A 72,089-nucleotide genomic window follows, 5' to 3' on the forward strand; every position below is an offset into this window, starting at 1 on the left:
GCCATTAGCCTTTCTCTTAATACCTGGAATTAGAGGTCAGATTCTCATGAAGCACAATCATAACTTGCAGTATATTGCTTTACCCGACGTGGACAGCTTGCAAACTCCGAATGAAACTCTCTCAACCCCACTTTGGTGCTGACACCATACCGGCTTTATTGCTTTTAAGGGGATTATATAGAGCAGAAGGGATGGCAGACAATAAAAGTTTGTTAACCACCAAAGGCCATTCAATCTTTTTGTTTGGGACTCTACATCCAACTCCCGTTCACACAGACCTCTGTGAGGTCTGTGTGAACGGGAGTTGGATGTACAGCAGTCCTCTAAAATCGTATTGTCTTTGCTAAATTAATTTTCATTTTCAAGTGTAAGGCTGCAGAGAACATCGGCATCGGCACTCTTGAAAGCGTCTTGACCTCAAATGACATCTAGGGGATGCTGACAGTAGTGTAGGTTGGGTTGACTAGAGCTTCTCAGCCTCCTGCTCCACATATCCAGCAACACTGTGTTCCAGCTGACAGTAGTGTAGGTTGGGCTGACTAGAGCTTCTCAGCCTCCTGCTCCACATATCCAGCAACACTGTGTTCCAGTTGACAGTAGTGTAGGTTGGGCTGACTAGGGCTTCTCAGCCTCTTGCTCCACATATCCACCAACACTGTGTGTTCCAGCTGACAGTAGTGTAGGTTGGGCTGACTAGGGCTTCTCAGCCTCTTGCTCCACATATCCACCAACACTGTGTGTTCCAGCTGACAGTAGTGTAGGTTGGGCTGACTAGGGCTTCTCAGCCTCTTGCTCCACATATCCAGCAACACTGTGTGTTCCAACTGACAGTAGTGTAGGTTGGGCTGACTAGGGCTTCTCAGCCTCTTGCTCCACATATCCACCAACACTGTGTGTTCCAACTGACAGTAGTGTAGGTTGGGCTGACTAAGGCTTCTCAGCCTCTTGCTCCACATATCCACCAACACTGTGTGTTCCAACTGACAGTAGTGTAGGTTGGGCTGACTAGGGCTTCTCAGCCTCTTGCTCCACATATCCACCAACACTGTGTGTTCCAGCTGACAGTAGTGTAGGTTGGGCTGACTAGGGCTTCTCAGCCTCTTGCTCCACATATCCACCAACACTGTGTGTTCCAGCTGACAGTAGTGTAGGTTGGGCTGACTAGGGCTTCTCAGCCTCTTGCTCCACATATCCAGCAACACTGTGTGTTCCAACTGACAGTAGTGTAGGTTGGGCTGACTAGGGCTTCTCAGCCTCTTGCTCCACATATCCACCAACACTGTGTGTTCCAACTGACAGTAGTGTAGGTTGGGCTGACTAGGGCTTCTCAGCCTCTTGCTCCACATATCCACCAACACTGTGTGTTCCAACTGACAGTAGTGTAGGTTGGGCTGACTAGGGCTTCTCAGCCTCTTGCTCCACATATCCACCAACACTGTGTGTTCCAGCTGACAGTAGTGTAGGTTGGGCTGACTAGGGCTTCTCAGCCTCTTGCTCCACATATCCACCAACACCGTGTGTTCCAGCTGACAGTAGTGTAGGTTGGGCTGACTAGGGCTTCTCAGCCTCTTGCTCCACATACCCACCAACACTGTGTGTTCCAACTGACAGTAGTGTAGGTTGGGCTGACTAGGGCTTCTCAGCCTCTTGCTCCACATATCCACCAACACTGTGTGTTCCAGCTGACAGTAGTGTAGGTTGGGCTGACTAGGCCATCTCAGCCCCTTGCTCCACATATCCACCAACACTGTGTTCCAGCTGACAGTAGTGTAGGTTGGGCTGACTAGGGCTTCTCAGCCTCTTGCTCCACATATCCAGCAACACTGTGTGTTCCAACTGACAGTAGTGTAGGTTGGGCTGACTAGGGCTTCTCAGCCTCTTGCTCCACCTTTCCACCAACACTGTGTGTTCCAACTGACAGTAGTGTAGGTTGGGCTGACTAGGGCTTCTCAGCCTCTTGCTCCACATATCCACCAACACTGTGTGTTCCAACTGACAGTATTGTAGGTTGGGCTGACTAGGGCTTCTCAGCCTCTTGCTCCACATATCCACCAACACTGTGTGTTCCAGCTGACAGTAGTGTAGGTTGGGCTGACTAGGGCTTCTCAGCCTCTTGCTCCACATATCCACCATCACTGTGTGTTCCAACTGACAGTAGTGAAGGTTGGGCTGACTAGGGCTTCTCAGCCTCTTGCTCCACATATCCACCAACACTGTGTGTTCCAACTGACAGTAGTGTAGGTTGGGCTGACTAGAGCTTCTCAGCCTCTTGCTCCACATATCAACCAACACTGTGTGTTCCAGCTGACAGTAGTATAGGTTGGGCTGACTAGGGCTTCTCAGCCTCTTGCTCCACATATCCACCAACACTGTGTGTTCCAGCTGACTAGGGCTTCTCAGCCTCTTGCTCCACATATCCACCAACACTGTGTGTTCCAGCTGAAAGTAGTGTAGGTTGGGCTGACTAGGGCTTCTCAGCCTCTCGCTCCACATATCCAGCAACACTGTGTGTTCCAACTGACAGTAGTGTGGGTTGGGCTGACTAGGGCTTCTCAGCCTCTTGCTCCACATATCCACCAACACTGTGTGTTCCAACTGACAGTAGTGTAGGTTGGGCTGACTAGGGCTTCTCAGCCTCTTGCTCCATATATCCACCAACACTGTTTGTTCCAACTGACAGTAGTGTAGGTTGGGCTGACTAGAGCTTCTCAGCCTCTTGCTCCACATATCCACCAACACTGTGTGTTCCAGCTGACAGTAGTGTAGGTTGGGCTGACTAGGGCTTCTCAGCCTCTTGCTCCACATACCCACCAACACTGTGTGTTCCAGCTGACAGTAGTGTAGGTTGGGCTGACTAGAGCTTCTCAGCCCCTTGCTCCACATATCCACCAACACTGTGTGTTCCAACTGACAGTAGTGTAGGTTGGGCTGACTAGGGCTTCTCAGCCTCTTGCTCCACATATCCAGCAACACTGTGTGTTCCAACTGACAGTAGTGTAGGTTGGGCTGACTAGGGCTTCTCAGCCTCTTGCTCCACATATCCAGCAACACTGCGTGTTCCAACTGACAGTAGTGTAGGTTGGGCTGACTAGGGCTTCTCAGCCTCTTGCTCCACATATCCAGCAACACTGTGTGTTCCAACTGACAGTAGTGTAGGTTGGGGTGACTAGTGCTTCTCAGCCTCTTGCTCCACATATCCACCAACACTGTGTGTTCCAACTGACAGTATTGTAGGTTGGGCTGACTAGAGCTTCTCAGCCTCTTGCTCCACATGTCCACCAACACTGTGTGTTCCAACTGACAACAGTGTTGGTTGGGCTGACTAGGGCTTCTCAGCCTCTTGCTCCACATATCCAGCAACACTGTGTGTTCCAACTGACAGTAGTGTAGGTTGGGCTGACTAGGGCTTCTCAGCCTCTTGCTCCACATATCCACCAACACTGTGTGTTCCAACTGACAGTAGTGTAGGTTGGGCTGACTAGGGCTTCTCAGCCTCTTGCTCCACATATCCACCAACACTGTGTGTTCCAACTGACAGTAGTGTAGGTTGGGGTGACTAGGGCTTCTCAGCCTCTTGCTCCACATATCCACCAACACTGTGTGTTCCAGCTGACAGTAGTGTAGGTTGGGCTGACTAGGGCTTCTCAGCCTCTTGCTCCACATATCCACCAACACTGTGTGTTCCAACTGACAGTAGCGTAGGTTGGGCTGACTAGATTTTCTCAGCCTCTTGCTCCACATCCAACTGACAGTAGTGTAGGTTGGGCTCACTAGGGCTTCTCAGCCTCTTGCTCCACATATCCAGCAACACTGTGTGTTCCAACTGACAGTAGTGTAGGTTGGGCTGACTAGGGCTTCTCAGCCTCTTGCTCCACATATCCACCAACACTGTGTGTTCCAACTGACAGTAGTGTAGGTTGGGCTGACTAGGGCTTCTCAGCCTCTTGCTCCACATATCAACCAACACTGTGTGTTCCAACTGACAGTATTGTAGGTTGGGCTGACTAGGGCTTCTCAGCCTCTTGCTCCACATATCCAGCAACACTGTGTGTTCCAACTGACAGTAGTGTAGGTTGGGGTGACTAGGGCTTCTCAGCCTCTTGCTCCACATATCCACCAACACTGTGTGTTCCAACTGACAACAGTGTTGGTTGGGCTGACTAGGGCTTCTCAGCCTCTTGCTCCACATATCCAGCAACACTGTGTGTTCCAACTGGCAGTAGTGTAGGTTGGGCTGACTAGGGCTTCTCAGCCTCTTGCTCCACATATCCACCAACACTGTGTGTTCCAACTGACAGTAGTGTAGGTTGGGCTGACTAGGGCTTCTCAGCCTCTTGCTCCACATATCCAGCAACACTGTGTGTTCCAACTGACAGTAGTGTAGGTTGGGCTGACTAGGGCTTCTCAGCCTCTTGCTCCACATATCCAGCAACACTGTGTGTTCCAACTGACAGTAGTGTAGGTTGGGCTGACTAGGGCTTCTCAGCCTCTTGCTCCACATATCCACCAACACTGTGTGTTCCAACTGACAGTAGTGTAGGTTGGGGTGACTAGGGCTTCTCAGCCTCTTGCTCCACATATCCACCAACACTGTGTGTTCCAGCTGACAGTAGTGTAGGTTGGGCTGACTAGGGCTTCTCAGCCTCTTGCTCCACATATCCACCAACACTGTGTGTTCCAACTGACAGTAGCGTAGGTTGGGCTGACTAGATTTTCTCAGCCTCTTGCTCCACATCCAACTGACAGTAGTGTAGGTTGGGCTCACTAGGGCTTCTCAGCCTCTTGCTCCACATATCCAGCAACACTGTGTGTTCCAACTGACAGTAGTGTAGGTTGGGCTGACTAGGGCTTCTCAGCCTCTTGCTCCACATATCCACCAACACTGTGTGTTCCAACTGACAGTAGTGTAGGTTGGGCTGACTAGGGCTTCTCAGCCTCTTGCTCCACATATCAACCAACACTGTGTGTTCCAACTGACAGTATTGTAGGTTGGGCTGACTAGGGCTTCTCAGCCTCTTGCTCCACATATCCAGCAACACTGTGTGTTCCAACTGACAGTAGTGTAGGTTGGGGTGACTAGGGCTTCTCAGCCTCTTGCTCCACATATCCACCAACACTGTGTGTTCCAACTGACAACAGTGTTGGTTGGGCTGACTAGGGCTTCTCAGCCTCTTGCTCCACATATCCAGCAACACTGTGTGTTCCAACTGGCAGTAGTGTAGGTTGGGCTGACTAGGGCTTCTCAGCCTCTTGCTCCACATATCCACCAACACTGTGTGTTCCAACTGACAGTAGTGTAGGTTGGGCTGACTAGGGCTTCTCAGCCTCTTGCTCCACATATCCAGCAACACTGTGTGTTCCAACTGACAGTAGTGTAGGTTGGGCTGACTAGGGCTTCTCAGCCTCTTGCTCCACATATCCAGCAACACTGTGTGTTCCAACTGACAGTAGTGTAGGTTGGGCTGACTAGGGCTTCTCAGCCTCTTGCTCCACATATCCAGCAACACTGTGTGTTCCAACTGACAGTAGTGTAGGTTGGGCTGACTAGGGCTTCTCAGCCTCTTGCTCCACATATCCAGCAACACTGTGTGTTCCAACTGACAGTAGTGTAGGTTGGGCTGACTAGGGCTTCTCAGCCTCTTGCTCCACATATCCAGCAACACTGTGTGTTCCAACTGACAGTAGTGTAGGTTGGGGTGACTAGTGCTTCTCAGCCTCTTGCTCCACATATCCACCAACACTGTGTGTTCCAACTGACAGTATTGTAGGTTGGGCTGACTAGAGCTTCTCAGCCTCTTGCTCCACATATCCACCAACACTGTGTGTTCCAACTGACAACAGTGTTGGTTGGGCTGACTAGGGCTTCTCAGCCTCTTGCTCCACATATCCAGCAACACTGTGTGTTCCAACTGACAGTAGTGTAGGTTGGGCTGACTAGGGCTTCTCAGCCTCTTGCTCCACATATCCACCAACACTGTGTGTTCCAACTGACAGTAGTGTAGGTTGGGCTGACTAGGGCTTCTCAGCCTCTTGCTCCACATATCCAGCAACACTGTGTGTTCCAACTGACAGTAGTGTAGGTTGGGCTGACTAGGGCTTCTCAGCCTCTTGCTCCACATATCCACCAACACTGTGTGTTCCAACTGACAGTAGTGTAGGTTGGGGTGACTAGGGCTTCTCAGCCTCTTGCTCCACATATCCACCAACACTGTGTGTTCCAGCTGACAGTAGTGTAGGTTGGGCTGACTAGAGCTTCTCAGCCTCTTGCTCCACATATCCACCAACACTGTGTGTTCCAGCTGACAGTAGTGTAGGTTGGGCTGACTAGGGCTTCTCAGCCTCTTGCTCCACATATCCACCAACACTGTGTGTTCCAACTGACAGTAGCATAGGTTGGGCTGACTAGAGCTTCTCAGCCTCTTGCTCCACATCCAACTGACAGTAGTGTAGGTTGGGCTCACTAGGGCTTCTCAGCCTCTTGCTCCACATATCCAGCAACACTGTGTGTTCCAACTGACAGTAGTGTAGGTTGGGCTGACTAGGGCTTCTCAGCCTCTTGCTCCACATATCCACCAACACTGTGTGTTCCAACTGACAGTAGTGTAGGTTGGGCTGACTAGGGCTTCTCAGCCTCTTGCTCCACATATCAACCAACACTGTGTGTTCCAACTGACAGTATTGTAGGTTGGGCTGACTAGGGCTTCTCAGCCTCTTGCTCCACATATCCAGCAACACTGTGTGTTCCAACTGACAGTAGTGTAGGTTGGGGTGACTAGGGCTTCTCAGCCTCTTGCTCCACATATCCACCAACACTGTGTGTTCCAGCTGACAGTAGGAGTATATCCGCTGCCCATCTCAACCACTATGGAAGATGTCGAGTCACCACCGACTAATTAAATGAAAATATTTTGAATCTTCTGGAGTGAATTCATCTAGGACTCTGATGGTGCCATACGGGCATAGCCTCTGCCATAAAGAAAGTATTCTGTTCTGCCTGAATGGTTGTATTTCTCATTGAAAGAACTGCACTCATGCAGAACAGCAGTGACAGAGTTTAAACTGAGATGACACCTACAGGGCACGTCCCAAAAAGTTACCTAAGAAACTCACTTTCAAAAAGGCTATTTAGAATCCCTGGTACTCAAAACTGACTATGACCTGAAATCAAACCTTTTTCATAACTCTGTTTGCATAATGATTCTTAGCTTCCCTGTCGAAGATCCATTCAGAAAATGTAATCCGAGAGACATAACCTGAAGGGTTTGGTTTTACCCATGATAGTAACCACTCAGCTAGAGAGAGAGAAACATGCACTGACTGAAGATGTAGAGATGGGTCTGATCCTTCACCATTACTAATAGATAAGGCCAGGCTCGTATGAGATTTAAAGATTCAAAGAGGATATAATGAAAGACAGCTTTCTTAAACTTAATCCTCAGTGAGCCCCCATACTTTAATATAGAGCCAAACCATGTGTCCAGTCTCAGTTCAATCGGAAGCCATCAACAACCTTCAATGAACAATCCAAGGCAGACATCAGCAAAGAAGGCAAACAGAGCACCTTGAGATCAACCAGGGAGTGTGGCGGGTTCCATCCCTGCCAATTACCAGACTGGGAAAACAAATCTGTCAGAAATAAGACCTGCCTGAGCTATTGATCTGTTTATACAATCCACACCTTCCCAACTGCATGCATTAGTGCTCCCTCTCCCTCTCTGTTTCTCTCTCTGTTACTCCCTCTGTCTCTCTTTCTTTCTCTCTCTTTGTCTATCTATCTCCCTGACACACTTTAGCAGGGGTGGCACAGTGCAAGACATTGACTTCAAAGTAGCATGGGAGCCAGGAACAAGAAGCATCAGGAGACTACATATGCCTCTCCTTTGAGTGCAACCTGGTCTCAGAGCATTTCGCATTATTCCTTAAGTAAACCCGTGATAATCCATTTAGTATGATATGTTACATTTCGTATGGTATGTATTAATTTGTGGATGTCCATCACCCATTTTGTATGATATGTTATGAATTACAATTTGTATTATATGTTACGAATTTGCTAAATGTACAATATGTTATGAATTTGTTAAACTTATGATATGTTATGAATTCTAGCTAGGTCGATAACGTTAGCTAGGGTTAGGGGTTAGGCCTAAGGTTAGGCTTAAGTTTAGGAGTTAGGTTGAAGGGTTAGGGTTAGGGTTAGGGGAAGGGTTAGCTAAAAGGGTTAAGGTTAGGGGAAGGGTTAACTAACATGCTAAGTAGTTGCAAAGTAGCAAAAAAGTAGTAAGTAGTTGAAAAGTTTCTAATTAGCTCAAATGCTAAAGTTGTCCATGATGAGATTTCAACATGCAACCTTTGGGTTGCTAGATGTTTGTGTTATACACTTACCCATCCACCCCGACAAACCACCCACCTTAAGTTTTTGCCTTAAGTAACCATCTGTCTTATGTAACCATACCAAACGTAACCTATCATACTAAATGGAGTGTCCCGGATTTACATACACAATAAAACGAGACTGTTGAGTGGTGTGCTACGTGTTTCTCTTCAGTAGCGATGAATAAATACGGAGGCCTTGTCAAAGGATATGGGAGAGCAATAGAGTATAAGTAAATCCAGCCTACCAAATAAATGTAATATGATCTATTTCCTTTGAGGAGAAGGTGAGACAGAGGGGAAAAGCAGCGTTTGGATCAAACAAGTATAGGTGCACTTTGTGAATAAGAGACAAATGAATCTTCAAAACCTGAAGGGTCTCATCCCATGCAGCCTCTCTCAGCAGTCGAGTGGATAAGTTGAATTAATGCTGCGGCTGTTGTTTGCCCTCAACCAGGGAGCATGGCTCCTCCTGTGGGCCTTTCTAGCAAATGATGCAAACTTGCCATAGAGAATAATTAGTCACCTGGGTGACCTGGGTCTGCAGTGATAGTGAGACAGATCATTGTATTCTTCTGAATGCTATTTATGTCTGAGGCTGGGTGAATGTAGCTGACTCTGGAGGGTTCATCGATATTTAATGATGAGCTGTTTAGGATCAAGAGTCAGTGTGACTTTATTCATCCAAATGTATTTTTCTCTTTCATCCTCCCTCCGCAAAAAAACAGGGAGTCTTACCATGTATCTTTGATGCACATGTCTGCAAATAGTATACACAATACAATTGACCAGTCAACAGTCATGTCTTTTTTCTCTTCATCCATTTAACTAAGTTTATTGAGAGAATATGAGGTAATAATAAATTCATGTCAGTGTGTGACTACTCTAGGTGTCTACGACTAAAGTAAATGGACCATTTAAGATAGATTTAACACATCATAAGCAGAAGCTGGCACATTAGAGGCAACCGCGAATACATGTCTCACATATAGCGGTGCACAAAACTGTTACATTCTGAGTAGTAATTATGCTTGGTAGAGGACACAAGTATGAATCCTGGTGCAAAATCTCTAATGCAGAGCCTATATGGCAAAGTAAAGTATAGCCTAGTAAAGACCAGCATTGCCCTCTAGTGGGTAATATTGCCTACTGCACCACAAATACATTTCTGACGACGCAATATGGAATTTTTGCTTAACATTGTAGGAACACACCCAGTCAGGGAGCACGAGTCATTCACATGGTGCAGTCACGACTCATGACAGAGAAACATGAGAATAATTCAATAGAGAGCACTTGTGCAATTTAGTTTTTCTATAGCAAATTCTAGCCAATTCGAATGAGCCATTTTCCCTGCCAAGGAGCTCTCCTTGAATCCTGATTGAATTAAACAAAGGGATTATGTTGCAAAGATCAATCGTCACCAACTGTCACCAAGTTTTTTCCCAAGTCAACATACATTGTGCCAAGCTAAACTAACTGTAAGCGATGAGATCATAACAGGGCACTTCAATGGAACACCAATGAGGAAAGAATGTATATTGACTCAACAACCTGACTAAAGTCAATTATTAGCTATAGATTGGTGCATTACAAAGAGTTGGAGTTTAGACAATGATCAAGTATTGAAAATAACATTACCTACACTGTAACAGAAAACTGTAATTTATACTGTAATTTTTGTTATTATCGACAGTAACCAAACCTGAAACACTTTACTGCATCACACTGTAAATTATGGTGCATTGTGGGAATGTTGCTGTATTTCGAAAGGTACTGTAATTCCACCCAACAGAATAGAGTACAGTACTTAAGAGAGGCAAAAAACTTCTGACCACTAGTGGGAGCACGGTATTGTTGTTTCTGGCTCCTTAACATATTATGAGGCGGGTCTTGTAAGAGGCTATATTTGTTGCACCCATGACTGAGAATGCCGTACCAATATAACTCGTATGTGGTTATAATGCCCTATCAACTTAAAATGTTTAGGGGACAGATTGGAGCCTTAAACCTTAAATGCAATGTCATTTTGGTCTGTTTGGCACTGTAGTTGCAACCAGTTTGGAAGCCTTTCGTAAGGCTCCAAGAAGTGCAAGTTATATAAAACACCAAATATTAATTTATATGCTGTAATGTGTAAACACTTTACCTAGTGTTTACAAAATACCATAAAATTGCAGGAGAGGGTATTTCTTGCTGAGTTTAAAGGTCTGATAAAGTAAAATGTTGTTGACCATTGTGAATGTAGTGTAACGACCCTGGGTTTATAAGCGCGGAAATCGACTCTGCCGCACCCAGGGTCGTTACAGTATTGTATTGTGCAGTGGGAACCGTCAAGGCCTTCTACCAGGGGGCCAGAGTTCCGGTCTGGAAGCACACTTTCCACTGTGCTTAGAGGGCACTTTCGGTACTGCAGTTTAGCTGAAGTTGAGCCCAAAAAGATATTCCCGTTGATGGCCCCATAGAGAAGTAGAATAAAAAAAATCTGCCATATACATTTTTGTTATCATCTTTGTACCACCTTTGGTAGTGCACAGGTGTTATAAGCTTTGTAAAGCATATGGCAGCAAGCACGAAACGGGGTATGCGAACGTGAGTAGATTAAGTTGAAAACAAGGGCGTCAAGTCTGGAAGCAGTCTTCAGTTCTTTTATACGTCAATGCCTTCTACACCTTCAGAGAAGGCCAAGGATTTATAAAATAATTGTTGTATTTTTTAAATTTAAATGTTGTTTTAATTTCTATTTTGACTATCAATAATATTATTATATTATTATTTTAAATGACATTCTGATTTAATCTCTTCAATTTGTGTTGGATAGGAAAAGGTTAAAACTGAGGAGAAAAAAGATCCAATCAGGGTTAGGGTGTCACGTTCCTGACCTTATTTCCTTTGTTTAGTCTTTGTTTAGTTGGTCAGGACGTGAGCTGGGTGGGCATTCTATGTTTTGTGTTTCTATGTTGGGTTTGTTGTTTGGCCTAATATGGTTCTCAATCAGAGGCAGGTGTTTGTCATTGTCTCTGATTGGGAACCATATTAAGGTAGCCTGTTTTCACTGTTTGTTTGTGGGTGATTGTTCCTGTTCATTGTTTTTTCTATGTTCACTAGTTCAGGACTGTAGCGTCGTTGGTTTCGTTCTGTTTATTGTTTTGTTCGTATTGAAGAGTATTCAAATAAATATGGATACATACCACGCTGCGATTTGGTCCTCCTCTCTTCCACATTACGTCGAGCATTACAAAGGGTTAGTGTTAGTGTTTAGGGTAGGGGTGTCCCAAGGATCCCGGATAGCACTGATAATTTTTATTTGGTGCTCTGGGGAGATAAATCTAGCTAGATAGGTCACTATTGGCTAGGCCCTCAGAAGCTTGATAGAAAGCATCTTCCATTAAACTGTATTAGAGCAGAATTTTGGAGTGACCGTGGAATCAATCAATCACATTTTTACTTGTAATGGGTGAGACTATTTTTACAGAAACCTATGGAAACTTCCACCTTCTCAAGAGCAGTAGTTTTCCCAAGGTCTAAGCTAGCTCGTTTTTGTTGTAGGCTGGTGTGCAATGGCGGCTTAAGTAGCAGGTGTTTTCGAAGAGGATGTTGAAGCTAATGTGTTAGCGTTGCCCTTTTCAAGATTAACTTTCAACAAGAAGTAACATTTCAAATGATCATCTGGTGATTGGAACTGTTATTTTTTCAAATGGCAGCTCACTTGTTGTTAGCTATCTCTTTGAAAATATGTGTTATGCGTGTGAAACATTTTTGCAATTAAACTTTAGATCACTGGTAACTTTGTGTGCTGAACATGATAACGATGTTTGCAATGGGAAGTAATGGTTGTACACTTAGATTTGGAATTGCTTAGCCTAATGTTTGTGTTTTTGTATTCTTATGATTGGGACTTACTGGCATATTCTTTAACATAATGCTGTGTGTGACTGCTGTCTTTCTATTGGCTTATGTGTTTTACAAAAAGTGCGCTCTTCTACATGGAGTGCGCCGGTATTACAGTCACTGTCCTTTCAGCATCACAAGCCTGTCAAACTCGTATCCTTTGATGTGTCACTGTGGTCGTTTTTGGTGATAGTGTCAAAGTGATGGCGTTAGGCTACCATAGGTTGTGTAAGCAGTGTGGTAGTTGTGGCTGGTAACGTTAGTGTGGGTGCTGTCTGAGTTTTTCTTAATTGTTTTGTTTGGTACAATGTTTTGGAAGATTTTTTCCCCCACTGAAGGCCCAATAACCACAGTGTACCGCTGGTATTATGCTCTTGTGTTGAGTGTACACGCTGACTACTTCCTAGTGACCTCTTGCCAGGTCCCCCCTGCCAATGAGGTTTCTAACCTCAAGGGTATTTTCCTGGTTCAATAGAATAAAATAAGAAATACTAGATGATTTCCATACAGAAGCATTGAGAAGTCACAGTGGTGGGTGATGTGAGCCATTTCCAGTGCCCTGCCCTGCTTTCCCCTCTCATCTCTAATAGTCTTCCTGTACATTGATTTCTTCTCTCTCTCGCTTCTGGTCAGTTATAAAGGCTTTCAGACATTCAGATCAACAAACACTACCCTGTGGATCTGGGGAAGAGGTTTCTCTAACCACGACATGCATCTTCACATGAATTCTGAAGGCTCAACTCAATACTTGTGAGACTGGATGAAATCACTCTAGGGACAGCAAGGCAAGCCCCTAGCCCAGGCAGGAAGAATCATCAGTACTAATTTAATACCAGCCATGGCAGATGCTGTGAGGGCTAGCATGAATAGGAGTCAGAAGGGTCTGTTGAGGAGGTGGAGAGACCATAAGGGGGGGGGGGCTGTTTTCTGGAGGTTATCTGCAGTGCATTCAGCTGGCCACAAAAGGCTTGCGGTCCACAAACATCCACACCCAAAGCTTTTTATTCATTTTTTTTCTCTGTCTTTTGGAATGGTCTCTAAAATCACTGAGATACTGTTACCACCGCAGGGATAACATCAAAGCAGCAAGTTACTCAGCATCTCAAAGGTAGGTCTTTATCTGATCTCTTTAGATTTTGGCCTTGAGTTGTATTTTCTCAAGACTTGCCAAGAGCAAATACATTCTAAAAGTTGGTAATATGCTCTGTGCTCGATTTATGGCTTGGAAAGCAAGACGCAAACTTGAATTTGCAATCTGTTGTATAGTATTATATCGCCCCTTTATCATGACATTGAAGTATTAAGTGAAAGTGATATGATACACTGATGTGTATCACTGAGGTGATATGATATCGGCTTCATGTTGTACTCACAGAGGAGAGATCCAAGATAAAATAGGGTGCGTCCAAGAAGCACGAGGCAATTTCCTCTTAATGGATGCATTCTAACGCGCTCGTGCTGTTCACATTTTTATTCAATTTTTTTTTTTACATTCCTTTTATTTGAAACAACAAGGAATGTAATGTGAAATGCAGACTTCGAAAATATAACACCTGGATACATTTTATTGTTAAGAGTAGAAGCTATTCCAACCTGGATCCCTTATCCTTTAGGTAATAATTATTTCCACTCTAAATTCCAGCTTCAAGTGAAAATAGACAGAAAGAGATAGGGATGTATGGGTCATTGTTGAACCTTCACCTTCTTCCACTGACTCCCAGGTGAGGAGGGGGTAAGGCTAAAGGCTATGCCTGGACTACCAGAGAACATCCCCCTTGGGGAGTGCACCCTACACTCCCAGTCCCAGGAGCAGCTCACTCCCCAGACAGAAAGCACCGTGTTCAGCCTGTCCCGCAGCGAGTCCCTCTGGACCAACGAGTCGGCCCGCAGCACATGTGAGATCTACTGGTTCCCATTCCACCTCATGTCCACTGGGGGCAGCATCTTTGCCTGCGGCTTCATCCTGAGTGGCCTGTATTTTGCTGGCTACTGCAGGAAGGCCACCAACATCCTGGGCCCGGCCCTGGTATCCATTGGCCTGATGGTGCTGGTGGTGGGCGTGGTGCTGATCCCCATCACCAAGGAGAACAGGAAGCAGCCCACCATGAAGAAGCCCTTCAGTTACTACAGGCAACCAGTCTTTAAATTATGAGGTGGGCCGGGCGGGGTATCCCTATCTTGTATGTTGTGATCCTGGAGAGTCCTCAGGCTCAAAGTCTGGTTATTAGACCATTTAGTTTCCCAAAAGCACAATGGAGGATTCGATACTTCCCTGCTGAGCATGGCTACATGTTCACATGATGAATGTTTGCTCTAAAGACAATTAACTTGTAGGGGGACATGAACCGTTCTATTTTCTTCCACCACTACGTATGTATACTGTATTTTAATATCTGCATGACAAAGTATACATTATAACCAAGGTTCTTTGGCATTTGTTCTTAAGCATTTGAAAGTACTAGAAAATTACAATGCTGCCAAAAAACACAATTATAAATGTAGTCCACTGCTTTTATGCATAATTATTAGAATGAGTGACAAGCATATTGAGAAGAAAGATGTGTGCATGTACATTGATGAGAGCAGGATTGAGTATTGACAGCATGCCTTTGTGGTAGGCCATCATTGAAAATAAGAATTTGTTCTTAACTGACTTGCCTAGTTAAATAAAAGGTAAAATAAATAACATTTGGTGATGGATGCATTTCTTTTCAGCTGCAGGCTATACTCATCACATCCACAGCCTTTACAGACTTCCAGTGATGTGTGTGTGTGCTAGATGTCATCTCTGTGACGGGCAGTGTGACACTTGACTGGTCCAACAAATTAAAAGTTTTTAGTGCCAAGGGGAAGTGAAGAACATCACACTTTTCATAGCATTTGAATGTCCTTCTCGTGACTGGACTGAAACTTTGATTTCACACAACCTCAATTTTAGAGTGAATATAAAATACTATTAGAATAATGATGTTTCTGTTTCTGTTCAGAATGCCGTATGTGACTGACTAGGTTTGTCTAAATGTGGCAAATTATATCAACGTGGTCGATTTTGTTGATGTATAGGGTGGGCAGACTATTATGTCCACGACATTCCCTTATGTATTTTCACTTGTAGGTGAATACTCATTTGACTGGCAAATTACATTACGTCGAAAGAACTGTGTTGGCCTGCACACAAGCTGCATCATTTGCATCAAGCAACAACACCATATGCAAGACAACCACTTCTGGTGAATAGGTTACTGTAAAATAAGTGCGCCATAAGAAAGTATAGCTCTTTTTGTTTGTCTATTTTATGTGTTTGCTGATCAATTAAATTATAGTCTGTTATCGTGACAAAGGACTTTTTTTTAAAGAAGAAGAAAATAAATGGTGTACTGTCTACCTTTCGCTCTGAACACGTCACGATGGGGCGGCTCTCACAGCAGGTGTGCTCTCTGGGTGCGAGAAGAATAGAAGGAACAGAATAGACGCACCTTCCGTTATTTTCAGGGTGTATCGACACAATGATGGACCTTAGATGCATAGGCGGGTGTGTGCCGTTATTTTTTCTGGCTATTGGTTTTGATGTTATTGGTTTCATTATCCTGTTCATTGGAATTTTTGCCAATTTGCGTATCGATGGCAGGTTTTATGGCGATTTCTTGATTTACAGTGGTTCAATTATAATTTTCATAAGTTTGGCTTGGTGGATTATGTGGTACGTGGGAAATATACAGGTCTCAGAAGACAGCTTTGGAACAAGCTTAATGAAAAAGAAACGGAGTTTTGTACAGTTGGCCAGAAAGTTGTCAGAGAGGCTTTCCAAAAAATGCAAACCTGAACATGTAACCACAAAGTATGCCGAGGAAAACAAGGTTAAAGCTGTGACGCCTTCACCTGTTCACGTCGCCTCTCGAATAACCTGGGGGAAATCTTTCGGTTATCAGAATGGTGGCTATGACTCAAGCTTGAACTCCTTTTCGATGGAGAAGGAAAAACAGACACCAGATATACAGAACTTGGATGTGCAGACCCTCGCTAGGGGTAATGTTGAAAGGCTGTTCTGATTGTAAGTTTTGGGATAGGCTTTGGGGTAGGCTTCTAATAAATTGTGCATTATTTCAGGAAAATAAACTATATTTGATTTTCACTAATGAAAAATAAGTCCTCTCTGATAAACACACTAACCTCATTCAGCTATTTTGCTCTAAGAACATTATAAAACCGGTAGGCCTAGGTAACCAATATTGGCTTCACCATAGGTAACTCATATTAGGGCAAGGGTTCCCAAACTCGGTCCTGTGGCCACCCGGGTGCACGTTTTGGTTTTTGCCCTAGCACTACACAGCTGATTCAAATAACCAACTATTCCTCATTGGGAAACCCTGAATTAGGGGACTGTATTGCCTAATTGTAAAATGTAAAGTATAATGATAATCTTGAAATTGTATAAATCTGTATTCAGGAAGAAACGTTTTCAGTCTATTGATTTGGTATTTTCTCATTTGAATTTCAAGGTTCTCCGTAGCACTTTCTGATCCCAAGACTACCTTCAACACTGTACGCTTCACGGAATGGGACTACAGACAATTCAGGACATTAATCAGTACTGCTCTGGACGTCAGTTCTTGACAACAAAGACCATAAGATCATTATGGGGTGAAATGACACATAGTCCTAGGGGTATAGGCCTACTGTAGATATTGCTCTGAATGCATATTATATTGTTTTAGTTTTTTATTTATATATCATTTATTAATATAATCGCCATGTGATATGTGAACATTTTATGTTCTAGGATCAATATTATGTGGAAAGGCTATATTTTGTCATATAAACATACCGACATGTTAAGGTCCATCATAGCCATTTTCTAGAATAGTCTCAGACGGAAATCCCAGAGGCCCCTGTCTGAACGGCAGGTAATTGAACACAGGCTCTCTTCAAGCCAGACCCAGAAATGCAATCATCTGCATTTACAATTGTTGACACTACATAAAAACAGTAGTCAGGCAGGTTTGCCTGTGCCACAACAATTGCATTGCCAAAGCAGGCCGTAAACCCTCAACAAAACGTTGTGTGGCCTGGGGCACTGAGCTTGGTTTCACCTGCATGTTGACATTACATGGACATTTGGGCTATACTCTTTTAACTGTTCACTGAGTAGGCTGATTTAGTTTTTATTCATGTGCACAAACTTCTAAAATGTATATTCCACCAGACAGCATTTTTTTTAATGTTGTGATTTATTTCATATTTTATTTCTTAATATTCTTTAGATTTCAGTTGCCTTACCAACATATAGCTTTTGTCTAACATGACTGATAATGAGCGTGTGCATATCAAGTCATTGTACTCAGGGCGTTGCCTGTCTGTATGCTAATGTTACCTAATCCTGGCCTGTTGACTCTGCTTTGCGGTCCTTGGTTGAATAGGTATTGCACAGAGGTAAACCAAACTCCCACGACTGTCTGACTGGTCAAACAAGGTACTTAAAGGGTGAGGTTTTTCACTGCAGTTCCTCTTTCTGTCATGATGTAGGAAGCATGAAATAGTAAATAATTGTGGAATGCATCCAGCAGACTAAATATAAACTGCTGATAGAATCACTGAAATATATCTTCCCAACATACAGTATCTTTTTCCACACTGTTCATAATGTTAGATGTTATACATATATGCTGATGTCATATTTTTCATATCAAATGCATTATTATTTTATACACAGATGCATGGTGCATTAGATTTTTATTTATTTTAAATATACATCCAATAATCTTGATAAGCATCCAAAATAAAAATAGTTATCTAATGAGATGATCCAGTTCAAGCATTCAAGCATAATTACATTGCTGCAAGTCAGAGATTGCTTAGGAATGAGGTTGGACCATTTGGCTTTTATGTTTTAATGGATCATTCAGAGTAGTACAACCTGTTTATGTGGTTGGATACCAGTTTTGCTGCTGTTTCCTACAATGGAAGAATTTGAAGGCGTGCTGAAAATTAGAAGAATGCGACTTGTGTTTTAAAAAGGTTGTGGCTGGAAAGGCCTCTCCTCATTCTTGTAAAGTCCTCAGCCGACAGGAACCCAGACAGCGTCCATGTCCCTGCTATGGATACCTCTTCTATGGGTCGCTGTGTTTTATTTCTCATCCTGGCTTTGGTCTTTGACGTTGTCGGTCTGATCCTATTTTTCCTGGGGATCTTTGCTCCTTTGAGTTTCTGGGACTTCTTTGTGCTGTCGGGGCCCCTGCTCATCTTCCTCAGCCTGGTCTTCTGGATATTCTGGTACCTGGGGAGTCTCACAGTGCCTTACGAAGAGCTCATCTTGCCAAAGTGACACCCAAACATGGTCAAAGGTGACCCACCTGACCAATGGCTGGTCCCCCTGGACTGACAGCTTGACCCTCACAACTTTAAGGAGTTGACAGAATTCTGGATTCTAGGTGTTTGACCATGTTTCTCATTGGACTGTGAACCGGAGGCCCTTGTTTTCTTTAAAGAAGGTTTGAGCTTTAGTTCAAGCGGTGTGTGTCTGTTTCTGATGATGATGAATAATGATGAAGACATGGCTGTTGTTTCAAAAAATATATATACTTTCCTCTGTCCAGGAACCTGTTGGACCCTGGAACAACTCCAGTTGGAAGTGAAGAATGGCATATGCACCTTATTCTACCCCTATGATGTAGAATGACAAGATGTTATGTACAGACATCCAGGATTTCATCTGTGCTGGGTTGAAGTGGGACATGAACTCTAAAGCACTTGTGTCCATCCTTAAAGACTGCATCAGCACATATATTTAACTCCTTTTATAGAATGTGTAAAATAATAAATATTTGTTAAAATAAATGTTTATTTTTTATGTTTTATCCTCAAAAATAATATCAGAAAGAGAAGCTTCAAAATGTGACAGACTCAACATTTTGAATGACTCATTGACTCATGAAGTGCTTTGAGAGACTAGTCAAGGATCATATCACCTCCACCTTACTGGCCACCCTAGACCCACTTCAGTTTGCATACCGCCCCAACATGTCCACAGACGATGCAATCGTCATCACACTGCACACTGCCCTATCCCATTTGGACAAAAGGAATACCTATGTAAGAATGCTGTTCATCGACTACAGCTCAGCATTCAACACCATAGTACCCTCCAAGCTCATCATCAAGCTGGAGGCCCTGGGTCTCAACCCCGCCCTGTGCAATTGGGTCCTGGACTTTCTGACGGCCGCCCCCAGGTGGTGAAGGTAGGAAACAACATCTCCACTTCGCTGACCCTCAACACTCGGGCCCCACAAGGGTGCGTGCTCAGACCCCTCCTGTACTTCCTGTTCACCCACGACTGCGTGGCCATGCACGCCTCCAACTCAATCATCAAGTTTGCAGACGACACAACAGTAGTGGGCTTGATTACCAACAATGACGAGACAGCCTACAGGGAGGAGGTGAGGGCACTCGGAGTGTGGTGTCAGGAAAACACCCTCTCACTCAACGTCAACAAAACAAAGGAGATGATCGTGGACTTCAGGAAACAGCAGAGGGAGAACCCCCCTATCCACATCGAAGGGACAGCAGCGGAGAAGGTGGAACGTTTTAAGTTCCTCAGCATACACATCACAGACAAACTGAAATGGTCCACTCACACAGACAGTGTGGTGAAGAAGGCGCAACAGTGCTTCTTCAACCTCAGGAGGCTGAAGAAATTTGGCTTGTCACCAAAAACCTGACAAACTTTTACAGATGTACAATCGAGAGCATCTTGTCGGGCTGTATCACAGCCTGGAACGGCAACTGCACCGCCATCAACCGTAAGGCTCTCCAGAGGATGGTGTGGTCTGCACAACGCATCACCGGGGGTAAACTACCTGCCCTCCATGACACCTACAGCACCCAATGTCACAGGAAGGCCAAAAAGATCATCAAGGACATCCACCACCCGAGCCACTGCCTGTTCACACCACTACCATCCAGAAGGCGAGGTCAGTACAAGTGCATCAAAGCTGGGACCGAGAGACTGAAAAACAGCTTCTATCTCAAGGCCGTCAGACTGCTAAACAGCAATCATTAACTCAGAGAGGCTGCTGCCTACATTGAGACTCACTCACTGGCCACTTTAATAAATGGATCACTAGTCCCTTTATACAATGCACTCTAAATAATGCCACTTTAATAATGTTTACATATCTTACATTACTCATATCACATATATCACATATACTGTATTTTATACCATCTATTGCACCTTGCCTATCCCGCTCGGCCATCGCTCATCCATATACTTACATGTACATATTCTCATTCACCCCTTTAGATTTGTGTGTATTAGGTAGTTGTTGGGGAATTGTTAGATTACTTGTTAGATATTACTGCACTGTCGGAACTAGAAGCACAAGCATTTTGCTACGATCGCATTAACATCTGCTAACCATGTGTATGTGACAAATAAAATTTTATTTGATTTTGATTTGATTTATTTGAAGAAGATGAGTGCTAAATGTACACCCTCCTACATATTTATTCATTGAAGTTAAAACTTTTAGTTTGGCTTTATACTACAGCTTTTTGGATCAAATGTTTTATATGAGGCGACAGTATAGAATGTCATCTTTTATTTGAGGATATTTTCATACATATCTGTTTTACCATTTAGTAAATGAAAGCACTTTATGTATCTAGTAACCCCATTTGAAGGTTTCATAACTATTTAGACAAATCCACATTAATGTAAAAGTGTTTAAAAAACATATTATATTCTTATTTACAATAAAAGTGACTCCAAAATGACACAATACAGTACATTACTTACCATTCATTTCTATTGGGCACAACATTATCTGAAACACATCCAAAACAACCTGCCTTTGCATCCAACAAGTTCGCAGAGTCACAAGCTTAATGTAGTCATTGTGTGCTAGGAATATGGAACCAAATACTAAAGTTTTGACTAAATGTAAAACACTATAAGTCAGGGGTAGACAACTAGATTCAGCCGCGGGACAATTTTTGTCGGTCGGGGGGGCGAAACATAAATATAATAATTTGTAACATTCAAATTATTTACAAGGAAGCCCAAAAAGAGATTGCATTTTCAAATAAAATCATTTCATACCTTGGTTATATTGAGACACGATCACATATGTCTCTCTTTTTATTTGAGGGAATAATTGGAAACAGATTTCCTACTTTAAACACGTTTTTTTTTTTACAAAAAACTTTGGGGGGCAAAATAAATCACTTGTGGGCCGTTTTTGGCACACGGGCCGCCTGTTGCCGACCCCTGCTGTACATTAATTTGTCCAAGTACTAATGACAACTCCTAATGGGGGGACTAGACACATAAAGTGTTTTCATTTCTAATCGGTAAAACAGATATGTATGAAGATACACTAAGATAAAAAGGTGACATTTTCTGTCGCCTCATATAAAACATTTTATCTCTAATCCAAAATGTTGGAGTATAGAATCAAATGAATAGTTTTAGCTTCACTGTCTAAATAAATACATACGGGAGTGTATTAGTAGTGAGGCTGCCTGAAACTAGTCTAACTAGCAATGTAGGTTCTGCTTTAGGATGTGACAGTAGATCCACCCAACCAAGAGACAAACAAAAAGAGTAAACATCATTCTCCAGCAATGACTAAGGATTTCTAAAAGGACGGCGACAGAGACAAGTCTAGCTGAATAAAGCAGGGAGACTACAGAATCGTTTGACTGACATATCAACCCTAGTGTGCACTGTTTTTAGTGACATAAAATTATATTTGTGTGACATGACAGAGAACACAAAATAGTGTTATAGTCAAACTTATTACCTCAAAATTATACTGAACAAAAATATAAACACAACATGGAACATTTCAACGATTTTACTGAGTCACAGTTCATATAAGGAAATCAGTCAATTGAAATAAATTCATTAGGCCCTAATCTATGAATTTCATATGACTGGGCAGGGGTGCAGTCATGGGTGGGCCTGGGAGGGTATAGGCCCACCCACTGGGGAGCCAGGTCCACTCACTGGGGAGCCAGGCCAAGCCAATCAGAATGAGTTTTATTACAGACAGAAATACTCCTCAGTTTCATCAACTGTCCGGGTGGCTGGTCTCAGACAATCCCACAGGTGGAGAAGCCGGATATGGAGGTCCTGTGCTGGAGTGGTTACATGTGGTTGTGAGGCCGATTGGACGTTCTGCCAAATTCTCAAAAATGACTTTGTAGGTGGCTTATGGTAGAGAATTGAACATTAAATTATCTGGGAATAGCTATGGTGGACATTCTCACAGTCAGCATGCCAATTGCACGCTCCCTCAAAACTTGATACATCTTTGGCCTAATGATCATGCTGTTTAATCAGCTTCACACCTGTCAGGTGGATGGATTATCTTGGCAAAGGAGGAATGCTCACTAATAGGGATATAAACAAATTTGTGCACAAAATTTTAGAGAAATAAGCTTTTTGTGCGTATGGAAAATTTCTGGGATCTTTTATTTCAGCTCATGAAAAATGGAAGGTACATGTTGCGTTTATATTTTTGTTCAGTATAGTAGCATCTATTGTAAGTACAGAATATTGCGCAATAGACGGCATACAAACATTCAGAATATTGATTCAGTCAAACTCAAACAAGTAACAATTAAATGTGTGCTTGTGTTAGTTGTTGTATGTGTGTATACAATGTGTGTTCTCTTTATTCACTCTGAGTTGAAGTTTGACTAAAGAGAGGAAGTTTTCATTATGCCTATCCTCTGCCTCTCGCCCTCTGGGATTCCCCTTGCCCTAATCAGCACTCTGGGCAGCATTAGCTCCCTCTGACGCCCTCATGGAGAGTGTTATTAATGAGTCCATTTGGCTGTGGCCCCGGACAGAGGAAATGGAGGAGAGGCATTAGAGCAGCCTCTCCCCAGGAGCAGTGGTATGGAAACCACGCTGCTCAGAGCCTCGCGGGACCCTGGGTTTCCTGCTAATGCTCCATTTCAGGTTGTCATGGTGGCGTGAGTCATAAACATCAGTAGCACATTATCACTTCACACTCCAGTGGCAGAATATTATAAGGCCTTGACATAGAGAGGTGAGACAAGAGTTATGTTGCCTGTTTTACACATTGTTTACAATTATGGGCATGTCCATCAACCTACCACAAATACATACTCTAGCATATTCTCACACAGGTGAGGCAGTCTTTTAATACACCTGCGTATCACTCTTTGGTATACAAGCTGTTTGTATACAAATAAGTACACTGTTTTATACGAACCATAACAAAACAGAATAACCCTTTCACAAATATTTGCTCTTGTACCATGAAATATCAAATCATTTCGATTGTATGGTTGCCAAATCTATTGAAAGGGTTACTGCCTACTGTATGTTGCCAGCATGTAAGAGATCCATATAGGAAAAATAAACATGTGTTGTAATTATCAACATTGTTCATATGGTTCATATGGCTTCTGACTCGAACACAAACAGTTAAAATGGAGAGTGCACGTCACATTCTATTGCCTGCTAAAACAAACTGGGTTTAGCAAAACACTAGCTGATGCAACACTGTCGTGTTTTTCATGTTACAAAAACAGTAACATAAGTCTTCAAAGCATTTCATGTTCATAAATAATGTTATGAAATGACTGAACATGATTTATCAAATCAGTTATTATGCCAGGATATGCATTATTCCTGTAAACCTCTGGTACAGTTTACCAGCATTCTGCTGCGGTTCTCCCATCTTGTGAATATTGTTAAGGAAGGTGCATGCTTCCCTCCAGTGGTAGCTGGATATTCATATAGTTTATTGGTGCATGCATCTCGAAAGAGTAGTTTCTGTGGTGGTCTGTCCAGAAACAACCACTCACCCCTACCCCTAGGCACTTGTGTAGCTCTTAAAGAATTTAGGCATTTGTAAAATAACAGACTTTCTATGCATCTTGGAAAAACAGAATCCATCGGATTTGGTTCCAGAGTAAAGATTGCAAGGTTCCCTGGTTTAAGTGTCAAAGGGGGCTACTCGTGGTCTGCTACCATGGGTGTGAATTGGATAGGTACCTGACTGGTGATACTATGGCACTGAAAGCTTTAATAAAGATAAACCAAAAAAGTACATTCCTAGCTCAGACCTAAAAAGGTCTTTATAGTGACTCTGGCATGTACACTGGTTCAGTGTCACCTTAATTATGCATGCACATAATGGTTCAACAGCATCCATAAACATCTAAAGAATAAGCTACAGACCAGCCAAAACAAGCATGTAACAATTGTTCTTAACCCAGAGCCTCTGATATTGATTGTTTAAAACGTAAGAGTCTATACGTAAGAATACCTTTCTATATATGAAGCTGTGGAGCGGAACAAACTACCACAACAACTTAAAGCCATACCGACCATAACTTCATTAAAAAAGAACCTCAAAAGCTAGCTGATGATTGAACAATAGAACTATCTTCATGTCTGTACCTAGGTAATAATGTATGTATGTCTGTACCTATGTAATAATGTATGTATGTCTGTATCTATTGAATGTAAGAATGTTTCTATGTCTCTATCTACTGTATGTAATGGTTTTGCACCATGCACTTTAGGGACCTCAATGGAAATAATTATTTTATTTAACTAGGCAAGTCAGTTAAGAACAAATGATGTGCCTAAGGTATGGGGCTAGGGGTTGTTTTTGGACCAGACCTAAGCCTTATTCCTCACCTTTAGCACAGAGGAAGAGGCAAATTATCTTTGCATTTAGAGCATTTATCTTGAAGAACCACAGGGGAAAGCAAATCCCCTGGGTGGGCCACTTATCCTATATTCTGAACCAGTGACAACCCGTCACTCAGGGCAGGTCACCTGTTTTGAGCCCCACCTGTTTAGCTAAAAATATATATAACATTTATATTTTTTTTAAATGTAGTTCATAAAGCCGCATTCAAACATTGTCTCTTTTTTGCTTTCTTGAGTAAGGCAGCTCCAAAATGCAGGTGTTTCAGCCTAGCTCAGTGCTTCTGTGGTGGTGGAACAGTCAGCGGAAAATACATGGTGTAGGGGTTGGTAATGTTCTCTAGTTGCGCCGTGATTGGCACAGTCTTCCGTCACTCATGGGGACACTACATAACCACAAAATCTACGGGGAGAGCTTGAAAATTCAAGCCCCTTTTGTGCTGCCATAGAGTTACATAATAAGTGCCCATCCAAAAAGGCTCAAGGTCATTGGCCACAGATAAAATTACGTCAAATCACGTTATATGTACCGTAGCTTTGATTGGACTGATCATGTGTCTCACCCTGATCTGTTTCACCTGTCCTTGTGATTGTCTCCACCCCCCTCCAGCTATCGCCCGTCTTCTCCATTATCCCCTGTGTATTTATACCTGTGTTTTCTGTCTGTCTGTTGCCAGTTTGTCAAGCTTACCAGTGTTTGTCCTGTCAGCGCCTGTCTTTTTCACTGCCTCTCATCCTCCTGGTTTTTGACCCTTGCTTGTCCTGACCTTGTACTCACCAGCCTGACCACTCTGCCCGTCCCTGAGCCTGCCTGCTGTCCTGTACCTTTGTCCCACCTCCGGATTATTGACCTCTGCCTACCCTGAGCCTGCCTGCCGTCCGGTACCTTTGCTCCAGCTCTGGATTACTAAACTCTGCCTGACCCTGAGTCTGCCTGCCTTGACCTGTCATTGCCTGCCCCTGGTATTACAATAAACATTGTTACTTCACACGGTCTGCACTTGGGTCTTACCATGATTCCTGATATCATGTCAACATCATACTTTCAAAATCTTAACTAGCAAGCTATACAAACAGTTATCATGAATCACGTTGACAATCTACCGGCAAGTCCTTTTCAATCCTTGTTATATGAAGAGAAAGTATATATAAAATGTATTGGTGCTCATCAGCCATTGGACATAAACATTACACAACAAAAATGTGTGGTTTGGAAGGAATCAGTGGCTAACTGCAAGCACCGCAAAGCAATCAATAGCCTGCTATTCAGTGGAGTGGGAGAGTGGTCCAATCCTGGGTTTAAGGGTCTCTTTTCCAAGCTTAAAAGGATAAACATTGAACACCATGGGCCAGATAAGTTTGAATACATTGGCCATGTTGTCAATCCTGTCGCGTTCAAAATTGGAAACTCGGAACTGGGTAATCTCAGACTTCAGTGAGTTCAAGACAACTGGTAACTCTGGGGGAAAAAACAAGTTCCGACTGGGAAAATAAGTTTTGAACGGCCATCTAACACAGAATTCCAAGTCGGGAACTCTGGCCTCTTTCTAGAGCTCTGACCTGAAGATCCCCGACGTCATGATTCGACTTAGTTTTTTCCCCGTGTTCTCAGTTGTCTTGAAAGCACCATAAATCCAGAGAATTCCTGTACGAAAGACTCATCTCATATGTATATACTGTACTCTATACCATCTACTGCATCTTGCCTATGCCGTTCTGTACCATCACTCATTCATATATCTTTATGTACATATTCTTTATCCCTTTACACTTGTGTGTATAAGGTAGTAGTTGTGGAATTGTTAGGTTAGATTACTTGTTGGTTATTACTGCATTGTCGGAACTAGAAGCACAAGCATTTCGCTACACTCGCATTAACATCTGCTAACCATGTGTATGTGACAAATACAATTTGATTTGATTTGATTTAAATATTAGTAGGGACATAGGAGAACTGTAGCTCCGCCCACCGGTATTGTGGAGCAGAGTATGCTGGGAAATCTCTAACAGAGGAGAAGGAAGTAATTATAGAGAAAGTACACAAGCCAAGTGATAAGTTCCAGCCATCTCCTCTGATTGCCTTTAGTTGGCATTCTTTGTTTTAGCCAAGGCCATTGTGTGTCTTTCAGAAATAACCACACACACGCTTGGTTAACACAATTACCGGTGGGCGGAGCTACAGTTCTCCTATGTCCCTACTAATATTTAGTCTTTCGTACAGGTATTCTCTGGATTTATGTGAATCAGTGTCATTAAACTACCTCAACTGGAAGTTGATGTCATCTGTGCCCTTACAAGCACCTGGCATAGTGCTAAGAAAACACTAAGAATAAACAGTCCAACAGGTCCTCCACTACAATGCCAGACTTTGATGACAAAGTTTGATGACAACATTTTCCCACAAGGACCGCAGCGCCACCTTCCTGTTCAAGTGAGCACAGCACAACAAGGTGAGTCCAAAAATGTCTTGTATGCTGCTGCATAAATATGTTGTGTAGTAAGATGTTAGTAGCCCATGTGCCTCACTGTAATAATTTGGTCCCTTTCCCCCTCATAACTTGAGGGGGTTCTGACTTGGCGTACAGGGAGAATACTGTAAGAACAGCCCATGTTCTGAATTCTGTCGCTGTACATTTCAAAAGTACTGAACAAATAGTTATATTGACTACGTCCGCAGTAGCTCGCTCATTTGTCTTAATCGAAATTAAGGATTGCCTCTTATCAACTCGTCGTCCCTTTATGTTTGTACATCTCAATTGTCAGTAGAAACCACATTTGCTTAAGGAAGTCAGACATATCAGCTATGTCTTTAAAAAAGGCAGTAAATCAGGCTGAATGAACTGTTTTGCTGCCAGACAAGTCTCTGCTGATAGCCAGGTGTAGCAGTGGTAAGGATTCACTCCATGGTGCTGAAAAGAAAACAGTTTGTGGGAACCGTTTGTCACCGTTATAATGCAATTAATGTATTGTTTAGTGTTGTGTTGTGTAGTGGCTTTGCTGGCATGTATCTAAAAACAAATTTGGGAGTTTGCCCCACCAAGATTTACATGCTAAAATCGACACTGTTTTGAACAACTAAGGAGAGGAGAGATAAGGAAAGCCACTATAGGATACTCCGATAGACCCCAGGTATGGTGTTCCAAGGTGATTGTGTAAAATGCCCTTTAAGAAAGATATATGTTACACAAGGTATAAAACAGTATAAAGCAGGGGTGGGCAATAATTTTGGCTCCAGGGCCACAATGGGAGTTCAAAATTCAACGGAGGGCCGCACATATTTATTTTTGGCCCAATTTGTTTGTCAAAAGCAATTTGGGGGCCAGAAAAAAAGGCAGTTAGGCCTATTTGAAAAGATATAAATCCATTACAATTCCTACATGCTTTCTATCTAGTTTTACATGTTCAAGATTGCGCAGGAGTGTTTTTTACAAATATATAAACAAATGATTATCCCCCTCCATTCATTTGTACAAAGAGCCAAGAAATTGTGTGTAGGGTTGTCTGACAAATCCAACATTATTTCTGATGTAAGCTGATGCTTCATGAAAAATATATTTGTCTCTCATTTGGACTGGTGAAGGACAAGGTAGATATGTAATCCAAAGCCATACTGGCATACCCTGTTCAAATGAATGCCACTATCAGTACTTGTCACTAGAGGTGTGATCATGGTCTTCTTGCAAAGAGGTGTTGATGTTTTCACCCTCCCCTCCACCACCATCCTATGTTTACAAACAACCCTGGACTGGGAGGGGCATTGATTCCAATTTGTGACGTCATCGTGAAACGCACATGTTTCCATGCTGCAAGGCCACAGCGAGTCCCAAAATACGTTGGTTATTGCAGTTAAATAAACGAGCATTCGGTCCAGTCTCCATACCGGGTGGTTGGGTCGAAATGATATATTGTATTTTCGTAATGAATGATTCTAAAATGATGTTAAAGCTCTGACTACTATGACCTCTATAATTTACGAGAGAGGTCTCAGGGCATTCTGGGTACCATAACACAAACCGGCAAGCTGCTGCAAACGGTGCCCTATCCAATACCAGGCATGGAGTCCGTAGTAGTCCTGGTGATGGATTATAATGTATAGGCGTTGGATGGTGACCATTGTGGAAATTGTCTCAGTCTTTATTCTCGGCCTATACCAGCCATTCTTCCGATTGGCAATTTGTTCATCCAAAATGTCAAGCTTGTTCATAATTTCGGTTATATGGGACATGTTGATTTGAATATGTAAACATGCAGTGGAAAATCACAACGTCATCATCAACATAAATGTTTTACGAATAATCCAATTCTATGTTAACAAAAAGAACACTCATACAGCATGAAATCGTTGTCATCTTGGCAATGGCATCGTTAGATTTTTTTTTTTTAACGATGGTGCCGGGACTTACATCTCGCCACGCATAATACATACCACAGCCACAAAGTCATAAGCCCCGCCTATTTCTACAATGATCTTTTTAAAATGTGATTTTAAACCTAACCACACTGTTAACTGTATGCCTAACCGTAACCTTAAATTAAGACCAAAAATCACATTTTTAAGATATAGCCAATTTTGACTTTCTGTATGTGGTAATTATTGACAACACAATGCGCGTACGCTACAGTTCAACCAAACTTGAGTCAATGATCAGCTGTTTCTTGTGTCTGATTGGTCTTCTCTTTGTAGCGTCAAGTGCCTGTTCAATTTTTATTGGGTTATTGGATTGTCAATCGTGGTATATCCACATGTTGTGTTGTTTGGTTGGAGCCTTCTCCTACCCTTTCTCTCTGTGTCGCGGCGCTGGGTTGGAGCCGCTGTCCCTGGTCTGGCACGTTCCCTTAAATTTTTGTGTTAAATTTGATGCCCCCCCTTTTTTTTTTAGATTCGACAATTTGCGACGGCATTTAAAATACCTACACGGGCATCTCCATACCGGTGTTTTTTTTAAATAAGTATTTGTCAAATATACCCTTTATCCTGTAAAATGGCGGTGTTAAGCGGGTCGCTAGGGCCGGTTGCCCGGCTTGAGGGCCGTGAATTCGAATACCTGATGAAAAAGCGCTCGGTGACTATCGGGAGGAACTCGTCTCAGGGCTCCGTGGATGTGAGCATGGGTCATTCCAGTTTTATTTCTCGAAGACATCTCGAAATATTCACAGTTAGTGACGATAGCACTGGTGGTGGAGACTTCTACTTGCGATGCCTCGGCAAAAATGGGGTGTTCGTGGATGGAGTGTTCCTCAGACGGGGTGCCCCTCCTCTACAACTACCACGAATGTAAGTTCAACATGTATCTGTGTTTATAATAACTAGCTGGTTATCTTATCTTTGTTTTCAATTACCACAAACCACGTGCTGTTGCAGCAAGACTACGGGGTGGTGTTTGCCATGTAGGTTCATCTTTGCTAGCTAATTAACGTCAACTAGACAGTGTTTGTCAGATACTAGTAGCTACATGTTATGAACTGCCCTCCCATTGTTATAAAATATATTCTGAATTAAGACAGCCAAATGTAGTTAGCCATATTCGAACTTGATTCTACAGCACACTGTCTGTCGGCCAGCTTTCAGTTGATTTGCTATCACATAGTGGATTATTATTGTAACTAGTTAGCTGTGTAAGTTACTTGGTCATACATGTAAACAATGTCATATAGTTCTGTGCAAGTGTTTTGTTAGTCAGGTGGGTATGATCGATGTTTTGTTTATATTTAAGTTTGTGGATGGCTACGTTGCTTGTAGGCCTGTATCTTTATAACATGTGTGATGTGCATCACTAGGCCATCACTCAATTGAACATTTCTGATACGGGTCATTACAGGTCAGCTTTGCACAACTCGGAAGATAGATGTTTTGCTTCAGTTTGCTCCATTCACAAAATTATAATGGCAGGTCACAAAGGCCCATGCTAACGTTACAATACATAGGAAATAGTTTTCTCAAAATATTCACTGACCATTATTTTCCTCTTACCATCACGGTAACATTACTCTGTTCTCTTAGACCGATTTGAATTCCATAATACTAAAATGAGATTCTATTTCTATGCCAAATTCCCGGAATGCATAGTTTGTTTTGTCAGATTTGCCTAATTTTATTCTAAAGAAACTTGCAACATACACTCCAACTCAACCATTACATCTGAAGACAACCCTGTATTTAATTAGGAACTTTTGAATGTTGATATTTGATGCATAATTCACAACAAAATGTAGTGGGCTGCTGGGGCTCATTCATTGGTCAGTTGCCTCAGTGACATACAAACACAAAGCTGCATTCTTAAAGCAGCAGTCAGCAGTAGAAACAATAACAAAGTGGCCTCCCCAACCCTGTTTCGGTAAAAAGCTAAGGGATGGGGCTGGAGAAATGTAACCACTCAAATTCATATATAGAGGTATGGATGCAAGGACTGACCATCCAAAATGATAGTTTTAAACATGTTTTGAGGCTATGGGTGTGTTCGTATATATTCACTCTGGAGTGCCAGAGTGCGCACAAATTCAGAGCGTTGTCAGCGCACACTGGACGCTCTGCCCGAGGAGTAGGGTTGATCCAAGCATTCGGAACTCACATCAGTCAATCACCCAAGCTAACTGGCTAAAGTTGGCTAACTTGCTAGCTACTTCCAGACACAAATGAGAGAACACATCACTCTGACCATTTCTATCTCCCTAGCAGAGCTGGTTAGGCTGTGTATGTTATCTAGAGCGTTGGTGACTTTAACTGTGCTGCTGGCAACAATTTAAAAAAATATTTTGCCATTGTTTACTGACAGGTCATATTCAACTGGTGTTGCACTGTTTTTAAATTCATCAGTTATTCTGCACTCTGGTACTCAGATGAGCGTGCTCTGAAATCGGCGTAGAAAGCCAGAGTGAATTTACGAATGCACCCTATAATAGTGTTTGTTTGCATTTACTTTGACAAACATTGGAGTAAAACATGTTTATATTTTGGGTTGTGATGGGGTATGACATGAGACAAGTTATATTTTTCAAGAATCAGTGGGGTACATATAATTAATTTATACGTCCAAAAATGGATGTAGCAACTGCTCATTGCCCCTTTAACTGACCACCCAGTCTTCTTACCCATTCATACACTGTATTTATTTTTTTTATTTTATTTCACCTTTATTTAACCAGGTAGGCTAGTTGAGAACAAGTTCTCATTTGCAACTGCGACCTGGCCAAGATAAAGCATAGCAGTGTGAACAGACAACACAGAGTTACACATGGAGTAAACAATAAATAAGTCAATAACATGGTAGAAAAAAAAGAGAATCTATATACAATGTGTGCAAAAGGCATGAGGTAGGCAATAAATCGAATAATTACAATTTAGCAGATTAACACTGGAGTGATAAATCATCAGATGATCATGTGCAAGAAGAGATACTGGTGTGCAAAAGAGCAGAAAAGTAAATAAATAAAAGCAGTATGGGGGGTGAGGTAGGTAAATTGGGTGGGTAGTTTACAGATGGACTATGTACAGCTGCAGCGATCGGTTAGCTGCTCGGATAGCAGATTTTTAAAGTTGTTGAGGGAGATAAAAGTCTCCAACTTTAAATCAGGGGTGTGTTTTTATACGTTCACATCTACAGCTTCATGAAAACCTTGTGATATCCTTATTTTGGAATTGGGCTTTATGGGTATAATGACTATAGTAGCCCACCCTACCTAAGGCAAAGAATGATCAGGGAAGTGGACAGACAGTCTTGGCTTGGAGAGCTCTGGACTGGGGTCCTTTATGTCCCCTGGATTTTAACAGAATGACAAGTTGCCAGAATGAAGCAGTCACTGCTGCCCTGCCCTCCATGTTGTTGCTCTCCCACGCCTACATAATTACTCCATGGCATAGTCTTGCCATGACTGTTTACATCCTAACTGAATCTGTGTAAAGCAGTTATATTAGTTTGATGCTCATTGTTTTGTCTCATTCGAATGTTATGTGTTTTTAGGATAATCTTTAGGGATGATGATTATCTTGGGCAAAAAAAGTGAAAGAAATAGAGAAGACTTCTTGTCTCTGCTGCCCTGAGCTTGGATACTTTTTGATCTTTTGAGGGTCCGTTGTGTTCTACATCCTAGCATAACATAGCAACTGTGCATTTGCTTTTACAAAATGTTTGGTCTCATTGAGCAAGGATGGAAATTGGCAAAGGAGCCTGAATGTAAAAATGCATTGAGGCTGTGGGAAAACTCAGCTCTTTGCAAAATGACTTGGGATTTCCATACAAGCTTATCCTCTTAACCAAGCTTCTTTTATTGTTGAAAACATTTAAGTATGAATTGATTGAAGCAGATAGTAGACTATATAATAACATTCATTGTCTGGTAGGGGGTGGGTTTTGTGGTCTAGTGGAATTCTTTACCTCAGGTAGTAGAGATTGGGGGTCTGGTGGCAAAATGAATTCTGTTTGTTGTTTGTATGCCTCTGTGCCTGACTGACAGAGGATCAGTGAGCCCCCAACACACACACAAACCCAACGTTGTAAAAGCAATGTGTGTTGCCTTTGGTCACACACAGCACTCTGCGAGGAATGTGATGTCTCAGAGCTCAGCATTCCTGTATCAAAGACACCCTGATGGTTGCCATGTGAGTGTGCTGCTGAGCACAATGTTGATGGTGCTGTTCTTGCTATTAGGTGATTTCCCCCCCCCCCCTCAATAGCAGGAACAACACCATCAGTGGTCAGAACCAAGTAATATCAGGATGTAAGATGGCACATAAACCCAACAACTTCAATGACTAATTTCTCTGAACTAGAGGTCCGTATTTTATTGAACGGGTGGCAACCCTAAGTCTAAATATTACTGTTACATTGCACAACCTTCAATGTTATGTCATAATTATGTACAATTCTGGCAAAGTAATTACTGTCTTTGTTAGGAATAAATGGACTTTCAACAGTTCGCAAAGAGCCACCTGGCCCAAACTGCTGCATATAGCCTGACTCGCTTGCACTGAACGCAAGAGAAGTGACACAATTTCCCTAGTTAATATTGCCTGCTAAACATGAATTTATTTTAACTATATATGCAGGTTTTAAAAAATATACTTGTGTATTGAATTTAAGAAAGGCATTGATGGTTAGATATGTTGTTGCAACGATTGTGCTTTTTTCCGCGAATGCACTTTTGTTAAATCATCACTTGTTTGGCGAAGTTGAAGTAGGTTGTGATTCGATGATAAATTAACAGGCACCACATTGATTATATGCAACGCAGAGCAAGCTAGTTAACTACACATGGTTGATGATATTACTAGGTTAACTAGTGATTATATGAAGATTCATTGTTTTTTTCTAAGATAAGTTTAATGCTAGCTAGCAACTTACCTTGGATCCTTGCAGCCACAAGGTCCATTTGATGCTGCACTCGCGTAACAGGTGGTTAGCCTGCCACGCAGCCTCCTTGTGGATTGCAATGTAATCGGCATCCAAAAAGGCCAATTACCGATTGTTATGAACACTTGAAATTGGCCCTAATTAATCGGCCATGCCTCTACTCTGAACATCACCAAATTCACTGAGGATACATTACATAGGATGAAGAAACAATATGCCGATCCTCAGCCCCTTACTACATGGAGAACGAATACTGTATACTCGTTGTTGAGTGGGATCTGCATGGGGTGTGTATGTGGGGGGGGGGGTCCTTGGTGGCTTTACACCATTTCTTTGGATTCCTCATGTCTAACTCATTGTTAGAAAAAACGTTTGCTCCAACTCATATCTTAGGTGCTATATTTATTGAATATTATTTTGAATCCTATAAATTAAAATGGCCAGTTGGGTTCAATGGATTAGCTCAATGTTGCAGGAATGCTAATCTTATCTGTTTCTAACAGAAATGATTTCAGAACAATCTGAGATGGTGGGTGTCAATCCTCTTTCTTGTGCTTTTTAAGTTTGAGCGATCCAAAGGCATCATTAGGCCTATTGAATATTGCTACCTGCCTCTACCATCAGGGATGCAAACTAGTCACCTTTTGGTGAAATTTGCCGTTTTGAATCCAAATTAGGTGACCTACGTGATTCGTATAGATCCAATGATAAAAGTTTGTGGGGAGGGGGGGTTGGATCACTACTGGCTGTAAGGGAACGAGTGATGCAAGTTTGGAGCAATACTGGCTGTATCCAAGCCTCAGCCAATCGTTTACATAACAGAATGCAGCGCAGCACGCGACTGAAGAAAGAGAGAACCAACTTACTAGTTACAGCATCAGCGAGCGCTCTGGAAATGCAGCTTGCCAGTTACAGCAGCGCATCCCCTGAACGATAACGAAGAGGTAACGTTAGATGAGAAGCCTGACCATGGAGACGGGGGTGAGAAGGTGATGAAGCGTACTTCATGAGCTGTAACCGAAAAACTAATGGCATTTAGAAAGTTTGTGGTGAGGGAGAAAGTGTGGAACTGGTATTAGCATTGTTAAGTATCTTGCTAGCTGGATCTAATTCTCAGTTAGCTAGACAGAGAAATATTAGCAAACTTATCTGATCAAATAATTGAGTTTATGGTGTGAAAATTAGCTTGCTAATAAAGTAGACTGCTAACATTACAATATCAAATGAGCTAACGTTAGTAACCTAACCAATTCTCTATAGTATTAACTGGTGTGCGACTCCTTGCCGTTCCTCAAGTTATAACGCGTTAGTTGCTTACTGTACCCTGGCAATCTGTGTGAAATGTTAATTAGCTAAAGAACTAACCACTATCTGTTAACTAATGTTTTCCCTCTACAGTATGTGGTTAATTTTCAGAATGAGAGAATTAGGTGAGTTAAACAAGTACATTCAGGGTGTGGAGCTGGGCCTGGCTTAAGCTGGATGCCACGATAGAGGTGAAAGGAACACCACACACTTTCCCTCTTTCTCACTTTTGCTGGCACATTGTAGAACAGATGTCCACCGGCAGAAAGTGTACAATGTAATAATGTGCAGTGCAGCCCAAATATATTGTTTTTGTTGTGTTGAACTTGACAGTAACACGTGTGAGGGGGATTATAATTTAACTCAGTGAATGTTATTTTTGATCAATGTCTATAGTGACCACTATAATAGAGCAAAAATAGAATGCCTCTTTTGTTTCATTCTATTTCTACTTTAAAATGTATTTTTCCCATGTGCAATGTGTGTGTGTGTGTGTGGTCACAAGCGTTCTATTATAAAGGCTGTCATGGCTAACTGCAATATTAGTGTATTGTTTTTTTCTCAACTTGAGTGTCATTTTCAGTAAAGTCTAGGCAACAAATAACATTGGATTGCTTTCTTTACATTTTTTTTGCTGTGAGTTAGGTTCACATTAAACACTTTTTATTTTACACACAGAGACTGATCATGTAGATCATATTATTTGTTTAATTAGTTAACCTGCATGTTTTGCATGTTTTGCATGTTTCAGTGCAAAACAAAAGTGTCACCTTTTTGGGCCCTCACCAGTTTGCATCCCTGTACCATGCTGGTAACTAGTTTTGAAAAAACATGTTTTCCCACTAGACACTAGCTACGTGTGGTCTGCATAATGAGGTCATCAACATCCCCCTATTTCATCAAATAATTTAGTTTCCCATGCTCTTTGTTGACAGGGGTATTACATTGGTCCTGAAAGGGTGTTGGAGTGCATATGCATAATTGAAGTGTCTGGCTTCACCAGGCTGGCTCCCAGCAGTTTTTCACCCTCTGAGTAGCAATGCTAATTTGAGACATGGGTGTCAGGGACACTGTTCTCTCTGAATGTGCTCTATGCCAGCTCTGTTGGGGCTTGGCAACAAGTGCTGCAGCACCTGGCATCCGGACCAAAAGGAAGCAGGAATGGCATAACAATCTGGGCCTCCATCTCTCTAGGGTGTGGTGATGGAGCCTGATCCTGTACTGATTGAACCTTGGTGTATATGGACATCTCCATTCTAGGCATTCACACTGCTTGTTGTTTACCCCACAATGAGAATGTGTGTTTGATTAGGCTACCACAGCCTATATTTAGCCTGAGCCTCTAGAAGCAACGTCAGCACAAGAACCGTTTGTCAGGAGCTTCATAAAATGTGTGAAGCTTGCCGCCATTGTACTCTGGAGCAGTGAAAGCTCGTTCTCTGGCGTGATGAATCACACTTTACCATCTGGCAGTCCGACGGACAAATCTGGGTTTGGTTGATGCCAGGAGAACACTACCTGCCCCAATGCATAGTGCCAACTTTAAACTTTGGTGGAGGAATAATGGTCTGGGGCTGTTTTTCAAGGTTCGGGCCCCTTAGTTCCAGTGAAGGGAGATCTTAACGCTACAGCATACAATGACATTCTAGACTTCTGTGCTTCCATCTTGGTGGCAACAATTTGAGGAAGGCCCTTTCCTGTTTCAGCATGACAATGCGAGGTCCATATAGAAATGATTTGTCGATCGATGTGGAAGAACTTGACTGGCCTTTACAGAACCCTGACCTCAACCCCATCGAACACCTTTGGGATGAATTGGAACGCCGACTGCGAGCCAGGTCTAATCGCCCAACATCAGTGCCCGACCTCAGTAATGCTTTTGTGGCTCAATAGAAGCAAGTCCCCGCAGCAATGTTCCAACATCTATGGGAAGTCTTTCCACGAAGAGTGGAGGCTGTTATAGCAGCAAAAGGGGAACCAACTCCATATTAATGTCCATGATTTTGGAATAAGATGTTCGATGAGCAGGTGTCCATATAAGTAGTGTATAACGAAAAAGACATTACATACAAAATACTTTTTACAGTTTACATACATTTAAAAACATTAACATGTAGTGTGTGTGGATGCTCAGAGGCCACAGACTGGAAGGTTGCATTACATTGTGTGGTAGGTGAATTTGAACCTTTTGTCTCGTTTTCTCTGCAGGTGCACTTTCAGGTTTCCCAGCACAAACATCAAGATCACATTCACAGCCCTGTCCAGTGGGAAGAGGGAGAAGCGTGAGGCGCCTGAGTCTCCAGTAAAACCAGTCCACATCTCTCCACTCACCATAAACATTCCAGACAACATCGCACACCTCATGAGCCCTCTGCCCTCGCCCACCGGCACCATCAGGTACAGTAACAGTAGGCCTGGGCCTCAGTTAACCGTGAGAACTTATACTGGCCTGGCGGCTAATGCTTAGTTTATTGAACTCTAGAGGAAGCTGTGAACCAGGCTCAGCTTGCAGGTTAGGTCACCCCCTAACCTACACAATCTGTCCAACACAGCTTTATTTTGTGTATACTTGTTAAGCCTAGTCTGTGTGTTGACTGAAAATACATGGCTTCTAGCAATGTTAATTTTGACAGCTGTTTTAATACCTTTTATTCTCAGTCACATTTTAGTCATTTCATCCTTTGTTAGTTATTATTAGTCGACCACAACTCTGGGCAGTTTGTCTAGTTTAAGTCACAGCCATTTAGGTCACATATTAAGTGCATTTTTTCCGATTTAAATTATGAATATTTAGGCTACCTCTAACTTCCATCATGTGCACATTCCTTGAAAAGGGGGGAAATTGAGCTTTACAAAAATGCCAGGAGTATTACTGTACTACTAATATTCAACAAATAGCATTTGTTTTTTCCATAGGAAAGGTTAGTTACAAGTCAAGTATCCTGTAGGCTTGGGTGGTATACTGTATAACGGGGTATTTGGAAGAAGCCACAGGAGGATTTTTCAAAATCGTCAACTATTTCTTTGAAGTTATAGTAAATTTGAAAATTTGTAGCAACTTTTTATGTTAATATCTGCAGTCAACTTGTGCAATACATCACGAGATAAAGCATATTGCATTCTTCATTTCACCTGTCACATTATTTTACGTGATGAAGCTTACCATAGTTCCCCAGAACAGTTGAGCCAGTCACGTTTGTTTGTAAGTAGCACAATTGGAGAAAGCCATGTGGTGAGTCCACAACATTCTATATCGATCGGCGAGTCTCTGTTGTGCGGGGCACGTGAGGTGATGAAGCCATCAGATATATTATAATGGCTTTCTGCCAGAAGTCAGAGCGCTAGATGAGTTCTGTACAGCTGCCATTTTCCCCCTGTGCTTTCTACTAGTGTTTTTTTCCCCTTCTCCCATCTGGCCCATGTACACATGCATGCTTTTCCGAAGGAAGAGAAGCATCACAACTTTGTTCATTTGCACAATTTCTCTCGTTCGCTACGGTAGCTACTTTTGTTTAACTTTATGAGCTGTATTTGCTGGTCTTTGTAATTAGTTGGTTTTGCTCGTTGGCATTTCGCAATTAGTTTGCTAATTTTTGTTTGCATTCTGGTAAGAAGCCCGGTTGACTTTTCTTGTTTGTAGCGCCCTCTTGTGTGCTATGCTGGTAATACCGTAAATCCTGGAACGAGAGAAGGGACTGTATGACGACATGAAAATCTGTATACAAGCCTACTGTCCTGGCTTTGCATCAGTTTAAAAGATTGAACGAGTGTCTGAAGTGACCACCTGGGAACTGTGTGGGAGACCCTGGCAGATCAACTCAATCAGACCGTGCAGCTCAAATATGTAATGAGAGGATTGAATTAAATATTCTACACGCATGCATGCTTAGGATTGGACAAAACAGTTGAAAAGGAGCCTCATGTCAAATGAAATGTGAGACTAATGGACGTGGGATTCTCCTTTCACATTTTCGTAGACTAAAATGAAAATGAATTTGTAATAGTTCGTTTTTTCCAGTGCATTTCATTATCGTAGTAGTTTTAGACAGGAAAAATTGGTTGTTGATTAGTTATTGTTGACTAAATTAACACTGGCTCCTAGGGGTGTGAACGTTTAAATGTAATTGGGATCCTTAACTTTAGGAAACATTTTTAAATTCACATTGCAGTTATCACACATCATATTTTGTGTTATTGCCAAACTAGACAATAGGCCTGGGGAAAGTTGTGTAAAGGTTGACTCAGCGATATGACTTAGCTGCAGAAAGTAAACTGCATAGTGGGTAAATATCCGCAACATCTAAGAGTGTTGAAGTGCTAGGCTCAACTTCTCAGCTGTTTTTTTCCCCTTCTGCCTGGTGGCCGACCTGCCTATACTGTGCCCCTCCCCTCTCTCTCCGTCCCTCGATAGCTCGCTATGAAAGATGCAAGTGTTTGTGTTCCCTAAAGTATGGTAACTAATCCAGGGCTCTACAGTGTGACCATTTTACTCGCATATGCGCCTAAATATTTTTCTGTGCGACCTAGACATTTTGTTTAGGAGCGCCTGGAACATTTGAAGGATTCTATCTTTAATATCTCAAATATTGTTAAATGTGCTCAGTTGTAATCAGGCTCCTCCATTCCAAAATTCCTAGCGGAATTGAATCTTAACTCTCCAGAAATGGGGTGTTGACGTGCAAGTCTGAGTGAGTTATTTTGGCGTCAACTGTCCACCACTACGTCATCATCATTAACACTTGGATAAATGGCAGAGAAAGGCAAGCGACAGCACTGAAGCCCTGTATGGCAATACTTTGAGAAGTTAATGTGAAGGAAATGCACATTTTGCGAGGTGGAATTGAAGTACAGTAATGGTAGTACAGGTGCAATGCTTAACCATCTGAAAGAGGCACACTGTGAGACCCAAACCGTTGTGGGCAGCAGCGCAGCTGAATTGTGAATTCACGTGGAATGTTTTTTTCCCTATCGTTTTAAAGGAAAACATATGATAAAATTGCTGTTTAAACATTAAGAACTTTTCCCCCCATTTGTCACATCCTTAATAGCTTCTGCTGTGTTCAAATGTAAACTACCCCTATATAGTATGTGAAAGGAAAGTTGTAGCAGTGCTAATTAGAGGTCGACCAATTATGATTTTAACGCAGATACCGATTTTATATGTATGTGTATATACACTGCTCAAAAAAATAAAGGGAACACTTAAACAACACAATGTAACTCCAAGTCAATCACACTTCTGTGAAATCAAACTGTCCACTTAGGAAGCAACACTGATTGACAATACATTTCACATGCTGTTGTGCAAATGGAATAGACAAAAGGTGGAAATTATAGGCAATTAGCAAGACACCCCCAAAAAAGGAGTGATTCTGCAGGTGGTGACCACAGACAACTTCTCAGTTCCTATGCTTCCTGGCTGATGTTTTGGTCACTTTTGAATGCTGGCGGTGCTCTCACTCTAGTGGTAGCATGAGACGGAGTCTACAACCCACACAAGTGGCTCAGGTAGTGCAGTTCATCCAGGATGGCACATCAATGCGAGCTGTGGCAAAAAGGTTTGCTGTGTCTGTCAGCGTAGTGTCCAGAGCATGGAGGCGCTACCAGGAGACAGGCCAGTACATCAGGAGACGTGGAGGAGGCCGTAGGAGGGCAACAACCCAGCAGCAGGACCGCTACCTCCGCCTTTGTGCAAGGAGGTGCACTGCCAGAGCCCTGCAAAATGACCTCCAGCAGGCCACAAATGTGTATGTGTCAGTATATGGTCTCACAAAGGGTCTGAGGATCTCATCTCGGTACCTAATGGCAGTCAGGCTACCTCTGGCGAGCACATGGAGGCCTGTGCGGCCCTACAAAGACCATGGCAGTTCCATGTCAATAGATTTAAGGTACTAGTCATCGTCATCGAACAGTAATCGAACTTTAGTACAAGTCATCTCTGGGTAAAGGTGGATAGTAGTTACAGCTGCGTTCACGTAAAAGGAAAATAAATGGTTTACATAAAATACCAATCTCTGAACACCCCAGCCGAGTTCCCAAACAACTCGACATATCCCGTTGGATCTATTACCCCCCCCCCCCCCCCGCCCAGTCACAATTATGTGTTCCTAAAAAAACGGGAACCGTTAGCGACGCACAACGTCTCCCCCTCCCCACCAAAGAAATGCCTCATCCTCTCCGCCCCGCATTGAGTAAATGGCAACGTAGCCCCCGTCCAGACCACATTAAAAGAGGGAGAAAATAAAATGTCATAATTATGTACAATTCTGGCAAATTTAATTACGGTCTTTGTTAGGAAGAAATGGTCTTCACACAGTTCGCAACGAGCCAGGCAGCCCAAACTGCTGCATATACCCTGACTCTGCTTACACTGAACGCAAGAGAAGTGACACAATTTCAGGCACCGCATTGATTATATGCAACGCGGGACAAGCTAGATAAACTAGTAAATCATCAACCGTGTGTAGTTAACTAGTGATTATGTTAAGATTGTTTTTTTTTTATAAGATAAGTTTAATGCTAGCTAGCAACTTACCATGGCTCCTTGCTGCCTGCACTCGCGTAACAGGTGGTCAGCCTGCCATGCAGTCTCCTCGTGGATTGTAATATAATCAGCGTCCAAAAATGCCGATTACTGATTGCTATGAATACTTGAAATCGGCCCTGATTAATTTGCCATTACGATTAATCGGTCGACCTCTAGTGCTAATCCACCCATGAATTCCTACTAGCACATCTGCCAATCAGCTACGGCACATTGCACCGATGATGGAACTGCTCCAATATTGATGTTTTCATTTAATTTTAGCCAATCATCAGTGTTTATCTCCAGATTATTCATGCTTGCTTCAACTAATGACAAATCCTTAAGCTTTTTCTGCTGTTTTAACTCTCAACTTAATGCCTCATGAAACAGTTTTGCTCTCCTTTCAATATGGGTTAGATAATGACTGCAGGAAAGGGTACAGATAAGCTGAGCCAAGATATTTATTTTACTGGGGCCCCCTATTCCTCAGAATATCTTGGCTAATTGTAAACCATTGCTTGATTTCTAAAAAAGGAACTGAGGTCATCAGTGGATCAATTAGGCAGTTTTGTTTGTAGCATAAAAGTATTGCATTATTCTTAGTCAGATAATTTGATATGTACTGTGTTTGTCATCATGCTGACAGACTTGGTGACTAACAGTCTGGTTCTCTTCTTCCCTACAGTGCTGCCAACTCGTGCCCCTCCAGTCCCAGGGGAGCGGGCTTGTCTGGCTACAGGATGGGTCGCATCGTCAGCTCTGCAGAGCTACAGCTCATAAACGACAACTCCCAGTCAGAGAACGACAAGGAGGCCTCAGGAGGGGACAGCCCCAAGGTGAGCACCACATACAGAGAATTTCCATTGAACATCCTTTTAGTCTAAGGCTAGGCTTACATTCATCTGTGTCTGTGAAACTGGCATTTTTAATTTAGTGGCAATCAGCAGTTGAAACCATAAAATGTTATCCCCGCCACTGTTTTGGTAAAAAGCTGAGGGATGGGGCTGGAGAAATGTAACCACTCTCAAATTCATAGACGGAGCTATGGATGCAAGAATTTACCAACCATGATATCAATATAGTTTTAATGTTATGAGGGTGTACAGTGTTTGTTTACATTTACTTTGTTTTAGTGCTGAGTAGGGTTGCACATTTTGGGGAATATTCAGAGGTGGAAACTTTCTGTGGGAATTAACGGGAATATATGGTAATTAACGGATATCTATGCAGATTAATATTAATACCATTTAAATGTTGTTTTTTTGCTTTGGATATATTTACCATATCATATGGAGACAGAAACATAAACCCTTTACCTTATCATAAGTAGACATAATTGCAAATGTTTAAGTCCTTCCAATAGAGAGAAAAAATTACGAATTGAACTTTAATTGAGTTGGCTCTTCACATTTCACTGAACAACAAAAGAAAGGGAATATTGAATGATCCCCAATGATCCATCCCATCTCCCCCCAAAAAATTTCAACATACATCTGTAAAATTATAGTCTAGAAACTAAAGCTTTGGTTGTCTTCCTCTCAGGCTTCTCTGTCTTCTCCCTGGACCTCCTCAATGTCCACCTCTTGAACATCAGAATCTGAGGCCTCATCTTCACTGTCACTTTCCAACCTTGTTGAGGATGACTTGTCAGGCTCAAAAAGCCTCACATTTGCCCGAATGGTCACCAATTTTTTCAACCCTTGTATTGGTCAGCCTGTTGCGTGCTTTGGTGTGTGTGTGTGTTCCCAAACAAGGACCAGTTGCGATCTGAGATGGCTGATGTTGGTGGGATTTGAAGGATGATGGAGGCAACAGGGAAAAGAGCCTCATATCCACAAAGTCCCTTCCACCAGGTGGCTGATGAGATATGTTGGCATGACTGCCATATTGCATCTCCATCCCAAAGCCCTTGCTTGGAAGTTTACTTTGCCAGACTGCAAATAACCTTGCCCTCATCAAGGCCATGGTGGCGAGACACGGTAGTGATGACACCATAGGCCTTGTTGATCTCTGCACCCGACAGGATGCTTTTGCCAGCATACTTTGAGTCCAACGTATGCTGTGGTGTGTATGGGCTTCAGGCAGAAGTCTTCACGCTTTCTGATGTATTTCAGAACTGCAGTTTCCCCTGCTTGGAGCAACAGTGAAGTGGGCAGGGCAGTACGGATTTCTTCCCTTACATCTGCAAGCAGAGTCTGAACATCAGACAGGATGGCATTGTCTCCCTCAATCTGTGCAATGGCTACTGTTTTAGGTTTCAGGCTGCTTACCACTCTCTCCCAAAATACATTACCCAGGAGGATCCTCTTGATGTGGTTGTCCATATCGGCAGACTGTGATATATTCTTGGAGAGACTCCTTCCCCTCCAGGAGACTGTCAAACATGATGACAACACCACCCCAACGGGTGTTGCTGGGAAGCTTCAATGTGGTGCTCTTATTCATCTCACTTTGCTTGGTGAGGTAGATTGCTTCTATAACTTGATGACCCTTCACATACCTAACCATTTCCTTGGCTCTCTTGTAGTGTGTATCCATTGTTTTCAGTGCTATGATGTCCTTGAGGAGCAGATTCAATGCATGAGCAGCACAGCCAATGGGTGTGACGTGAGGGTAGGACTCTCCACTTTAGACCAAGCAGACTTCATGTTCGCAGCATTGTCTGTCACCAGTGCAAATACCTTCTGTGGTCCAAGGTCATTGATGACTGCCTCATCTGCAATGTAGAGACCGGTGTGTCAGTTGTCCCTTGTCTGTGCTCTTGTAGAATACTGGTTGAGGGGTGGAGATGTAGTTAATTATTCCTTGCCCACGAACATTCGACCACCCATCAGAGATGATTGCGATAGTCTGCGTTCTCTATGATTTGCTTGACCTTCACTTGAACTCTGATCTCTGCATCCAGCAAATGAGTAGATAAAGCATGTCTGGTTGGAGGGGTGTATGCTGGGCAAAAAACATTCAGAAATCTCTTCCAATACACATTGCCCGTGAGCACAAGTTGCATACACAGCTCGAGCAAGACATTAATCAGCATTTCTCTGACTACGTTCCTCAATTGAGTAAAAAAAAACTTCTGACTCCAGGAGGAATTGTGTTAAGGTGTCTGATTCATCATTTTCACCTCGAATAGAAGTAGAGGGACTTTTGTCAGAGGTTGCTTGTGAGCGCTGAGGAAATTGTATGCACTTGGCCAGATCATTCTGCTTCTTTGGTGCATTCTTCACATACGATTTGGCACAGTATTTGCAAATGTACACAGCTTTTCCTTCTACATTAGCTGCAGTGAAATGTCTCCACACATCAGATAGTGCCCGTGACATTTTCCTGTAAAGATGAGGAAAAAAATAGTGAAAAACCCCCAAATACAATTCCATGTACAGATAAATAGTTAAGCAGTTAGATTAAACAACTCCTTTGTAAGATTAATATTTTTTTATGAAACGTACATGGAAACAGCTGAATTAACACTCAGTTAGCAGGCTCAAGCAAGCTAAAACCCACATGGTAGCAAAAAATAACTAGCAGAAACTGTTAACAAGTTAGAAATTAGTTAAACACTTTGCTGTAGGCTACCATTTACTAGTTAACAAAAAATCATGTCATATACAATATATTCACCCCACCCAGTATTATAATCAAAACTTACCAGAAAGAATGTAGTCCTTGGCTCAGACAGTGTAGTAGTGTGGGCACAATAGCATCTCATTAGTGTGCAAGATCTTGAGAATCAGCTGTACATGTGATGGAAGAATGCACTGTGCATGCAGAGGGTTGCAACTCCATTGAATTGGGGATAGTTCAACCAAAATATGCCACAAGACCTAGAATTGCCTTATGTGTATCCCACAAAAAGGTTCACTGTTATAAGCTAACTTAAAAAAAAAAAAATGTATATAAAGTAAAATTCCATAAATTCCTGGGCATAACTACCAATGGAAAATGTATGGAAAGTTTCCACCGCTTTGCAACTCTAGTGCTGAGTGATTAGTGCTTTTTGTTTTGGTTCTATTATTTAAAAAATGATCACGGTTTTGATAATGCATAGTGCATTTAATGACAATTGTTATATGTGGATTGAATGATGTAACAACACAGAATAAAACATTTAACAAAAGTCCCATGATGGTAGTGACTGCCCATTACTGCACTTATTAACCGTAATTTATTTACATCATTACTATTTACTTTATAAATATTAAAAATATTTCAGTTGTTGGGTATATTACATTTAGTTTTATTTGATGACTTTTTATTATTTAATTCCAAGTCATCGTCTCCTCTCTATAGAGCTGCTGTCTGACAAAATCAGTATTTTAATAGTTCTTGAGTAAATAATGCATACTTTTACAACTGCTGAATATCAACTATCAATCACTTAGGTCATGTATTTTCAGGTAGAGATACCTCTCAAAGCAACTGCTCCCTATGCCTCTCGCTCCCGTGTCTTCTGTCTCTTCTCTCCCTCTGTGCCCCCACACAGACTGGACAAGTAGGCGTGACATTATTTATGGTCATGTTGGTTAATTACTGCGCTAATCTATGTAGAATATTGGCCTGTTGGAAACTACAACTCTACTATATCACACAGTTTGGACTTGATCTGATTTATCTCTATTGGTAAAAAAACAAAACATATCTGATGTTTTGGTTAATTGCTCAACACTACTTTGTTTACAAAGATTGGAGTAAAACAAGTTTGTTTGGATGGGGTATGACAGTTGAACTAAGCTCAGGGCATTTCTAAGTTATATTCTTCAAGAATCAATGGGTACTGCAACTGCAGATTGCCCTTTTTAAATAAGTGCACACTTTAATTAATTGGAGAGGAAAGGTAGTCATGTGTCTGCCTGTTTTGGCATTTTAACAGATGCATGTGACAAAACAAACCCATGATTTGTTGTCATCAAATTTTATTTGTCACATACTTCGTAGACTAACAGTGAAATGCTTACTTATGGATTATTTTCCAACAATGCGGAGTTATAGATGAGATGAAAAATAATATACAAAATTGAGAGAGTGACACGAAGAATAAAAACACGGTGTATAACAAATAGAAATAGCATGGCTATACATATAGGGAGTACCCGTACCGAGTCGATGTGCAAGGGTACGAGGTAATTGAGGTAGCTATGTAATGTACATACAGGTAGGGGTAAAGTGACTAGGCAACAGGATAGATAATGGGCAGCAGCAGATGTGCAAAAAAAAGTTAGTGACTAAGTGCAAAAAAGGGTAAATGCAGCTAGTCCTGGTAGCCATTTGATTAGCTATTTAGCAGTCTTGTTTAGATGTCTTGGGGGTAGAAGCTGTTCAGGGTCCTGTTGATTTCAAACTTGGTGCATTGGTACTGCTTGCCGTGCAGTAGCAGAGCGAACGAGTGGCTGTCTTTGAGAATGTTTTGGGCCTTCCTCTGACACCGCCTGGTATAGAGGCCACAAGTGAGTCAAGATGCTGTCGATGGTGCAGCTGTAGAACTTTTAGAGGATCTGAGGGCCCATGCCAAATCTTTTCAGCCTCCTGAGGGGGAGGAGGCGTTGTCGTGCCCTCTTCACAACTGTTGGTGTGTTTGGACCATGATAGATCCTTCATGATGTGGACACCGAGGAACTTGAACCTCTCGATCCACTACAGCCCTGTCGATGTGAATGGTAGTGTGCTCACCCCTACGTTTCCTCTAGTCCACGATCAACTCACTTGTCTTAGACGTTGAGGGAAAGGTTGTTGTCCTGTGAATTGGAGTGTGTCCAGGGTTTCTGAGATGATGGTGTTGATGTGAGTCATGACCAGCCTTTCAAAGCATTTGATTGCTACAGATGTGAGTGCTACGGGGCGATCGTCATTTAGACAGGTTACCTTGGCATTCTTGGGCACAGGGACTATGCTGCCTTACCAAGCAAAAAGGCAGTAACTGCTCATAGCGTGGAACTGAGAAATATGGCTTTTATTTACGTTGGTTCACAGTAACTTTATGCAGTTACTGCTAACATGACCCCCATTTTCTCCAAAACGCAATAGAGGCAGGATACTTGTCCACGTGATTAAGCATGTATTTAATGTAGCAAAAAATGACGTACTCATTTTTGACCAAATGAGCAGTTACTGCCTTTTTGATTGGTAGGGCAGAATTGTGGTCTGCTTGAAACATGTATGTATTACAGGGAGAGGTTGAAAATATCAGTGAAGACCCTTTCCTGCTTGGCAGCTCATGCTCTGAGGACATGTCCTGGTAATATGTCTGGCCTTGTGAATGTTTACCTGTTTAAAGGTCTTATTCACATTGGCTATGGAGAGCGTGATCACACAGTCATTTGGAACAGCTGGAGCTCTCACGCATGGTTCAGTGTATCTTGCCTCAGTGAGCATAGAAGGCATTTAGCTCGTCTGGTAGGCTCATATCACTGGGCAGCTCATGGCTGGGTTTCCCTTCGTAACCTGTGAAAGTTTGTAAGCCCTGCCACATCCGATGTGTGTTAGAGCTGGTCTAGTACGATTTGATCTTAGTTCTGTATTGACGCTTTGCTTGTTTGATGGTTCGTCGGAGGGTGTAGTGAAATTTCTTACAAGCATTTGGGTGCCGGTTTTAGCCAGTCGGCTAATTTTCAACCGCAGTCCCTGGGCAGGTTGTCAATGCACTTATTAATGAAGCCAGTGACTGATGCCATCGGATGAATCCCTGTACATATTCCAGTCTGTGCCTTCAAAACAGTCCTGTAGCTTAGCATCCGCTTCACCGGACCACTTCCGGTCACTTGAGTGAGTCACTGGTACTTCCTGTTTTGAGTTTTTGCTTGTAAGCAGGAATCAAGAGGATAGAGTTATGGTCAGATTTGCTAAATGGAGAGAGAGATGTGTATGCATTTCTGTGTGTGGAGTAAAGGTGATCTCGAGTTTTTTTCACCTCTAGTTGTACAGGTGACATGCTGGTAGAAATGAGGAAAAACGTATTTCAGTTTCCTGCATTAAAATCACGGCCACTAGGAATGCCACCTCTGGGTGAGCATTTTATTGTTTGCTTAGGGTCTTATACAGCTCATTGAGTCCAGTCTTATTGCCAGCATCGGTTTATGGTGATAGAAAAATACAATGATAACTCTCTTGGTAAATAGTATGGTCTACAGCTTATCATAAGGTATTCTAACGTGAGCAGAACCTCGACGAGACGCACACCCCCCCCCCCTGAGCTTTCCCGATGCTGCCGTTCTGTCAGGCCGATGTATAGAAAAACCAGCTAGATTAATATTTTCCTTGTTCCACCACGACTCAGAGAAACATAGGATATTACAGTTCTTCAGATCACGTTGATGGGATAGTCTCAAACCGAGCTCGTCCAGTGATTGCACGTTAGCCATTAGCGCCGCCTACTTCTCAGTGTCAGGGATTTGGGCCTGGTCTGGGATAATCAATATGTCCTTTGACTCATTGCAGTGAAAGTCCTCATTCAAATCGAGGTTGGTGATGGCTTTTCTGGTTTCCAGAAGCTCTTTTCGGTCATAGGAAAAGATGGTGTAAACATTATGTACAAAAAAAGTTAAGATCAACGCCCAAAAACACACAATAGTTCAATTGGCCAGGAGCCCGTGAAACGGCTGCTATTCCCTCCAGTGCCATTGCTCACAATATGTAATTTTGCTACCTAGTAAATGACACCCTTTCTTCCTTCCTCTTCTTCTTCCCTTTAGGATGATTCCAAACCGCCATACTCATATGCACAACTGATAGTCCAAGCCATTACAATGGCACAGGACAAGCAGCTCACACTAAACGGAATATACACTCACATCACCAAAAACTACCCCTACTACAGGACTGCAGACAAAGGCTGGCAGGTGAGAAATGGCGTCTTTCAATACAAATAATTTCAGTGAAAATGGTGCATGTGAGGGAAAAGATCTGAACCTGTTTTGAATAGCATTAGGATACCACCACATGGTTATATTTGAAATATCTCAAAAACCAGAGCATAGCCCCTTGATTTTTTCCCACATTTTCTTGTTTCAACATGGATCAACATTGTAGTTACTCCACAATACTAACTTAATTTACAGAGGGAAAGGAAGTCTGTACAGAATAAAAATATACCAAAACATGCATCCTGTTTGCAACTAGGCACTAAAGTAATACTTGGCAAAGCAATTCACTTTTTGTCCTGAATACAAAGTGTTTGGGGCAAATCCAATACAACATATTACTGAGTACCACTCCATATTTTCAAGCATAGTGGTGGCTGCATCATGTTATGGATATGCTTGTAATTGTTAAGAACTGGGGAATAAATGGAATGGAGCTAAACACAGGCGTAATCCTAGAGCAGGGGTACTCTACTCTTACCGTATGAGATCCAGAGCCTGCTGGTTTACAGTTCTACCTGATAATTAATTGCACACACCTGGTGTCCCAGGTCTAAATCAGTCCCTGATTTAGAGGGGAACAATGGGGGAAAAAATGCAGTGGGACTGGTTTTGAGGTCGAGGGTCCTAGAGGAAATCCTGTTTCTCTCTGACGCTGGGAGATGAATTAACCTTTCAGCAGGATAGTATCTAAAACACAAGGCCAAATCTTCACTGGAGTTGCTTACCAAGTAGTCCGTGAATGTGGCGGAGTTACAGTTTTGACTTAAATCTGCTTGAAAATCTATGGCAAGACCTGAAAAATGGTTGTCTAGCAATGATCAACAACCAATTTTGACAGAGCTTGAAGAATTTTGAAAAGAATAATGGGCAAGTGTTGCACAATCCAGGTGTGGAAAGCTCTTAGAGATGTACCCAGAAAGACTCACAGCCCTAATTGCTGCCAAAGGTGTTTCTACAAAGTATTGACTCGCTTCTGAATAATTATGTAAATTAGATTACTATTTAATTTTCAATCGGTTAGCAAAGATTTCTAAAAACAGGTTTATTGTGTAGATGAGTGAGACTTTTTAAATACATTTTGAATTCAAGCTGTAACACAACAATGTGGAATAAGTCAAGGGGTATGAATACTTTCTGAAGGCACTGTATATTAAGATGTGCTTTGACTAATATGCAACCTTGTAAAAGTACACATTCACGTTGGCTTCAAACTGAAGGGCGGTACATGGCTTATCCCATCTGTTTCCATGTTGTTTTTGAGCATGTGCCATTGATGAACTGTGACGTGAATAACAGCCTTGGCTGCAGTGTGTTCGTACTAACACGACGGCGTATTCTGTTGTAGAACTCGATCCGTCACAATCTGTCACTGAACCGCTACTTTATTAAAGTAGCCAGATCGCAGGAGGAACCGGGTAAGGGCTCGTTCTGGAGGATAGACCCGTCCTCAGAGGGCAAGCTCACGGAGCAGGCTTTCAGGAAACGAAGGCCGCGAGGTGTGCCCTGCTTCAGGACACCCCTCGGACCCCTCTCCTCCAGGTATGGACCTACTCACTCTCTCAGGTTTCAGTCACACGATGAGCTTGCTGTATGCTTTACTGCAGGGGTCTCCATCCGGTCGCTCGCAGCCCATCTATCCACAAATCCACAGTGACATTATCCCATCCCTAGTTAGCTCCAGTTGGCCCAAAAAATGTCTAATGTAACACAATATCTGCCAATTAATTTCCAGCAATAGTTCCCCTGTATGTCTGTTATGCACACATTTCTCTTCCATTCACTTTGTGTAGCCAGTAAGACAGAATGATAATTGTCTTCTGGGTAGAGAGTAGCCTTGTGCGGCATACCGTATACCGGAGTATTTTGAAACAGCCAAGGCATGGTTTTTCAATACCGTCAATACCATTGAAACTAAGTTTTTCAATATTTGTTAAAATATTTTGTTACTTTTGAAGTAAATACCTGCAGTCAGCTTGTGTAATATGTTAGGAGATGAAGCATATCGCGTTCTTAATTTCACCTGTCACATTATGAAGCATAGTTCCCAGAAAAGTTGAGCCAGTCATGTGGGGCGGCAGGTAGGTGGTTAGAGTTGGGCCAGTAACCGAAAGGTTGCTAGATCGAATCCCTGAGCTGCCAAAGTAAAAATCTGTCGTTCAGAATTCTATCATGGTTATTTGATCAATCGGGTGGGCTTTGTTTAGCAAACTCTGTCATGACATGCAGCAGCAAAAACATTGCTAGACCAGCACAGTCCTCTCTCGCAAAATTCTAAATTAACGTGGTATTGCATGCAAATCGAAATGTATTTTTTTCCAGCCCCCAAAAAATGGTCTTCAAATGTGATTTTAAGCATTGGCGTGGACACAGAACATCATATTTCATTGTTTCTCTGAGAATAATTGTAATTTTGAGTGAAAAACAGAACTGAATTTGGGAAAATACTGTGTATTTGAAGCTAGGAACATTTATAGTATTTTGCAATATGTTTCATAATTTTAAAGTAGCTCTCATGCTAGAAAAAGTTGGACACCCCTGCTTTACTGTTAGATTGATATGCCATCGCCTTGTGGCCATGTGTGGTCACTACAATATATTCCCATTGGAAGTGTGACCTATCGTGGTAAATTTCAATGCATATGTAAATCTCGGCTTTAAAAATGCTCAGAGCCCTATCTGCTTTTCCCTTTCACAGGAGTGCCCCAGTCTCCCCTAATCACTCTGGGGTGCTCTCGGCCCACTCGAGTGGGGTGCAGACCCCTGACAGCCTATCCCGAGAGGGTTCCCCTGTCCCGATGGAACCAGAGCCCGCTCCGGCCCCGCCCCCTGCCACAGCAGTCCAGCCCAAACTAGCTGTCATCCAGGAGGCCCGCTTTGCACAGAGTACACCAGGTGAGAGACGCCCATTTTAGTCCAATCACATTGTTGGAGTCTTCTCCAATCCTATGTACAAATGTGCAGTCGTCACATGTGGATCCTCCGTTAACGAAAGCTATTGTTTGTCCAGGCTCCCCTCTCAACAGCCAGCCAGTGCTCATCACGGTTCAGCGGCAGTTGCCTCAGACCATAAAGCCGGTGACCTATGCCGTGGCCACGCCTGTGACTACCAGCACCAACCAGAACCAGCAGCCCGTCATGCAGACGGTGCACGTCGTCCACCAGATCCCTGCTATGTCTGTCACCAGCGTGGCCGGGTTCAGCACCGCCAACACCTACACAGTGGCCACCCCCGCCATGGTCACCCTCCAGACTGAGCCCCAGGAGAACGGAGACTATTCAGAGGCCAAAGGTGAGGGCAGGGAAGGAGGATGGTGTAGTGTGTGTAGATGGACAGATTGTGTTGACTCAAGGTAATAGTGGTTTCAGCCAGGTTTACATAGGTCTGTTTTACCCTTGACCAAGGGACCTGTGTCTGTGTATATATGCGTTGTTAGTAAATGTGAAATGTATCATGTTGATCAGTTATTGTAGTGCTTGTTTGGTGTTATGTAATTTGAGGTCATTGACATCTCTTCTTTTTTTTGTGTCTCTAGTAAAAGTAGAATCTGTTCCAACCATCTCCCACGCCTCTATAGGCGGTGGCAGTCGCATCATCCAGACAACCCAGTCGACCACGCCCTTACAGACGCTGACCTTAGTGCAGCAGCAGCCGCCCCTGGGCCAGCACCAGCTCCCCATAAAGACCATCACACAGAACGGCACCCACCTGATGCCAATGCAGGCCGCTGCAGGTGAGACACTGACTTAGAATGGATCCTGTCAAAGCGCTTTATCCGCATCTGTAGTCTACCACTGCTCTGACCCCATCTGTAGTCTACCACTGCTCTGACCCCATCTGTAGTCTACCACTGCTCTGACCCCATCTGTAGTCTACCACTGTTGTGAGTAGTCCCTAGTAGTTTGTTTAATTAACTAGAATTCATACAGCATACTTGTCAGTGCTGCTCTGCAGTGTGTTTGTATCTCGAAGGGCCATATGAATCCCTGTCTGGCTGGAGTTTCCTACACTGTTTGGAAAAGTACACTTTTTATTGGCATATGTTCTAAGACGTTAGATTACTTAGCAGAGTATTCCATCAATTCCGCCTCTGAAATATTTCTATTTTTTCCCTCATCTTCCTCCCTATGTTCAGCCACAGCTGTTGCGAGTCCTCTCCACTTGCTGGCCACTCACGCCTCCGCTTCAGCCTCCCTCCCGACCAAACGACAGAACAGAGCCCAGGCGGCCAGCGATCAGCCCGGCGCTAAGCGCATCAAAACAGAGGAAGGGGACAGCGCCACCCCCACCGCAACACGCGCAGCAGACACGGACTCGTCGGCAGCCAATGACCAAGCCAGCCACCACAACTAGTCTTCTGCAACTACACCACCATCTTGTTTTTTTTTTCTCCTTTCCTACCATTTATTTCCCCCTTCTTCCATTGACTCTCAAGGTGCCAAAAGGAGAAGATTTTCAGTTGGGTTTAACCATTGTAGAGGATTGGAAAATATGACCACCCCTTTAAAAAAACAGACTGAAGAGAATATTTAGTTGTGATTTGAAAAAAGGACAACTAGGACAAAGAAGAACTCTAATTTGAAGGTACCCCTGTGAGACATCGCCGAGGAGGAGGATGACGACTACTCCAAGACCACAGGAAGCCTTAACAAAAATTAACCTTTAACATGATGAGCTGAACTTTGACCACCTGCAGCGAGCAGTTTGACTGAGGCCCATGTTAGCCCGGCGGTCGCGCGGCACCTCTGTCTCAACTACCTCAGTGCAGATTGGGACCACGGCCAAGGGCACCACTCAACGGACCCATGGGATGACTGGATGAAGTGACCAACTAGCAGCATGACAAGCATTTGACGCAAACATGACATGTCAATGAGTGCATCCAGCAAAAGGGATCAAAACAGTCGGAGCCAATTCCTGGACCTTTGGCAGCTAGCCTTTCATATACTGACCTAGCCTTATTGCAGCTGTAAGTAGAAATGCAGTATTTTGTTGTTCGTATGTGGACCATAGGATCTGTTTTGGATGTATTTTCATTTATATAGGTAAAAAAAGTAATAACAATTTAAATAAAGAAAGCATACAGCAGTGGGGTCAATGACATTTCAATCACTCCACCTGAACTTCAAAATTCTCGCTGTTAGTTTGTATGTGGATTTTTTTTCTGTTCAGTGTAGTTTCTTTTTACAATTCTATCAATGGAGTGTTTTTCCCCCCTGTCAAATCTACGTTCTGTCATATCCAAATCAATTTGCTTTGTTACACTTACATATTTTCATACTTGCACAGATAACCAGTAAGATATAAACATATTAATTCCATGTGTAGTTGATCAGATGCCTCCTCATCGAGCTTTCATGTAACAGACTACAGAAAAGTACCTGAGCCGTTATCGCTTGAATCCTTAGTTGAAACAATACTAAAGTGGTCACTCCGCCTCTGTTTTTGGTAAAAAGCTGAGGGATGGGCCTGGAGAAATGTAACCACTCTCAAATTGACAGACGGGGCTATGGATGCAAGGACTGACTATCCATGATATCAAAATTGTGGTTTTAACCATGTTTTGAGACTATACCGTGCTTTACATTTACATTGTTTACAAACATTGGAGTAGAACAAGTTTATATTCTCGATTCTGATGGGGTACGAGAGTTGAACTAAGCTCATTAGGCGTTTAAGTTATTATTCAAGAATCGATGGGTATATATCATTCATTAAAGTCAGAAAATGGATGTAGCAACTAAGGATTCTAGCTTTAACTGTACATTTAACAGAAGAAAAGAGCTGCTTAAAACCAGACCAGATCTGCACTTGGTAAAATGTAATTTTTTTTCTCTTGTTATCCTTGGCTGTGGTGACTTCGGTGTGGACAGACCCTTTGCTTGATTATTTTATTCTGGTCCGACAACCTGACGAGTCTGTTTTCAGATTGGAACATATACAAACTTAAGAAGATACAAGTGATGGATATTTGTTCCGCTTCAGTGGATAAATGCTTTTTTTTATTTTATATAAATTAATTTAAAACCTTTCACTCTCTATTTTACTTGTCCAAAGGTTTCACCACAACAGTGATCAGATCTTCTGCTCTCAGTACGCATTTAATTCACAGATGTTTCAACACGCCGGAGCAGCTGATGGCAGACTTTACTTAGAAGCAGCGCGTGGCCATTCTATTGCCTCTGACCAGATTATCGTCCTTCAGTTATACATGTTGAATCGCTGCCGTTCATCAACACCCAGCAGGTGATTGCTAACAGCCCACGGCCACCCGTTCCTTTTAGCCGTTCATCTTTCTGAGTTTCCCCCCCTAACAATACAACTAGAGAATGACACACCATAGCCTCTTTTACTGAGGATTTGCCATTTAGCACACGACATTCACTTGTGATTGAAGAGTTATTTCGTTGCCTTTTGACAGCTTCCGTAGGGAAATTCAAGATCTGCAAAATTAGACATGCTTTCTTTTAAACCCCTTTTATTGTATTGGTCATTGTGTGAATTAGGATTTTGACAGTGCCCCAATTGACCACAGAGGGGCAGTATTGGCATGGTAAGCCAAACCTGCCTTCACATCACACACTGTGCACAAAACATAAGATCACCTTCCTAATACTGAGTTGCGGAACCCCCACCCAGCACTTTGCCCTCAGAGAACAGACTCAATTCGTCGGGGCATGGACTCTACAAGGTGTCAAGCGTTCCACAGGGGTTCCACAAGCATTTCGCTACACCCGCAATAACATCTGCTAAATGTGTATGTGACCAATACGATTTGATTTGGCACATGTTGACTCCAATGCTTCCCACAGTTGTGTCAAGTTGACTGGATGTCCTTTTGGTGGTGGACTATTCTTGATACACATGGGAAATTGAGCGTGACAAACCCAGCAGCGTTGCAGTTCTTGACAAACCGGTGCACCTAGCACTTACTACCATAACCTGTTCAAAGGCACTCATTATTTTGTCTTGCCCATTCACCCTCAATGGCACACATACACAATCTGTGTCACAATTGACTCGAGGCTTAAAAAATATTCTTTAACCTGTCACCTCCTTCATCTACACTGATTTGAAGTAGACGAGTGACCTCAATTAAGGAATTGTAGCTTTCAGCTGGATTCACCTGGTCAGTCTGTAGTGGAAAGAGCAGATGTTCCTAATGATATGTACGCTCCGTGTATATCATCACCTGTGACCTGGCGCCAAACATGTAAAACAAGCAACATTTGCATGCTGGACTAAGAAATGTTTCACTCATTAGTATGATTCTGTCATACTCCATTTGCCATGACATTGTTGCATTATCATAGCCGGGGTTTGTTAGAATTCCAGCTTGGTATTAGGTGTGTGTGTGTGTGTGATTCAATTTAGCTTTACTTTCTTTCCGGCCATATGCCCCTAGAATGCTCCTGTCAGATGTGTATGACTTCACAAGCAACGATTAATGCAGTCATGACACGCATGCTAAATGAAACTCGATGCTTGTCTTTCATTCTAATAGCAAAGCCAACTCAAACAGGAGTACAAGTTGGAAATGTAGGTTATCAAGCAGGTTCTAGATACCGTGCCTTCAAAGTGTTCATGCCCCTTGACTTAGTCCACATTTTGAGTCCATTCAAAATGGAATAGTTCGTTTTTTTTCTTGTTTTTAGACATTTTAGTGAATCTATAAGAGAATTGATTAATATATTTACGTACATACAGTGAGTGCATTCGGAATGTATTCAGACCTTGACTTTTTCCACATTTGTTACGTTACAGCCTTATTCTAAAATTGATTAAATCATTTTTTCCCCCTCATCAATCTACACACAATACCCCATAATGACAAAGCAAAAAACATTTTTCAGAAATACCTTATTTACATAAGTATTCAGACCCTTTGCTTTGACAATTTAAATTGAGCTCAGGTGTATACTGTTTCCGTTGATAGTCCTTGATGTTTCTACGACTTGACTGGAGTCCACCTGCAGTAAATTAAATTGATAGGACATTAATTGGAAAGACACACACCTGTCTATATAAGGTCCCACAGTTGAAAGTCCATGTCAGAGCAAAAACCAAGCCAAGAGGTCGAAGGAATTGTCCATAGAGGTTCGAGACAGGATTGTGTCCAGGTACAGATCTGGGGAAGGGTAGCAAAAAATGACTGCAGCATTGAAGTTGTTCAAGAACACAGTGGCCTCCATCATTCTTAGATGGAAGAAAAACTGAGCAATCAAGGGAGAAGGGCCTTAGTCACCCGATGGTCACTGACAGAGCTCCAGAGTTCCTCTGTGGAGATGGGAGAACCTTCCAGAAGGACGACCATCTCTGCAGCACTCCACCAATCAGGTCTTTATGGTAGAGTGGCAAGACGGAAGCCACTCCTCAGTAAAAGGCACATGACAGCCCACTTGGATTTTGCCAAAAGAACCTAAAGGACTCTCAGACAATGAGAAACAAGATTCTCTCATCTGATGAAACCAAGATTGAACTCTTTGGCCTGAATGCCAAGCATCACGTCTGGAGGAAACCTGGCACCCTCCCTACGGTGAATCATGGTGGTGGCAGCATCATGCTGTGGGGATGTTTTTCAGCGGCAGGGACTGGGAGACTAGTCAGGATCGAGAGGAAGATGAAAGGAGGAAAGTACAGAGAGATTCTTGATGAAAAACTGCTCCAGAGCACTCAGGACCTCAGACTGGGGGCGAAGGTTCACCAGGACAACACAGGAGTGGCTTCGGGACAAGTCTCTGAATATCCTTGAGTGGCCCAACCAGAGCCTGGACTTGAACCCGATCGAACATCTCTAGAGAGACCTGAAAATAGCTGTGCAGCGACACTCCCTATCCAACCTGACAAAGCTTGAGAGGATCTGTAGAGAAGAATGGGATAAACTCCCCAAATACAGGTGTGCGAAGTTTGTAGGATCATACTCAAGAAGACTCGAGGCTGTAATCGCTGCCAAAGGTGCTTTAACAAAGTACTGAGTAAAGAGTCTGAATACTTATGTAAATGTAATATTTCAGGGGTTTTTTGGTAATAGATTTGCAAAAATGTCAAACCTGTTTTTGCTTTGTCACTATGGGTATTTTGTGTAGATTAACTAGGGAAAAAACTATTTAATTAATTTTAAAATAAGGATGTAACGTAACATAATGTAGAAAAAGTCAAGGGGTATGAATACTTTCTGAATGCACTGTAAGTGGCATTCCCACAGATCGGACGTCATGACTTGATGTTCGTCATGACTTGAGATGAGATGTTCTCTGTTTGTGCCTGATTTTGGTCTAGTGCACCCCTCTGCCTGCAACACCCCATCCCAGCACAGGCACTATGTACAACTTTTACTTATTACTGACCTCATAAGACTGATTTGCATGATGAAACAGAGACAAATGGAGATGAATATATGGATGATTCCACATAGAACACCACAGGGATTCTAGAAGACTGTTGTCATGAGAATTTCTATCCCAATGTTCTAACTGAACTATTTCATAGCTTTGACCAATTCCCAGAGGTTGTAAGGCTCTGGTTAATGAAGAATTAGACAAAGTCTCAGATTCTGCAATAGATCAATACTTTTTTTCAGATAGCGCTGTCTTCAAAATGAGAACACAATCTTTTTATATCACACACACACACACACACACACACACACACACACAAATGAACTCACATCAGTAGAAACTCCACCTCTCTAGGTGGGCTGTATGTTTCCAAAGTTCACAAATTGTTTATCACCCTTCTGCAACATGTTTCATTATCTTCTGCAAGCCTAGCCATTTCTAACAGTTTTTCTCCTCCCTAGGGTGGGGAGGCCTCTTTCCAGTTATTCGTTTCACCGTTATCACAAGTCGACAGTTCAGTTGTCCTTGAATGTCTCAACTATACCCAGCTCATATTGCGAAATAGTAACACAATGGCCTAGTCACACACATTATTGGATTATGACTCTAACACATTTCATACAATTATATGGTTTCAGGGTGGAATACTTTAGTCATTATCTTAAACATACAAATTCTTCTATCAACTGTTACTGTTTACATTACACTACTATAGCCTGAGTGCCAGTCTTTTTGTGCTATCATGCCAACTCCTTGTCAATAATTGTCATGCCAAACTTTGGCTTTGCAATGTAGTTGGTAAGAGCACAAACCGACTGGCACTCAGGTTAACACTACTGAACTTATTTATGGTGAAACACACTGAAAGGAATAGTTGGTTCAGCGATGTGAGTGAACCTCTAGCTACTCACGTTTTCACACAAATAGCACTACTAATCTCAAATGATTAGCTGTCTCAAAAAAAGTGGTTTGACTTTAAGATACCGTAGTCAAAACAGCATGAAGATATGGGCTTCATGTACATACTACCAACTGGTAAAAGCACTCATTGCTGTAAAAAAATAAAATAAGAATATGACTGATCGTTTAGGCTGCTGGGACCGCAGTGTTTCCTCCCCTGTAACGCTTGTCATTTAGTAGGCAGTGTTAACAGATGCTGTTTACAAACTAACGACCTCATGAAATGAAAAGAAAACAACGAGCTTAGATATGTCCTTGTGACGCTAAACTTCACTTTTGTATACATACTCTACTGAGATCTCAGAGAGAACAAAACAAGTTGGTTTGGTCTTTTTGGGACTCATAACCTTAAAGGTCACTGATAATTCAATGAAAAAGAGGACAACCTGCATTTCACTAACCTGGAATGTTGTGTCTTATCAAATGTGACCCAATTATTTTAGGAGGGTAATGGCTGCTGTGTTGGGAGTTGCACTTCTTGATTGTCCAGGTGTCAGTGGATTAATTTCAGGTAATGCAAACAAGGCCTGCCAGAAGCCAGAATAGGCCTTTTTCAGGTTAAACCCATTTTACTAGTTCATTTAGCTCTGAAAGGCAGATACACCACAGCTCTAAGTAACTAGGTGTGGACACCAGGAAGAATAGCTGCTGCTTTGGCAAAAGATAATCGGGATCTGAATAAACCAATAAACTAACATTTTGATAACTCCATAATATATATTTTTTAAGAAGAGTAACATCTCTATTCAAGAAAGGATTGACACAAAGTTACTTGATCATTTTATGGTGTTGGAACAAATGTTATACAATAGGCCTGTCCTAGTTTTGCTAGGTTGTTTAATGAGCATGAGCACCAGACCAGAGATCACATCCCCTGGTTCTGCCTCCTAAGGAAAGAGAGAATTCACAAATATGCAGACCAAAAGGTGGAGTGCAGTTATGAATGTCTTTGACACAGAGCTGCCCCAGTAATTCAACTGAAATCCAATCAGGTGTAATAGTCTGTATATTATTGCCTATGGTGATAATCATCTACTGTATAGTGCTCCTTTTTTAATTAGCACTATAGGTTGGCGGTGTTGGTAAACACAGTTAGTGCAGAGACAGGTGGGCACCAAGGGCATTCAAAGCAACAGAGTTACAGTTTAATGAACACATCTCTGTTGCCTCAGCTGCCTGTGTAGATGGTGTTTCCATAGAAACCAGGAACTTGGAGCATTTGCTTTATTGAACATGTGATCCACTGTCATTTTAGTTGGGGGATGGATATGGGATTTGATTGATGGAGGGAAGTCGTCTGAAAAATAGATCCTGGAAGTCAGATTTATTTATATGGATATTATTAACATATTTTCGTGTGTCTGCCCAAAAGAGCGCAAACATTTCCTAAAAAAGCCAACATACATGTGAGTATTTCTTTCAGAACAAGTTAGCCAGTAAATGGCAAAGATCACTGGGACCAACAACCATTTTAAGCCTGACTGACACATGGCGTAGACCAGGAAAAGAAACAAACGCGTAAATGGTTCTCTTGTCTGCCATTTTCTCTAAGAATGTAACTATGTTAAGGTTCCAATCCTCTGATACCTTCTCATCCTGCTCCATGATGAACAGCTCTGTGGATTTCTAGTAAAAACCATGTTATGCAAAATGGTTATAAACAAAGTGTGATAGGATTAATTAAACAAATAATCACATCCAGCGTTCAGACTAATGATTTACTGTTAGTCCTTCTACCATTCCAAACACATCTATCAGCTTCATGGAGTTTTCATTGTGATCCTGCTATTTTAAAATACAATCCAATTATTCACTTGGGGTTCTTGTTGTGAAGTAACGAATGGAGAACAATAATCCATTTTGTGAGCGCCATGTAATTCTCTGGAATTCACAGCAAGAGACAGCATTCAGAGAGCTCCAAGATCAGAGAACCAACTGGTCAAGACTGATTTAAGCTATTATGAGGATAAGTTCATGCTAACTGGTTTTGGCACCTGGCATTTAAGTTTTTTTGTTTGGTCTAGTCATTAGAGGAAGTCCACTTTCTTTGGAACCACTTGTTTTGATAATTCATTCTCCCTGATTTGCGGGCAACCTCACAGCACAGGGTCTATCGGGTTGCAGTTTCTCCCTGTACCACATGGTGGCAGTGCAGAGCAAGGTACACACACGCCTGTCTGACCTACATCCATGTGCAGAGAGTCACAATATCTATCATGCTGTGTGCACTCTGTCTTTCTCAAACCCATGCACACAAACTCACATACACCCAAATGACAGCATATAGACAGTACTTAGAACACATCACCCACAGTGAAAGTGCCAAGAACATGTATCGCAGCCTAATCTCAAAATTGTATTTAGATACTCGATACATGTCTTTTACCCATGAGAAACAGAAAGAGAGAGAGAGATCGGTGAGTGGTTAGAGATGCAGTGGAGAGATGGGGAGTTTGTGTGGGTGTGCTCGGTCATCAAGACCTCTGAAGAACCCTGACAGAAACCGGTTTGGAGATTAGAGTAGATGGCTGCCGCTGATCTTGTCTTACGGGCCCTGGGTAAAAAGGCGGCTCTCCAACTGATCTGGACAGAATCCTAAAGCCCTAGATGCAGGATTACATACATCTCTGAGCTTAAATACGCCCTCACAACACCCAGAGATGGACACTAAGAGAACTCAATGACCATCCCTCAATGAGTGTAAGGGCCTTGAGTAATGTATTGAGTGTATACTCTATTAGACCAACCATGTTATAGTGGAGCCCTTTACACTAGAAATGTGAAGTATGAGGAGGTTTGTTACCATGTTTTGACTGACTCCACATTGTAGTGCTTTACTGGCTGAGTCATTCTGGTCCTCTCTCGGTAATGGAGAGCATGGTTGACTGGGTTCTGACATGCGCTCTGCAGCATCCTGCACTCTACTGGAAGGCTGTTGGTCAAGCAGTGCTTCTGGGTCATCACGGAGTGGTCTGAAAACATCACATGAGCTCCACATGGGCCTTCATGTTAGACCGCATTAGTCAGGCTCTTATAACGTTTTAATTGTGATGCTTCATAGCTCTTTTGTAATGCTCCAGAATGCATTGGGTCCGTGACTATCAGAGTAACAACAATGAGAAACCGTGAATACTCTGACTGTGAAAATATAAAGGCACCACTGTGTAAAACACAGAACAACCTCTTACAATCTTTTTGGAATATGCAACAATTTCAAAGATGTTACTGAGTTACAGTTCATATAAGGAAATCAGTCAATTGAATTAAATTCATTAGGCCCTAATCTATAGATTTCACATGACTGGGAATACAGATATGCATATGTTGGTCACGGATTCCTTAAAAAAAGGTAGGGGTGTGGATCAGAAAACCAGTCAGTATCTGGATTTTGGCGGGAACTGGAACACACTGTCATACATGTTGATCCAGAGCATCCCAAACATGCTCAATGGGTAACATGTCTGGTGAGTATTCAGGCCATGGAAGAACTGGGACATTTTCAGCTTCCAGGAATTGTGTACAGATCATTGTGACCTGGGGCTGTGCATTTACATGCTGAAACATGAGGTGACATGAGGTGATGCCTTCCAGGAATTGTGCTGTCTAATCAGCTTCTTGAAATCCCACATCTCTCAGGTGGATGGATTATCTTGGCAAAGGAGAAATACTCACTATACAACAAATTTGTGCATAACATTTGAGAGAAATAAGTATTTTGTGCATATGGAACATTTCTGGGATCTTTTATTTCAGCTCATGAAACATGATACCAACACTTTACATGTTGCGTTTATATTTTTGTTCAGTATAATTACTTTGTGTAAGGTTTCCCAGTGTCCCCTAATTTGCTCCAGGGGTGCCGTACTACTATAGCTGACCCTGTAAAACAACATGTGACAATAAAACATCCTGTTTTTATTTACTTTTGTGAACCATAACCATGTCAATTCAAGGTATCACTACTCCGTTTGTTAGGGCAATAATTCAAATAACTCCAATGTCACACAAAACCCTTGTAAAATATAAGTTATCTTTTAGAGAGAAAGAGGACTGTGTCATGGGTGAAGAAGTGGTTTAGAATGCCCAAATCATGGCTATTTCCCACCATTTATTTTCTCACTACTCTCAATCATGTTAGCTCCTTACACATGTTTCACCCCCCCCCCCCCCCCCCCCCCTCCCCAACAAACACACCTAGCCCTCAGTGAGTGTGTGCAGCAGAAAGGCCTGGAGCTTTCATCTCTGGATCGGGCAGAAGCATAGGGGCTGTGTCCACTCCTCTAGCCACGGCATGAGAACTACAGGCAACAGCCAGAGAGGAATGTCGGAGGGAGGGGACACATAGTCCCCTGCGGTCAGAATCATCCCTTTCATAACATCAAAACTGACCACTAACCAGCAGCACCCCATGTCTTGGCCCATTCACAAATACACTGAGTGTACAAAACATGAACACTTTCCTAATATTCAGTTGCATATTCAATATTCAGTTGTTTCGAATGCATTTCACAAAGATGCTGGCTCATGTTGACGCCAATGCCTTCCACTGTTGTGTCAAGTTGGCTGGATGTCCTTTGTGTGGTGGACCATTCTTGATACACACAGGAAACTGTTGCGCTTGGAAAACCCCAGCAGAGTTGCAGTTATTGACACAAACCAGTACGCCTAGCACCTACTACCATACCCCATTCAAAGGCACTTAAAATGTTTGTCTTGCCCATTCACCCTCTGAATGTCACATATACACAATGCATGTCTCAATTGTCTCAAGGCTTAAAAATCCTTCATTAACCCTCATTTACACTGATTTAAGTAGATTTAACAAGTGACATCAACAAGAGATCATAGCTTTCACCTGGATTCACCTGGTCGGTCTATGTCATGGAAAGAGCAATTGTCCTTCATGTTTTGTACACTCAGTGTATTTGCCCATGCACAAGAACAGGCTGGCATCTGTACCATAAGAACAGTACAGTGCATACCAAGGTTAGGAAGTGGTGTTTTGACTGAGTGTAAATGACTCCTGACAGGTGCTGCAGGTGCAAGGTGCTGTGGGTGAAAGCTTGTGTTGGTGTACTGAGGACAGCAATGTCTCACCATGCGGGTAGAGACACATTATGAGAAAGTTAACAAGAGGTTCCTGCTAGTCATTTTTTGGATTGGCAGCAGAGTTGCAGATCTTGCCCCGGCATCCTGATCGATCGAATGCATTTCACTTCAAATCAAGAACCTGACCAAAATACCTGTTTAGTTGGATATTTGTGGATGCTTTTTCTAATGACTCAATGAAAGACTGACTGTTTGGTGGTAGGGGATGACAGATCTCATTAGCTGTAATTGCTTCTGGTTAGAATGACATAAAGTCACACAACATAAAAAGAGCAGTGGGAGATATTGCTGATTTTGCCTCCTCTCCTGTTGTGAGAGCTGTTTCCTGCTGGGTTAATTACTGGAGGATGCTTTCAGAACTGTCTTTGTGTTGTTTGTTAGGCTACCTTTCAAGTATAGTAGCTATTAGATTATTTAAAAAATATGTCATCATTGTTCTTTTTATTATTGTTTTACCTGGACAAATTGAGTCTCTGTAGACTAGAGAAATATTAGTAGCTATTTTATGAGCGACCTGTGTGTGATGCGATGATAAACTGTTACGTACGCTCATAGCGAGTTAAAATTGGATTTGATTTGATTTGTAATGTTCAACTCAACCTGTGGGTAAATGTACTGCAGTTGTTGCATCCCCTTCATATTGGCTGGTTCAAGGAGCCATACGTTGCAGTGAATTATTATGGCAAGAATGCATGAGGTGATAGAATAAAATAAAGCATTCATTATGCACAGGTGGTTCAAAAAAAGTGGTACTGAAATATTTGGATATGCTTGTACATGATTAAAGCCGTCAAAAGCTCCAATGGTTAATATTTTGTGTCTAATTCTCTGCATGCGTTTTAATTGCATTCTTCAGTGAAGTGATTGAAAAGGCTATGCTGGGTAATTTGTGAAGGGCGTCTGAGAGGCACAAAGCCACCCGTCCTTCAGTGTTCTAATTGGTCATCAGTTTTATTCCCCCACCACTCTGCTTCTGACAGGCCTTACAGATGGAAAGCCTGTCTACTGTTCCCAAGGAAACAGTAAGACCTATTTTACACTGCAACAGCCTCTTGGAGCTAATGCCAAGGTAGCACTCTTAGTCTCCCATGTTTCACACTGTAGATGAGGTGGAATTGGAAAAACAATTGTTCTACACTCTGGCTGGTTGGTGAATGATCTTGATAACAATCTGCCAGATAGTAAATACACTGAAGAAAAATATAAACGCAACATGTAAAGTGCTGATCCCCTGTTTCATGAGCTGAAATAAAAGATCCCAGAAATGTTCCATGTGCACAAAAAGCTTATTTCTCTCAAATGTTGTGCACAAATTTGTTTACATCCCTGTTAGTGAGCATTTCTCCTTTGCCAAGATAATCCATCCATCTGACAGGTGTGGCATATCAAGAAGCTGATTAAACAGCATGATCATTACACAGGTGCACCTTGTACTGGGGACAATAAAATGCCACTATAAAATGTGCAGTTTTGTCACACAACACAATGCCACAGATATCTCATGTTTTGAGGGAGCGGGCAATTGGCATGCGGACTGCAGGAATGTCCACCAGAGCTGTTGCCAGATAATTTAATGCTAATTTCTCTACCATAAACCGCCTCCAATGTCATTTTAGAGAATTTGGTAGTTTGTCCAACCGGCCTCACAAATGCAGACCACGTGTAACCATGCCAGCCCAGGACCTCCACATCCGACTTCGTCTGAGACCAGCCACCCGGACAGCTGATGTTAACTATGGGTTTACACAACCGGACAGCTGATGTTAACTATGGGTTTACACAACCGGACAGCTGATGTAACTATTGGTTTACACAATGTCTGCACAAACTGTCAGAAACCGTCTCAGGGAGGCTCATCTGCATGCTCGCCGTCTTCAACAGGGTCTTGACCTGACTGCAGTTTGGCGTCGTAACCGACTTCAGTGGGCAAATGCTTACCTTCGATGTCCACTGGCACGCTGGATAAGTGTGCTCTTCATGGATGAATCCCAGTTTCAACTACAACGGGCAGATGGCAGACAGTGAATATGGCGTCGTGTGGGCGAGCGGTTTGCTGATGTCAACGTTGTGAACAGAGTGCCCCATGGTGGCAGTGGGGTTATGGTATGTGCAGGCATAAGCTACGGACAATGAACACAATTGCATTTAATCAATGGCAATTTAAAAGCACAGAGATACCGTGACGAGATCTGAGATACCATGACGAGATCTTGAGGCCCATTGTAGTGCCATTCATCCGCCGCCATCACCTCATGGTTCAGCATGATAATACATGGCCCCATGTCGCAATGGTCTGTACACAATTCCTGGAAGCTGAAAATGTCCCAGTTCTTCCATAGCCTGCATACTTACCAGACATGTCACCCATTGAGCATGTTTGGGATGCTCTGGATCGACGCGTATGACAGTGTGTTCCAATCCCCCCAGCAACTTCACACAGCCATTGAAGAGGAGTGGGACAACATTCCACAGGACACAATCAACAGCCTGATCCACTTAATGTGAAGGAGATGTGTCGCACTGAATAATGCAAATGGTGCTTACACCAGATACTGACTGGTTTTCTGATTCACACCCCTGCCTTTTTTTAAGGAATCTGTGACCAATAGATGCATATCTCTATTCCCAGTCATGTGAAATCCATAGATTAGCGCCTAATGAATGTATTTCAGTTGACTGATTTCTTATATGAACTGTAACTTGCATGTTGCATTTATATTTTTCTTCAGTGTAGAATCAATGCCCTCCATGAACTGATTCAGAACACTGCATGGAGAAGGTAGAGGCTTTTCCCACACAGAAAACGTCCTATTTTTCCTCAGTTGACGTGTTCACCACAGGGTTACATGGTCGCATGGGCCTGAATTTGTGCCATCATGTCTCCAGGGCTACCCACCCTTATCTCAGTAAAGCCATATAATATCACTGTACCTTTTATAGCAGGAGAGTTTAGACCACACCTGGCTGTGCCTGACTGTAAACAACTAGGTGCCATTCAGTAATGTTACCCTCTCAATAGCCTTATCAGAGAACCTGGCTGTGCCTGACTGTAAACAACTAGGTGCCATTCAGTAATGCTACCCTCTCAATAGCCTTATCAGAGAACCTTGCAATAGTCACGGTGGGTAGATTATCAAATGTGGCAAAGTATCAGGATCAATATGTTTGCATCCTGGGACGTGAATGAACAGCACTGAACAGCTGGTGTGAACAGTGTTGAGTGGACTTCTTAGAACCTGTGTTTTGTACCATGCACTTTGCTTCAATCTTTGCAATTATGTTCATTAACGTTACAGTGCATTAGGTCAGTGGTTCCCAAACCTTTTCACTCATGCCCCCCTTTCATCATTGGGTAGCATTCCACTCTGAGTGTATTTTAATGATATTCACAGTCTGCCCTCGATAGCCCTTGAGCTCCCACCACACACAGGGCAGTGTTCTGAATCCGTTTTTAAATGGCCACCCGGACTATTTACATTGACCCCCCCCCCCCCCCCTTTGTTTTTCCACTGCTTCTACTTGCTGTTTATTTATCTATGCGTAGTCACTTTACAAATTACCTCGACTAACCTGTACCCCCGCACATAGACTCGGTACCGGTACCCCCCGTATATAGCCTCGTTATTGTTACAGTATGTACAGTATGTACATTTTTTGTGTTACCTTTTGATTGATTGGATTTTTTAAACTTTAGTTTATTTAGTAAATCATTTTAAACTCTATTTATTGAACTGCATTGTTGGTTTAGGGTTTGTAAGTAAGCATTTCACGGTAAGGGCTACACCTGTTGTATTCGGTGCATGTGACTAATGAAATTTGTCCTTGATTTGTATTTCCTTCAGTGACACACTAGGCTATATTCCTCAATGGTTCAGACCTAGTCTGGTGGTCATCTTATTCAGCAGCTGGTCCCTTGGTTAGTGAGTTCAGACGATCATCTCCAGTCTATAGTCTGAGGTGTCTTACATCTTTGTGAATAGAGAAAGGGATTTGAAGAAGACAAAAAACCTGGCACACTATAACATTTGTAATACCACCTGGGAAGGTGTCTGAGGATTGTTCTTCGTCAGGTCAGAACATACATTTGTACAGGTTGTACCTTTTTGTGATCAAATGATTTTTAGCCTACTTACTCTACCAGCTACAGTATCTCTAGCAGGTACAGTATCTGGTATGGTACAGTATGTGGAGTTTCCCTTTACTATGAGTACAGTAGCAGGGGGCTTTGACAGTGACAGACCGATGACACAGTGGCCTATCACAGTTCACCCACTCCACATCCAGTCTGTACATTCACTCTATTTTTATACAGACTGAGACCTCAGAACAGGGATCACAGCAGCAGGGACATGGCCTGCCCTACATTTAGTTCTGCTTACGGATGTGCATTTTTCATTTTCCCTTCTGCTCTGTCTAGTTTCCACAAGCCTCTTAAGTCAAACTGAGTGGGAGAGTGCATAAAACGAAGATCGACTGCGGTAAAATAAATCATGGGCTTTACAGTGATGTAAAACATTGATTCATACCTTACCACTCGGCAATAAATACTAAAGATTTGTAAATAGCTCCAGTCATGAGCTCTTGATTTGCTTGTTACGTCCTTCCTCAAATCTGTTTGTATTTTAACCACAACCATGCCATATTTGGTTTTGAGATGAGTTTCTGTGTGTGTGCGAGCGTGCATGATGTGTGTGTCTGTGTGTGTGGTTATAGTTACCATATATTTTTGTTGGAACATTTTGACATGCATCTGCTTGTCATTTCACTTCACAGGGTACACCCTGGCAACAAGTAGACAATAGGAGACAACTGGGACCACAAAACAGGGGTCAAATGAAACAAAAACAAAAGAGAAAATGGATAGAACATTCTGCGAAAGAGTAGGATCAGAAGGTGTTGGCCTACATTGCCCAGATTGATGATGTGACACATGTGAGGCCCTCTTTCTATGAAATGCATTCCTTGTGCCTGGAGGCCTTCAGGATAGGGGCTAGTTGTGGTATTCTTGTGCCTGTGTGTTTAATCACATTACAGAAGCCAACAAGCTGTGGCTGGTACACAGCAGCCTTCTGGACTGGAGTCCCACTTCTCATGGGAGCTCCTGGTGTAGACCCCGCCTGGTGAGCTCCATTTAGACAGAGGGTGTATACTAAGCCTTTCACACCCTCTACTGTACCAGCCTGTCAGCGCCAACACAGCAAACCCGCCCTCTCCCTTGTCAATGCACTCTAGGTCCTCTCTCCACTTCCTCAATCCAGCTCCTTTCCCCAGACTCCACTTTGTGTTTTCTCTCTCTCATGTTCCCTGCTTGAAAAAGTAGGTCACTGTTTGCTTTGTATTATTCAGCAACTGGAATGATTGAGCAGCAAGTGCTCCTTGCTCCTGCCTGTGATCTGGGTGAGGTGCGGTGTGGCCAGGTTCTGGTGTGTGTGCAGGGCTGCGAGAAGGAGACCAGCAATATCGTGGCTCATTAGGGCATCTGACAGCTCATCGGGGAGCTAATATAGTGTTTGACATTTGGTGTTCGAGCGGCCTCACTCTGTGTCCCTGCTACAAACAACTTGGCTGTATCCTGATGTGCACTCCTGCCCTTCAGCCTGCCAGGCCCTCCCCACTGTGTTCTAATGTGTAATTGCCCTATGTTCCTCTCCTCCCATTATGTATAATACAGTCTTCTGTTGATGTGAAGGAAACAGAAAACAGGAAGAGAGGCTGAGGAAGCTCACAGAGATGTTATTATTGTGGGAATGGGCTATGTACACAGAACAGAAAGAAAGTAACATTCACTTTGGCCTACTGCATTTTTTAAACATGTTTGTGTCAGAAGATCAAAATTAGATACATCCTAAATGAGAAGAAATAAAGATATGGTAGATAATTGGGAGCTATGTCCTGTTCTTCGCTGAGGTGGGGAACGGACTGGTCACAGCGGCTTAGCAGCGGTCATGTCATCTCGGTGTGTTCACAGGAAAGGAGGATATGAAAAGGGAACTGTTTCACAGAGTCAACCACACATGTTGTAGTACAAAGAAAAGGTCAGGTGTCACATCAAGTTCATCGCTGCATTGGATGCTGAACATCAATAAAACCATGGGTGTGTACTTTTGGGATATTCAAACAGGAAGATGAACCCCAGGTACAGCTGTGTGTATGTGCGTGTGTGTGTGTGCGTGTGTGCATGTGCGTGCGTGCGTGCGTGCGTGCGCGCGTTTACATTGCAGTGGCAATTGGCCCTGCTGTCATCCTGGATTGGAAAGGTATTATACAACTTTAAGGTCCCCAGATGAACTCTGGTTTAGGGCTTATCGTGACAGGCCCTTTGGCATGGCTCCACCAGAAACAGTTACTGCACTGGCTGCTCCATCAGCATCTGTCTGTGGTCTGGCTGTTTATGGTTGAACATGAGTTATTGTGGGCCTTAGCTTGTGATCAGATCAACTACCATTGTCACGACCAGTGTATTTTTCCCATTTAAACATGATGTCTCCCTAAACAGACCTCAGTAGGTAGCTACTTTTGATGTTGACTGTTGACTATTGATTGGAAAACGACACAACAATGTCCCTTTGTAGTTGGTCAGCAAGTGATACAATTGATTTGTTGGCCAGTCTTTGTGCATAATAAAACAGGAAGATATGCAATAACCGGTTACCGATTCAGAGACATCCTTAAGAATCCATTTCCCAGCCATT

General features: G+C 42.6%; 2 protein-coding genes across 2 annotated transcripts; both read left to right on the forward strand.

Moving 5' to 3' along the window:
• Window positions 1-12,902: 12,902 nt before the first annotated feature.
• Window positions 12,903-20,711, forward strand: LOC139575471 (phosphoinositide-interacting protein-like). Its single transcript, XM_071400469.1, has 3 exons — window positions 12,903-13,372; window positions 13,986-16,315; window positions 16,764-20,711. The coding sequence occupies exon 2, from the start codon at window positions 14,012-14,014 to the stop codon at window positions 14,414-14,416; it is 405 nt and encodes a 134-aa protein (XP_071256570.1). The 5' UTR covers window positions 12,903-13,372; window positions 13,986-14,011; the 3' UTR covers window positions 14,417-16,315; window positions 16,764-20,711.
• An 8,979-nt stretch (window positions 20,712-29,690) lies between these two features.
• Window positions 29,691-56,022, forward strand: LOC139575478 (forkhead box protein K2-like). The gene is made up of 9 exons (XM_071400481.1): window positions 29,691-30,233; window positions 37,819-38,007; window positions 42,822-42,972; window positions 49,822-49,968; window positions 51,338-51,531; window positions 52,688-52,884; window positions 53,000-53,281; window positions 53,526-53,723; window positions 54,126-56,022. The coding sequence occupies exons 1-9, from the start codon at window positions 29,941-29,943 to the stop codon at window positions 54,341-54,343; spliced, it is 1,869 nt and encodes a 622-aa protein (XP_071256582.1). The 5' UTR covers window positions 29,691-29,940; the 3' UTR covers window positions 54,344-56,022.
• Window positions 56,023-72,089: the final 16,067 nt, after the last annotated feature.

Source organism: Salvelinus alpinus, chromosome 1, assembly GCF_045679555.1.
Source record: "Salvelinus alpinus chromosome 1, SLU_Salpinus.1, whole genome shotgun sequence".
Taxonomy (NCBI): Eukaryota; Metazoa; Chordata; class Actinopteri; order Salmoniformes; family Salmonidae; genus Salvelinus; species Salvelinus alpinus.

What these genes read in the sequence shown, in the direction of transcription:
- LOC139575471 (XM_071400469.1), top strand. Translation starts at nt 14,012, where the DNA reads ATGCCTGGACTACCAGAGAACATCCCCCTTGGGGAGTGCACCCTACAC.
- LOC139575478 (XM_071400481.1), top strand. Translation starts at nt 29,941, where the DNA reads ATGGCGGTGTTAAGCGGGTCGCTAGGGCCGGTTGCCCGGCTTGAGGGC. An exon ending in CCTCTACAACTACCACGAAT is followed by an intron (nt 30,234 to 37,818) that starts GTAAGTTCAACA and finishes TTTTCTCTGCAG; the next exon opens with GTGCACTTTCAGGTTTCCCA. An exon ending in CAGGAGGGGACAGCCCCAAG is followed by an intron (nt 42,973 to 49,821) that starts GTGAGCACCACA and finishes TCTTCCCTTTAG; the next exon opens with GATGATTCCAAACCGCCATA.